This window comes from Corvus cornix, chromosome 8, assembly GCF_000738735.6.
Source record: "Corvus cornix cornix isolate S_Up_H32 chromosome 8, ASM73873v5, whole genome shotgun sequence".
NCBI classification, from domain to species: Eukaryota; Metazoa; Chordata; class Aves; order Passeriformes; family Corvidae; genus Corvus; species Corvus cornix.
Genome location: NC_046338.1, coordinates 8,933,136 through 9,000,732, shown reverse-complemented (window position 1 = coordinate 9,000,732; position 67,597 = coordinate 8,933,136). Strand labels below are relative to the sequence as shown.

Here is a 67,597-nt window from a genome sequence, read left to right as displayed (position 1 = left end):
AGGTTTTGCTGAGTCTCTAAAGCCCTGCCTGGTCTCCCCAGCATGTCCCAAGAGGCTGTGAATTCAACCAGGCTGAGCACAGTGTCAGTGCTCTGGGGCCTGCCTGGAGAAAGGCAAGGAGGTGTTTCCCTCCTGGGACAGGATCAGAGCTGGGGAGGCTGGTGGGTTCATCACCACCCATCCTGTCCTAGGGTCAATCCGATATACAGGCTGGGAATCAACACAGTCCTGTGGCTGGATGAGGCTGAGCATCATCCCAGCTCTCCCTGGCTGGCTCCTCTCCTCAGAACCCTCAGAGCACCCCTGACACCCCATTCCAGCTGCACTGCACCAGGATCATTCCCAAAACTCTGCGCCCTGGGCTGCCCCTCACCCTGTGTCACCCCTACCTGGCTAATTTAAACCCCCACAGCACTCCAGCCCAGAGTTTGGCACATCCCCCAAGGCGGGCAGAGGGCTCTCAGAGAGCACCCTGTGAAGACACAAGAGGTGCTTCAGGCCTTCACTGCTACTGATTGAGCCAGAGGAGCTGCCTGTCAGGCCCTGACTAATCCATCCTCGCTGGATTAATGAGCAGCACTCATGGCAATGAGAGCTTCGCCTTGGCTTACCTGGCCTTGACTGTTCTGTGGAGAGAGCAGGAGGAGCCGTCCTTGCTCCCTGTACCCCACAGTCCCCTCCAGGCTGCCCTTCGCTCCCTGTCTGGGCAGCCCAGGATGGGTCTGTGGGGAGGAGAGTGACATCTCCTCACTGGGGTCCCCATGCCCTTCTGCAGCTTCTCTCCTCTCCTGGCTGGAGGGACAACCCTTGGTGGGAGCATCTCCAGCAGATGCTCAGCATCCACCTTGGCTGCCTGTCCTGGCCTTTCCAAAGTGACAGGGGTCCCACTGCTCTCATCTTTGCTTTTGGGGACTGTCACACTCATGTCCAGGGAAGTTGGCCACATGGCTGTGAATAAATAGAGCATAAATAGAGCTGTTAACATGCCCGGCTGGAGAAAGTGAGGCTGCAGCACTGGGCTGAGCCCTGCCCAGCCAGAAAAAATGGAGAGAAAAGGTTTTTGATTTCCTTTGACTTTTCAGAGTTGGCTTTTTTGGTATCACCTCTGTTTCACCAATTCGGAAAGGGCCATGCTTTGCTTTCTCTTTAGACGCAGGAAAACTCCCTGTCTCTTGGTTTTCTTCCAGGGTGCCCAGGATTGAGCTCAGGCTTCTGTGGCTTTTGGTTTAGGGAGAGCCAAGTGCTTCTTCAAACAACCTCCCAGGGTGGCATCCGCGGACTTCCTCTCACTGCCGGCTCCCACAGCTGCGCTCTGCCACCACCACCAACCTGCCTGCTGGGCTGGGCTACCCCGGGCCTGGGGAGGGATAGGCTGGAGAAAACCCGAGGGACGTGAGGGAAGACTGGAGGTGCTGCTGGGGCCCTTTCCTGTGCCTCTCTGCAGGGCTAGAGCTGGGGACCCAGGGCCCCTCAATGCCCCCTCCCTGGGCAGCGGGCACAGCACACCCCAGGAGCAGAGCCCGACCCGGGGAGGAAGCTCCAGCACCCACCCAGCCCTGGCCAGCCTCGCTGGCGAGACGGCGGCGGAGGCTCCCCAGGCTGGCTCTGCCTGCAGCAGCCCCCGGAGCGCCGGCACGCAGGCATGGAGCTGTCCTGATGTGACCCTGCAGCGCAGCCCTTTGCATCCCCGAACCTGCCCGGCTTGGCTTTACGGCAGCTGCCGCCTCGGCGTGGCCCTTGGTAATTAATTCAGGAGGGATTTGCCGGCCTGGACACGCGTGAGAAGCAAGGAGATGTGATCTGGAGGGGTGGGCAGGCAGTCAGCGGCAGGGCAGGCTCGGGGGACTCGCTGTGGGGGGAACATGCACGGGGAGAAGCTCAGCCCGCTACAAAGGAGGGGCGTTGTCATCGAGCCCCTCGTTAGTGTCCTTATTAACACCGCGATTAACATCGGCTACGTGAGGCACAGGGACAGGTCCTCCCCCTGAGGGACACGCACCAGGGCCATGCACTGCTGGGACACAGTATCACCCCTGGATTTACACCCCGGGCCCCACATGGCAGAGATCGTAGCACCAGATGGGGCAGCTCCTGCTTTTGGGATTCATGCTGTGGTTTTGCACACAGCCACAGAAATGGGGAGGATTCCCCCGGAAGCTGGAGCTGCAGCCCCAGGGAAATCGGTGTGGTCCCACTGCCTGCTCCCTCCCAAAGTGGGGGAATTGGGATTTCCCCGGCTCTCCAACCAAAATGCTTTGAGTCCTTTCGAAGCTGAGAACTGGAATATTTCAAGACATCAAAAACTTTTGGCTGATGTAGATATTTATTTCTCTGCATCAGGAGGTGGGAAGTGATGAATTCAGCACAAATTTGCAACATTCAGTAACTTCCATCTGCAAATCCGAAGTCGGATTCATCGCTGGCACATTGCAGTGTGTCCATCCATCCCGACTCCCCAGGTGTCCGGATGCTGGAGAGACAGCTGGGTACATGCTGCCAGCCTCAAACAGACATGTGAAAGCCCTTTGCAAGGGAGTCACCTGGCTGGGGATATCCCAAAATCCTGTCAATCACAGACCTGGCTGGTCTCCATGGCTGGTGGTGCCTGGGGCTTCTTACCCTGTGCTTTACCAGGAGGGAAACTGAGGCCACTTCCCTGCTCCCAGTCTCCCAGGGCCAGGTTGCTTGAAGGAGTCTTGCTGCCCATGCCCTGTGAGAGGCATCCCCATGCTCCAGGAAAGGGGATGCTCAGGATCCAGCTGGCCTGTGTGAGAGGATGGGGACAGCTGGGAGATGGTGTGGCCTTGCTGGGCAGGAGGGACATGGGAATGCCACTGGACTCGTCCTTCTGTGGTCAGGTCAGGCCTTCCCGGAGAACCAGAAAATCCAGCCCTGGCTTCCTAATGGGGCTCGGGTGGGTGATACTGGGGAGTGATTGAACCCCAGGCTGCAGCACCAGGTGCTGGAGGAGGTGAGGGCACCAGTCCATAGCTTGTCCTCTGTTTTTCCCTGTGGCTGGCAATGACTGGGGAGGAGAGCAAGTATTTACTTATTTGCCAAAATTGTCATTGGGGTGGAGGGATTGTGTGCAGCAAACAGGGTCAGGCTGGGATGGGGCAACTTTTGGGAGAGGGGCAATATGAGAGAGGGTTTAGGAGCAGCTGTCCCCCTTTGGGAGAGGAATGAAGGCTTGGCCCTAACTCTGAGCAGCTTCCTAGCAGCTGCTGCAGAAAAGGACTGAGGCTACAGGCAGTGAGGGGGCGAGGGCTACAGCCCCCAGCTGCAGCACGGGTTGTGTTCATACCCAGGGTGCCTGGGAGGGTTAGAGGCTTCCCCCAAATACCACTGCGATTTGGCTGGAGCCCAGTGGGGCTGACTTCATCCTGCTGAAATGTATCATTACAGCCAGGCAGGGAATGGGCTGTGGGGTTTCGGGGGAGCCACGGGTGGGGTGGAGCGTGCTGAGCACACAGAGCCTGGTTTCCTGCAGGATGGGGTCTCCTGTGCCTCCTGCATTGCTCTGTGGTTTGATCACAAGCTGGAGGGACACACTGTGGGCACTGGGGAGGGGACCAGCACAAGCTCCTGCCCCAAAGCTGCACTGGATGGGCAAGGACCACTGCCAGGGTCAGGCCTGGGGAGGCAGCATCCTCTGTGAGGTGTGGCTCTCTTGCTGTCCTGCTCTTTGGGAAACCAGCCCTGTTTCAAAGTGTCTTTCCAAAGAAAATCACTTTTGGCAGCCCTTAGGCAATGGCAAGTCCTCACTGACTGCTCCAGCGCTGGCATCTGTCATGGCTGTCACTGTCCTCTCCCGCCGCCGTCACCCTGTTGTGTCCCCGCCAGCAAAAATCCACCTCCCTGTGCAGCAGCTGGGGACGGCCCGGACAGCTTTGGCTTTTCCTTTGCGAACCGGCTCGTGTGGCCGTTCCCCAGCGCCCTCCTTTGCCTGCTTCTCTTTTGGCCCAGGATGTTGGAGGTTCGGGTTTTGGGGAGATCCCTGACTGAGTGGTACCGAGAAGGGGGCCAGCAGCTCACCCACAGAACCAGCCTGCGAAGACGGGATGCCTCAGCCTTGGCTGGCAGAGGGAGGCCGTGACCCGGGGGGCCGTGAGTGCCCACAGCTGGAAAATCCCGAGCCCATTGCCCAGCTCGCGGAGAGGGGCGGCGGGGTGGCACCCCACAGCTGCAGCATCCGGCACAGGCTGGAACAGCCCCGGGCTGATATCGCTGCCCCGCAGTGCCCCCACGGCAGGAGGGACCCCGCGGGACACGGGCAGGGACCCTGGCGTGCGTCCCACGGAGGCTGCCAGCAGCAGAGGGCAGCAGGGCTCCGGGCTCCCCGCGACACCGAGGGGTGGCCCCGGCGGGGCCGGACGGGGCGGGGGGCTCCGGCGGCGGGGGCGGCCCCGGGGCCGCGCCCCGTTAAAGGGCGGCACCGGCGGGGCGGTGGAGGCAGAGCGGGCTGGGTCCGGACGGGACGGAGTGTTGGGATCTGCTCTGCGTTCAGGTAAGTTGGGTTCCGTCCTTCCCCGCCCGTGGGGACCCCGGGCTCCCCTAGAGGGACGCTGGGCTCTCGGGACGGCAGCGGCTGTGCCGGGTGGGGGTTCTCCCGGTAACCTCTCTACTCTCCCCAGGTGCAAAGATGGGGTGCTTCACCTTTATCAAGGTCATGATGATCCTCTTCAACCTGGCCATCTTCGTAAGTGCGCCCCGGGAGCTGAGGTCTGCGGGAGGGGGTCTCGGGGAGCTCCCGGAGCCGGGTGTGGCGTGGGTCTGGCTGGGCTCTCCTGCCCCTCCGTGTTCCTTTCTGTGGGCTATGGGGTGGAGAGTGTGGGCAGGTGGGTGTAGGTGGGACTTGCAAAGCCCAGAGGGCTGCGCCGTGCTCTGGGGACAGTGGCTGTTGCATCAGCTGCCCCTGTCCCTCGCTGTGCTGAAGCTTGGGAAGGGGTGCTGAGTGCCCCAGAAAAGGGGGTTTGCTGGGTCCCTGCCTGGGGGCCCTACCTCTGTAGGGGAGCAGCCGACGTGTGACTGTGGTGTTGGGGTTCCTGGATGTCGGGAATTCAGAGCACATGCGGGCTCTACTCCCACCCAGGGAGAAGGGTAGTGGAGCTCCCAAGAGCTGCCCTGGCTCTGCAGGAGCCACCTGGAAGAGGGTGTGATAGGATACAGCCTTGGGAAGGAGGGGATGCAGAGCCTTCAGGCTCGCTCTGGTGAAACAACCCCCCTGTAAAGCTCCTGCCAGGATCTGAATGTGGTGGGGAAGGTTGAGTGGGCAGAGGGGAGGACTGGCACAGACTGCAGGCAGCCCAGAGTTCACCTTGCCCAGGAGTGCATGAGTGTCTGTGGCCAGGGGCTGCTCAGCTTCTCCTCTGGGTGGACGGGCAGCTGCCCTGTATGGAGGAACTTGTGGTGGTGTGACGGTGGCCAGGGTCCGAACTGGCGGTGTGGGGTCGTGGGGAGGCTAGTGGCACTGCTGGCACTGAAACCCCTGGGGCTGGGGAGGGGGGCAGCTGTGACACAGCCCAGGGGATGTGCCCAGGGTGGTGGGGTGTGTTTCAGGGTACTGACCCGTCTGCCAATGCCCTGAGCTGCCTGCAGTGCCACAAAGTCTTGCTTTGGTGTGGTGAAAAACTGCTGAGGGGAGAAACACCTGTGCCAGGGCCTTCCCCAAATAGCAAATCTCATGCCTATCTGGAAGCTGATATTGCCTTTCTCCTCCCAGCTCGGTGGCGGGACCCTCCTGGGAGTTGGCATCTGGGTCAAAGTGGATGGAGAGTCATTCCTGAAAATATTTGGGGCGCTCTCCTCTAGCGTCCTGCAGGTTGTGAATGTGAGCTATCTTCTCATCGTCATTGGTGCCATCCTGCTGGTGATCGGCTTCCTCGGGTGCTATGGTGCCCAGAAGGAGAGCAAATGTCTCCTGATGATGGTATGGACCTGACTGACCTCCTTACCAAGCTTCGTTTGAGCTGGGGCTGTGGTGGGGGAGACCTGATGGGCAGATTTCTCTGCAAAGATGTTCTCTGTGGATGTTTCCATGTAGTGGCAGTCTGGGTGGCCCTTGGAAGGGCAATGCTGGACTCAAAGTCTGCCCCTGAGCTGAGGTCTCTCTTGGAGCGTGTCCAGAGAGCTCAGCCCCATGCAGGTGGAGGGCTGGAGGACAAGGCTGTGCTGCTCCTGCCCAGGAGCAGAGCTGAAGGCAATGAGGCAGGAGGGCTTGAGCCCTGGGGAAGCTGATGAGTTCCAGGGGCCCCTGAGGGTTCTGGCTGTCTGTTTGACCTCCTGCCCCTTGCTGTGTCCTAGTTCTTCTCAGTGGTGCTGATCATCTTCATTGCTGAAGTTGCTGCTGCCGTGGTGGCTCTGGTCTTCACAGGTCTTGTGAGTGCAATGCCTGAGTCTTGGGTTGGGCTGATCTGGGACCCGTCCTACCCCTTGGGAAAAGAGGAGACACGGGCTGGCAGTGCTGCCCATGGGTGTGGAAGCTGTGCAGTGGTCAGTGCTGCAGGAGGAAGGGATGTTGGCTGCTGCTGGTGGCAGCTACGTGGGTAGGCTGGAGTAGCCTGAGGGTGGTGGGAATGGGGGTTTCTGTTTTATCATAACCCTCATTTTTTAGGCCAGGTTTTGCCCACTTCTTTCTGTTGAGCCCCTCAGTCCCTAACCAGCTTAGGCTTGACACCTCCCCACCTCTGAGGGTGGAAGCCACTGGGGGAGGAAGTCCCTATTGCCTCATGCCGAGCAAACTCACCCCCTTATTAGGCACCTGAGAAACCACCTGGGGAGAAAGGGGACTGCCTCATTAGGCACTGGAGAAGTCAGCCACAGGGCCAACATCATTCCTGGCTCCCTCACTTATCATCGCTTATCAGATGACTCACTGGGCATAAGTGACCTTGGTGCCATAAAACACTGGTTAGTGGGGAAGGCGACAAACTCTCTGTGGGTCAAATGGACATGGTGTGACTTCGGGCTGTGCTGGGTCTGTTTGGTCTCCTCTCCATAGGCTGAGACCAGTATGGGGGTGCTCAGCTCTGTGGTGCTCCCCAGAACCTTCTCTGATGGTGTTTTTCTGCCCTTTCTTCCAGGCAGAGACATTGCTGACAGGTCTGGTGACCCCTCTCCTGAAGGAGAGGTATGGGGTGAACGACACATTCACGCACATCTGGAATGCCACCATGGAAGAGGTGTGCTGAGCCCTGGGGCCCTCACCTGTGGGTCGGGATCCTCCCAACACAGGCTAGGTGGTGCACATCTGGGTGGGACAGTGAGATGGGAGTGGGGACACACCACAATCCTGGATGTGCTGAGCTGTCACCACCTCCTCGGCTCCCCAGGTGCCTGGGAATTACCTGCTTGGGACCTAGTGGTGTGAGAGCTGTATGTGATGATGCATGGGGCAAAATCCTGGACCCAAGGTGCCTACTGAGCACCCCACAGAAGCAGGGTTGAGCTGGGTGATACCCTCCATGAGCCAGTGGGGTCCAGGTGGTGTCGGAGCCTGGAGGGAGACCTGAAGGATGCTCTTCCCATGCCTTCCTCTCTCTCCCTCTTAGGTTCACTGCTGTGGCCTGAATAACTACACGGACTTCAACAACTCCTACTTCTATAAGACGTACAACAGCTACCCCAGGCAGTGCTGTGACATGCTGGAGCCCTGCAACGACACGCTGGCTGCAGAAAAGGACATCGAGGTAGGGACGTGCCCATGGCTCTTGCCCTCTGGCAGAGCCTGGCTTGGGGTGTGCCTGGGCACAGAGGGGGAGACCTCTCCTGTAGCTCCAGCTCTGCACGTGGTGGTCCCATGGGCTTTAAGTTCTGGGGGGATGCTATGGTGGCCTCGGCTCGTCCCTGGCAGAGACAAGCAAAGCTGTTATGTTGCTCTGGTCACAAGGGGAATGGAGTGGTGTGCCTAATGCTGGGCATGAACCCAGGTACTGCTCTGCCTTTTTAGGTGATTTCCCTGCTTCTTCCCTTCCTTTCCTTGCTCCCCACCCAGTATTTGATCTGAGAAGTGGCTGAGTTGTCCCCTGAAGCCCCCAGACCTTCTCCATGGCTGTGTGCTCTGGGTTGGAGAAGCTGTACCTCCCTTTCTGGGGGATGCTGTGCCCTGGCAATTGGGGTATCACCACCTCTTGCTCATCCTCACCTGCATGGTTGCCTCCTGCAGGGCTGTTTCAAACAGATCTTGGAAGAAATCAAGACAAACGCAGGAGTGGCAGGCGGCGTGGCAGCCGGCATCGCTGCCTTGGAGGTGAGTGCCTGAGCACTGCTGGGCTGCCTCCTCCTTGTGCCTGCAGGTGGGGCTGGGACCAGCCCTGGGGGGTGTTCAGGGGACTGGTGCAGCTCCATGGACCACCTGCAGCTCCAGGCTACTGAGCCTTGTTCCCTGGGCACATCCAGCCCTCCTGCCTTGGCGCACTGGGGATGGTGGGCTGTGACCCAAACCTGTGTTGGGGAGGGGAGGCGCACATTTAAGGGGGCTGATTTGCACCTTGCTGCCCCCAGATCGCGGCCATGGCAGTTTCCATGTACCTGTACTGTCGGCTGGATGAGAAGTGACCCCCCCGAGGCAGGAGGATGACCTGCCAACCCCCATGCCGGGGTGCACCCGTGGCGTGCCATGCTCTCGGGGGGACCCCGTCCCTCTCTGGGTCTGATGCTCTCCTGTGCACTGTGATTTATAGCTGTATTTTGATCTACTGAGCTGGGATCTGTAGAGTTTGTGTATATTTTTGTACTGATATGGTATATGGAGTCTGTACATAGAGATTTGGGGTGGTTTTTGATTGGGGGAGTTGTTGGGAGAAGCTGCTTGGTCCGTTTGGCTGATACCAGCACGTGATAAAGCAGCACAGGGCTGATACCAGCCGGTGATAAAGGCAGTTCAGGGCTGCTGATCTGGCAATGGCACAGCAATGCCTTGATAAACTCCTGGAGGCGGGTGCTGTACCTCTCCCACGCTGTCCCCACCGTGTCCCCCTGCATCAGTTTTAGGTGGTAACTACACCCTCATAGGGCATGTATCTACTCTTGCACCCATTTTCTGCCACCCCTGGCCTTGTTGCCATGTTGTCCCCTAAAAGAAGGGCTGGCTGGGTGCTGGCTGGTCTCTGCCCCTTCCCTGGCATGAAGACAGCCCTGGTGGTCCCTGGCTCTGCCGGGGCTGGGGCTGCCCCTTATACCCCCTGACATTTTGTGCCTAAGCCCCTCTCCACGCTGTAAAGAAATGCAAATAAATTTTTCATCTTGGATACAAATTATTTTCTGGAGTTGATCTCGGTGTTGCCTTTAATAAATACCCTCTGCCGGGGGGATGCAGGGGTGGGGGCTGCCTTGCCTCCCTCCCACCTTCCCTTCCATGTCCTTGAAGGCAGCACAGCTGTGCCCACAGCCTACCTGCCCTCCTTGCATGTGGCTCCTCACCTGTTCAGGTGCTTGGAAACAGAACAGCCCCATGTTTGCATAACAGACAGGGTGCAGGGGGACCACCAGCCTTGCACCCCCCACCCTCTGCAACAGCACTGCTTGCTCACAGCGTCTGTCAGGGACTGAGCAACAGCTTGGCTTAAAAGGCAGGGCTGGCTGAGGGGTTCCTGCATCCCCATCAGCTGCAGGAACCTGGACTGGGGTGGTGAGGAGGGATGGATCCTGCCAGCCCCACCTCTGAACATCTCCACTCCAGCATTGTCCTGCACTGCCTGTGTGTGATGCATCTGCTCTCCCTCTATGGGTGGGGATGGGGGAGGTCATGGGTGGGCTTGGGGGGTTTCCAGACCCCCTCTTTCCCCAGCACTGCTCCCTCTGTTCCCTTGAGGATATACTTGCTCTGCCTCAGTTTCTCCACTTGGAAAGCACAGCCAGCATGGGTGCTCCCAAGGGGCTCCTTCACCCTGTTTTTGCCACAAGGCTTCCTGCCTCTCTGGCTGTGGGGCAGGGGGGTGGAGGGCAGGGCGAGTGGCAGGAGGCCAGTGTGCAAACAGCCTCTCCATGCACTGCCTTGCTCCCTGTCTGCTGTGCCACCCCCTTATCAGCTCCTGCCCTGGGTACGGGGCTGCCCCGAGGCACTGCCATGGTCTGGCATCTCCCTGGTGCCATCCAGTACCTGTCACAGTGGCAGGAGTGGGCAGGGGACAGTGAGACAGGCATAGGCACCCACTCCCCACCTTGGGTTCCTCAGCCCTGGGGCCATGGGATTGGGCCCTGCCTCCTGGCAAGGTGTGGGGGGAAGCTGCCAGAAAATAGCCTTGTCTTTCCTGGACAGGTGAATAGGTTCCAGTTCTACCATAAACTGGCGCCACCTCATGGGTGACGTCAGGGCTTTTATGACTCTTTTTTCCCTCTCCAAGGCTGTAGGAGCTGCCAGGCACCCCTTCCTAGAGGTGTTGTGGTGCCCAGGAACCAGCTGGCACAGTGCTGGGCACACCCAGCCATGTCCTCCTCTGCCCCTTGTTTCTGGGATGCCTTGCAGAGCTGAATCCCGGCACACACCCTCTCACCATCACCCCTGCAGGGTTGAGCAGGCTCAGGGGTGATGCCTGGCCAGCTGCTGCCTTCCACCTTCACAACTCCTCCCAGCCATGGGGCAGGACAGGCTCTTTCTGTGGCAGTGAGCTTTGTAAATAGCCCTGCAAACACTGGCTTGGTTCCTGCCCTCCACCTGCCGGGAAAACTTGAAGGACCAGTTTCTCCTTGCAGATGCGACTCCTCCCAGTTGCCCTTTGCGGCTCTTGGCTGCCCTGGCAGCCAAAAGCAGAGCAGTGGGGGGTAAACTGGACTGGCACAGCCCCCCTGTGCTCCCTCTGTGCCCCTGCCCTCCACTGCCACAGCCTTTGGGCTCTCCAAGGAGATCCCATTCCAGCTGGTTCCCCACGAGCCCCGCGGCACATCCCAGCCCAACCATCCCCACCAGCCCATGTGGGTGCCACCAGGCACCTCTGCACCTTGTACCCCTTAGACTTGCCCAGTTCTCCCAGACTGGCATGCTGGGGCCATCAGAAACCGACAGCACAAGGCCGAAATGTCCCCGAGGGCTTGTGGTGGCAAACAGAAACTTCCTTATTGCTCCCGGGAAGATGGCAGGAGATGGCTCGAGCACTTGACGCATCTGGGTGTGTGCCAAAGTGGGGATTCTTCTTTTCCGCCTGGGACACAGGGTGAGGGAAGGCAGGAGGGGAAAGTCTCCCTGCAGGGACGTTGGGAAAGCAGCCAGTGCCATGATGGGAGCTGCGCACAGACCAAAATTCCTGGGGATTTGTAGGGTGCGCTCTCCACCGGCATCGCTTGCCCCGGGGCACAGCAGGCAAACCCTGTGTGGTGCAGGCGCCTGTGCTGGCAGGGAGTGGGCAGTGATCAGCAATTCAGGAAAGGAGCCGCCCCCTCCTTCCTGGGAATTAGCGTTGATAGGAACAGGCACATGAAAAGAAGGAGGAACTGCAACTCTTTGGGTTTGTGCTGATAAAGGGGGTAAAACTAAGAAGCAAAAGCAAACTCATCCAGCACTAACTGCCCAAGGAGTGCCCGCTGTGGGGAATTTCCCCTGCCTGCCGTAGCAGCCTGGCCAGGATGTTCCAAGAGTGGGGGGAAGAGGATATCCTTGAAGGGCGCAGGCTGGTCCAGGGGAAAAAGCGAGCCAATGCACACTTTCCCTGGCACAGACTTCCTGCTTGACTCCCCTTCTCCTCTTCCTCAGAGATAAACCATCCCGAGTGCCAGCCTAAGGCCAACGGTGCTTTTTAGGCAGCTCCCTGCCCTAATTGTTTGCCGAGATATCAGAGGAGGCGATGCAAGGGCTATTCAAACGGCAGCAGGCAGGAGCTGACATTGAGCCTGGCGTGTTAATCATTAATGCTGCACTGGGCAGGAATGGCACAATAACTCACAGCAATCCTGGATAGCCAGTTGAAGATTAATTTGCCACCTACCTTAGATGTGGGCACAGGAGGTGGCAGCCCTGTGTCCACAGGCACAGCAGGGAACAGGGACAGGAATGGGCTGGGTGCAGGGAAAGAACCCCCCCACAGCTGAGAAAAAGGGGAGAAGCCAAGCAGAGCCCCTTCCTGGGAGCAGTTTGGGCACCTTGGCATTTATGACTTTTCATTCATAAATGCATCTGGCATTTATGACTTTTTATGAAGCGGAGGGTGCTGAAAATTTCGGATCAGTTCCCTGGGCTGGGATGCAAGTGGCTGGACACAGCACCATTGACTCCCTCCCACACAGGGAAGGAGATGGGGCCAGCACACACAGCATCCCTCTAGTGCTGAGATCTCTCCGTTCAAGAGAACCGGGTGTGTTATCCCAGAGGACTCTGGCTGGAAGGCACTTTCCTCCATCTGTGGGGCACAGAAGAACCGATGTGCCATGGGAAGGGTCAGTGTGGACCTTGTCTGCCACATAGCAGCCCGTCATCAGAGCACAGGGACTTCCTGCTTCCCCGGCCCAGAGATCTCCAACAAAAAACCATAATGCATAGAAATAAACACCACCAGAAATCATGCAAAATTCCCCACCCCCCACAAGCTCTGGAAAGGTCAAGTTTCATGCCAATGCTATTTTGCTTTTGTTTAATTATCAGCCAGCTCCTGGGAGGTGGAGCAGCCCGGACAGGTTCTCCTTTGTGCAGCTGCACAAAGCCAGGGAGGCCGGGCTGGGGGGGCTGCAGGGGCTGGTGAGAACTGCAGCTCGGGCAGCACGTGCTGCAGCTGCTGCCTCATGGGGCTGAGCTGTGGCAGCCACTGCATCGGACTTCCAGGGCAGGCAGGCGAGGGGCCAGTGGCCCAGCCAGCTCTTGGGCCAGCCGGGAATGCTCCAGCACCAGCAGGATACACCAGGAAGTGAGAGAGATCCCCCAAGATGAGAGCCCCTCACCAAGCACCCGGGGCTATGCAAGAAACTTCTGCTAAGGGGTTGCCCAGCCAGAGAGCTGTGCTTGGTCCTGGGGAGGGGCTGGCAGCCCTGCCTGGCTGCAGGGGTCAGGCAGGGGAGCCGGAGGCAGCAGGAGGCAGCTGGTGCATGCTGGTGGCTGACACTCTCCCAGTGCCTCTTTATTTCAGTCCTGTGGTCTCTGCCCCTGAAATGAGTGCATCCCCAGCCCTCCCAGGGCTCCCTGCCCCATGGGGGCAGGTATTTGGAATGGTCAAGAGGGTGACAAGGCTGTAGTTCTCAGGATACAGCAGCTGGCGTTGCCAGGAAGAAGATGGGGGCGAGTCACCAGGCAGCTCGTCAAAGTTTCCATCAGTTGCTGAACTGAAGATAAAAGTGATAAAGCTCAAGGAGGAAACAGCTCACAAACAGCTCGCACCACACAGAGGACCTCTGCTGGCACAGGCCTGGGGCCACTGTTAGCCCATGGCCAGGCCTGCACAACCCTAGGCAGAGCAAGACACCAGAGAACAGGGGTCTGTCCTTTCCAGGGACCCCGGCCCTGGACCCTGCTCAAGGCCAGCTAAGAAACACACGAGGCTCAACAGCTTTGCAATGTTTACTCTTGAAAAAATAATTCAATTCAGAAAGCGTCAAACCCTGGTGATGCCACACACCCAGCCCTGCCACGGCTGCCACCCCAGAGCCTTGCTGGGGGAACGGGGAGGGACGGAGAACAGCACCCCATAGGCCTGGTGTGGTGTGTGGAGAAGGGGGAGCCTAAAGCCCACCAGTCAAGTCCTGCTGTCACTGAGAGCAGGGAGCCACAGACCCCTGGCTGGCAGGGGAGTAGAGGAGAACTCATGTTTAGCCATCCCCTATCCCTAGGACCACCTTCCCCAGCCCCAAGAGGAGCTGGGAGGAAGCCAAGCCTGAGCCCTACCCGAGAAGGGAAAGAGGGTGCATTTAGTTTCAAGGGGAAGAGAAACTGAGCCTTGGGAACAGAGGTGCCAAGGAAAGGGCAATGGAGAGCCATGGAAGTTTTTCCAAAGCAGGGCATGGGGAGCAAGCTACTTGTTCTCAGAAGAAGACAAGTCCCTTTTCCATCCTCTTAAAAGACCTGCTTTACCCTGAGGGCCAGCACAGGGCCACAAGGGGCCAGGGGCCACCTGCCCACTGGCTGCCAGAGGAGAGTCCCACAGAAGGGCAGCACTGGGGGCGGGGGGGGGGCAGGGCTGAGCCCCAGACCAGTAGTGCAGCCTCAAGGGTGCCACCCTGCACGCTCTTGTTCCCTTCCTGCATCCATCCCATCCCACCTGCTGGGGCAGGCATGCAAGGGCCTGTGAAGGTCAGAGTCCCTGCAGTCATGCTAGAGCTGTGCTGCATCCACCCTGGGATCATCTTGGCCAAGAGGAGTTTCCTGGTTCACAAGTTTTCATTCCTATTCTGGGCAAGGGAGGAAAGCAGGGAACAGAGGGTGGAGCCAGGGGGACAAGAGACAAACCTCCCATGACTGCCCCTGCACAGGTGGGGGGCTGCCAGCTCTCCATGATGCTTCCTGTGATCTGCCCCTTCCCAGAAGCAATAAATAAATAAGTTAGTGTAGTGTAGACCCCAATGCTCAGTTCACAGTGAGAAAATGAAGGAGAAGAGCCCCTGTGACCTCAGGGAAAGGACTGAGCAGCAACTCCTTCTCCCAAAGGCAAGCCAGAGCACTGCATCCCTGCCCAAGGCCAGGGGATGGGCAGAGAATGGATCTCTTGCTGCACGGGTGAGAGCAGCTGTACTGAGCAAGGGGACCAGGACTGCCCCCTCGGGGTGCAGAGACATTAGTACCGAATGGTTGGGGATGGGAGGGGGCCCTGGGATCCTTCCTAAGGCACGGAACCCCCTCCCTCTCCCTCTGCACAAGGGGTCTACCACAGCGGGAGGCACAGGCTGCCCATCCCAGACCAGCTCACAGCTTGCCTGCCAGCAACTTACTGCAGTAAGGGTGGGGATTCAGGAGAAGAAACTCCCTCTGCCTTCAGCAAAAGCAGGGGATACCTAGGCAGGGAGAATGGAGAGACAGGGTACAGCACCACAGGCAAGGACCATAGCGCAGCATCTCTCGTTCCAGAGGACCCCGGCCCCCCCTGCCCCTGCAGCCAGGGGATGCCTGCTGGCTGCTCCCATCTCGCTCTGCAAGGCACTTTCACCCCCTCTCCCACGACCCAGGGGCAGGGCTGCTCCCCACAGAGAAGGTGGGTGAGAGCAGTCTGAACCAGAGCACACAGCCTGGTCCACTTCTATCTACATCACCTCCAGCTCCCAGAACTGACTGCCCTCGTGCTGGGTGTGGGGTGTCCCCTCCGTGTCCGCAGCAAGTCCAGCTCCTCTTCAGCATTCCCTTTTCTGTGAGCTGGGCTGCACCACTGCCTGCAGCCCACGGAGCAAAGCCAGTGTGCAGGAAGATGTCCAGCCCAGCACAGAGTCTTCAAGGTGCATCCATCGTGCAGGTGACAGGAGAGATGCTGGAATATCCCCTCTTCAGCACTGTGTTCACCATGGGGCACAAAGCCAGCAGGCAAGAGTTAATAAATAACACCCAGCTGGCAGGCTGCAGCACTTGCACCATGCTGCCTTCTCAGGACTTTGGGGCCAAAAAGGAGAGCAGAGGTGTTTCTTGAGGCCCCCTCTAGGCTCCAGTTGAGCATCTCCTTCCTCCAACCTTGCCCAGCCAGGGGGCAAAAGGAGCAGCGTTAGTAGAGTGTCTGTGTTAAAAAAACCCAAGTTCCTGGGATGGGGGTGGCCTATCTACAGGGAAGGACCCTGTCCTGTGCATGGGCAAGGGAAACCACAACAGGGAGCTGGAGGGAGCCCAACATCTGCTTTTGCAGCCCAAAGCAGGAGTCTGTATCCAGTCACCAGCCTCCGAGAGCTGCTGCCAACTCTGTCTCTGCACTGTGGGGGCCTCTGTGCTCCCCAGGTCCCCTCTGCTTCCAGCTGCCAGCCTCACGTCTGCTCTGCTGCTGGAACCGCTGGCACTGCCACCGCCCCCTCCTCCTTGGCAGGGGGCTCCATGTAGATTGGTGTCACTGACGAGGGCTTCTTGGACCTGCAGGTGAGGGGGCTGGATGGGAGCAGGCAGGGCTGGTGGTCCCCCTCAGGACCCCAATTTCCAACAGCACTGCCTGGCATGATCTCCTTCCCACTGTGAATCTCCAGCCCTGGGAACGTATCCCGTCCCCCCTCCCACCACACTGATTAAGAAGTGGCGATGGTGTCCCCCCAGGATTGGGCTGGGACTGAAGTGGATGATGGTGTGTGCCAGGCAGGGGACAGTGCTGTAAGGATGGGGCATTACTCAGACCCTTGTGTCCCTGATACTCACGAGTAGGGGGAGGCAGGGACCCCCACCACAAGGAAGTGGTTCTTCTTGCGGAAGAGCCGCCACAGCCCCTTGTGGTTCCCGCGGACATCCAGGTCCCAGATGTGGAGGCACTAGGATAGTGGGGAGGGAGGAAAAGGCATCAGATCCTGGGGATGGACAGCAGGGCCAGGCATCCCCTGGCATGGGAAGAGGCACAACCCCTGCTCTCAACGAGACACAGCAGAGAGGACTGCACCCCAAGACTGGAGTGGCACAGGGCTGCATCCCTCCAGCCACACCAAGAGCTTCAACAGCACCCAGGGACAGTGAGAACCCATTTGGTGACCTGTGTCAATGCCATGGGCAAACCCAAGAACAACAGCCAGGCATTTCCCACCGATGCAGAGACCAGTGCAGGGCTGAGGACAGGCCATGTCAGGGGCCTCACCTTGGCAAGTTGAGTCCAGGTGGTGAAATCCGCTTCCTGCTCCATCCTGATAAACATGACATAGACCCTGCCCTCGGTGTCGGGCACGAAGGAGTCCTCACAGGGGTTCTTGCTGTGGTCCAAGACCTCAGCCTCACTGTGGAAATGGAACAGGGAGTGAGAGGGGACACCCTCTCCCCTTCTCCCCACTCCCATGCAGACTACTTCAGACATGCAAAACGTGGCTGGGGTCACCAGGGCCACCTCCACCTTTCCTTCTGTTATGGTTCACCCAGTGTGCCCCGTGGTCTCCCCACCTTCCCGCAGGCACTCACCCCAGGAGCCGATGAATTTCGGTCTCATAGTTATCCTTCCTCAAGCTGTTGGAGAGGAGAGAACACAGAGATCAGGGCAGAGTCAGACAGTTTGATCCAAACTTAAGACTGCCCCAGTGTAACACTAAAGGCAGCTGAAAACAATAAATGGAGGGTGGGGACTGCCACACATTCTTGAGATGTGGCACCCTTCAACAGGTGCCCCTGGAGCACAGGGTAGCCAAACCCAAACTTGCAAAAACCACTGCCAGCACTCCCCAGCAGAGGCCAGTGTGCTGATACGGGAGGTTATGGCTGCTCCAGATGGGAAATGACTCCAGCACAAGGAGACAAGAGTCAGGCCAAGCAACTGTTTCATCAAGATCTCATTGTGACCAACACTCACCTCTCCACATTTTTAAGCTGGACATTTGGAACTGTGTTGAACTTGTGCTTCTTGAAATAGGCTTCCTGGGAGGAAGAGAGACAGGAGGGAAGGAAAACCAAGTTTGATCACGGGTCAGCAATATCTGGAGATCACCTCAGGCATCCCCACTACTTGGGGAGGTGTCCGAGTCAGAGCTCAGCAGCAGGACAGGGCGTGGGGGCTGCGCGAGGTCACTCACATGGAAGTAGCCATTCATGTTGAGCCCCACAATGCCGAAGTGGTAGGAGCGCGAGATGTCCGGGATGATGCACTCCCGGCCCTTCCGCTGCTCAGGCATCCGCATCCACATGTCCCAGTCCCAGAGCTGGGGAGGGAAAACTGCTACTCACACTCAAGTCTGGGGACAGAGTTTGGTAGTGTGGCCATCCAGGGACCTTTATGGGTGCCCACACCAGGTCCAGTCCCCCTCTTTGGCCCCAGCTCTATGGATGGTTATGCTCCTCGTCAAGTCACTGCCTGTCCCAAATCCATTCTGCTTGGGCATCCTTCCCAGTATAAGCACAGGGATAGCTCCTCCAGGAGCTGTACACCCAGGGACTGGGTGAAGATCAGGGCAGAGATGGGGGTGCAGAAGACAGGGTCTCCAAGGTACTCACCTTCTCAGGGGTTGGCCACTTTGGCTCCAGCTCATCCTTGTACAGGCTCTTCCGGAGGACCCATCCCAGGCCTGGCATGGTTTCCACACGGTACAGGAGTGAGGGGTCCTCAGCTGTGTGCTCATAGCCCTGCAATGTTATGGGGAGTGCTCAGCACCCTGAATGCACCCCTCCCCCACCAAAAAAAGGGAGGCATCGTGCTCCATTGACTTTCTCATCACGGGAAGAAGGGAACAACCACTGGGAAGCACATGGCAGGGACAGGATGGTGATTTGCACCTGAAGAGTTCAGGGCTGGGGAGACAGACCCGCTTAGGATGAAAGTAGGGGGACACACTCTGCTTTAAAGATGGAACCTGAACTCCAGTCTGACATGGGAACAACACAGCAGAGCAGAGGTGGCCCTGCTTCACCATCCTTCCCTGACCCACCTGGTCGTTCCAAGCAGAGATGCAGTACAGGCTCTCATCCTCCTCCAGAAGGTGAATTGACTGGCTCAGAAAGCTAAGGAAAGAGTTGACTCTGGTCAAACATCCTTCTACCATGCAAACCAAGGCAAACGGTCCACCAGGAGATGAGCACCCAAACAAGCTAAGCTGCATCTCCTCCTCATTGTCTCCTGCCCATCAGTTTCTTCTCCTTAAGAACAAACAAGCAGCATTAGATGCTGCCCCTGTCATCTGGCTATGGGGCAGCCCCAACCATGTGTGCACAGAATGGATCAGTATCCCCAAAAAGCAAACCAGGAAGAGATCCCCAACCCTGAAGTCAGCCTGCACTGATTGCCAGGACTGAAAGCAGAGCTCAGTTCTGGCTGTTGCCTGGGGTCTGCTCAGACTCAGATAAGTGAGGTACAGCATGGCAAGGATCTGGTCTCTCCTGAGCATATAGAGAGCTTCCAGGAAATGGTCCACCTACAGAGGAACCCACAACTTTACCTGAAGAAGTCAACGGAAATGTCAAGATCTTCCTCCAGAACCACAGCAAATTTAGCATCCTGTAGGGCAAGGAGAACATCAGAAGCGTGGAGATGAACAGGACAGAGCAGAGCCACAAGCAGTGTTCCCTGCCTGTGTGGTTCCTTGCCCCACAGGACTGATCCCAGCTCCTGTGGGATAGGGATCACAAATGCCAGGGAAAGCCTGCGCTGTAGCAGTCCCACTCACCGGGAACAGGTTGAAGGTTGCAGTCAGACTGGCTTTGTAGTGCTACAAGAAAAGACAATCATTGCCCATGTTAGCATCAACCTGGCACAGATGTGGGGCTAAGCCTGCCTCCCTCAAATGCTATTGGAGGTCCCTGGAAATAACTGTCCCAGGATTTGGAAAGCTCTCTCACCTGGGAAACTCTGGCATTTTTAATGCTGATGGGAGTGTGCTGTATTCCTGAGAGGCCAAACAGCTCCACGACATCCATCGGCTCCTGCAATGGAAAAAGTACAAAGCTCCTCAAATGTGTGGGTCATACTCCCCTCCCCTGCCTGTGTCAGCTCCCCAGGACAACAGGAACATCCCCTGCAGGTGCCTGTCTTCTTGGGGACTAGTGAGGCTCAGTATACACCCTGCAGCACAGAGCTTGCCAAACCTTTGTGGCCCTTCAGCCCTTCAGTATCACCATGACTTCGTTAGCATTTTTTGCAGACCCAAAGTTGTATCCAAGAATGTCTGAGAGGTCCCAGATTCCCAGTCCCCCATAGACAGTGCAGAGAGAAAACAGGTACAGCCAGGACCATCTAGTAGCTGCTTAATGGCAAGACCACAATCAACTCAATGTTCTCTCACAGGTGCCAAGAAAAGGACCTTTCTGACCAAGCACAGGGGTCAGAAGCAATCCAAATTTGGGCTGACATATCTCTGCCCCAAGAAGGAGCCACCAAGGCCTTCTCCATCCCCTTACTGTGCATCCCACCTCCTACCCACAGGAGAGAGAAGGAACTCCCATTGTACCAACCCTTCCCTCTTTCCCTGGTATCCACCATGGCAGCTCGAGCATCCAGGCTGCCCCCTCGTAGCTAAGGGATGCTGCTCCAGTTGCCATGGCAATGGATGCTGCTATCTTTAACTGCTCTGATGTGGTGCAGCAAGAGTCTGCATAAACAAGTCAGCTCCCCCAGCTCCACAATGTGGCAGTGGTAGGAGAGGCCTGCAAGGAACAACTGTCTCCATCCCAGGACAACCAGGCAGTACCTCACTGGATGCTGCAGAGATGAGGCCTAGCAAGCTCCTGAGATCTACTAAGATCCCATGTGCCTGTCCCAGAGTACATTCCACTGCCAGAGAGACAGGGCTTTCAGGACTATTCAGTGTTGAGTAAGAGGAAGGTCTTTGCCTCTAAAGGGCCAGTTCTCCTTCACCTGGCCCCAGCTTTCATGAACCCCAAGCTTTGAGCCTTGGGAAAACACAGTTTTGGGTCTCTTTACCCCCTAGTGAGAATGGAGCTGGACAGGCATGGCCGGACTGGTTTGTTCCTCTCCACGTGAAGCAGCTGGACAGGTGGTATTACATGCAGAGCCTGCTCAAGGGGCTGGCAGTGCTCATCAAGTGAGAAAAGGGTATGGGGAGAGCCCAGCATGACCACCAGGTGTCATTCCTGCACACCAAGCCTCTTCTGACATGGGGATGGTCAGCCCTGGGCTTTGGGAAAGGCCAAGGCAGCTTTATCCACACCCATGGCTTGGCTAAGCTGACTTTGTGTAGGAGCAGGTGAGGAGCAGTGTGACACACAGCAGGAGGAAGGTGACAAGGCTCCAAGGACTGGGCCAGCACTGGGCTGGAGGAGCATGGAGCTGGCCACAGGGATCTCTGGCAATGCTCTCACCTCATAGTACCCATCGATGAAGACTGTGATCATCTGTGGATTGACGCCCTGAGCCGATAGCAAGGAACGCAGCATCCTGAGGAGAGACGGAGGGGCCTGAGTGCAGCACAGCCCCAGCGGGCACAGGCCCTTCAGCACAGGGGTATGGATCCCTTGGGATGGGGGAAAGTGTGCATGATTAGGGAACAGGACCTACCTAGGCCTCCCCTTCCCTTGGTACTCATGCAACCCCAGGAGGAGGCTGGATCCTGCCAGCAGGAGAAAGGGAAGGGCCTGGGCCATGCCTGGTCTTGTGGCACAGAGCAGAGCAGCTGTGCCCTCTGGGAGTGCTTACCTGTACAGGTAGTTGGGGCGGTTCCCTGCAATGACAGCTACTGGCACATCAAAGACTTTATTGTCTTTGAGCTGGAAGAGAACAACGTGTGTGAGTGGGGGTGGGAGAGGCCATGCAAACCAAAATGATGCTATCGTTCTATGCCACTGAGAGCAGGATCCAAGGGGTACAGACCACAGCAGAGCTGCATAGTCCTACCTCTTGGCTCAGGGCCATACCAACCAACCAGGATGCCCTCAGCACTCCTGGAGACCCTGCCAGCTTCCCTCCATCACCCCACCTCTGACACAGCTCCAAAATCCCAGTTTGCATCCACTCAGAGACCTGTGTCTGAACCCTTCAGCACTGTCCCAAGGACAGCCCAAAAGTCACAATAGCTGCTCTGTCTGTAGAAGTCCAGGCTCTGCTGCTTACACTGATATCCCTGGAACAGGGTAACTATTCCTGGCAACTCAGAGCAAAGGAATTCCCCTTCCCCAGCATGACCTGTCCCCAGGTATTCACATCACCTTTGCTAGGGCTCAGGGCTTGCCCAGGGGCAGTTTGCATCACTCAGCTGGCACTTAAGGACAGTGCTCTGCATCTGAGCTGCAAAACACACCTGGTGCAGCCCAGCCCTCCCTGAACACCGTGCCCTTGCACTTACAGGATCAGGGTTGAACTCGATGGGTGTGGGGTCTTTGCAGCTGCAGACGCTGCCATAACCTTCCACTTTGCTGCAGAACCTCTTGCGGCGCCGGTTCAGCTCCGTGTCGGGCCAATGGCACTCAGCATCTGGAAGCACCGAGGAGAGAGAACAGACCTGTCAACCCCACAGACTCGCCTCGTGTGCTCCAGGCTGGGATACCACACACGTGGACCAAGCCAGTCCTTGGCAGTGAACAAGCAACACTTCGGATGCCAGATACAACCCCAGGAGCCATTCAGAGCCCAGCCCCACTTCTGGCCTCTCTGAGCAGCAATGGGTTGTTCAAGGCCAACAGTCAGAAAAGACCAGACCAGGTCTGCTTTGGAGAGGTGACAATTGGCCAGGCCATGTTCCCTCTTCTCCATCCTCACCCTTCTCAACAACCATGCCTGGAATTGCCATGGAAGTAGGAAGAAAGGGAGCTAAGCCCATTTTAAAAGTTACCATCATCATCTCAAGCCTTAAATCCATCCTGGGATTTTCTAACAGACCCATGGCTTTGACTTAAAACCAGGCAGCAGGCAAACATCTCCCACAGACACCACAGAGCAGACTGTACTTCCTACCTTCCACAGATGTCAGGTGAACTTCTGTCTTCAGCAGAACAGGGTCACCCCACGTTGAGAGGGCAGGTGACTTGGCGTGCTTCTCCCCATATACTTCCCCTGGAGCAGGAACATAGGGTCAGGACTGCCTGGAAGGGCCCAGCCCTGCTGTGTAAAGGCATGACCTGGGGCTGTCAGCCTGGGGGACAGCCTGGCACCTTTTCCCACTGGCCTCTAGCAAACTGCTGAAGGAACATGCTCTGCCTCCATACCCTCCTTGACCCCCAGGAATGGAGCTGCCGCTCTCTGTGACTTGTTCCCTGCTCACAGAGCCTGTTCGGGATGGGCTAGGTTTGTCTTCACCTGGCTTCTCTCAAAGAAAGGAGCCACAAACCCTCTCCCAGCCTGTGCAAGACTCACCCCCCTTCTTCCCCACAAATGTCCACATGTCTCTCCAGCTCAGGAATGGTGCAACTTGGCTCCCCAGGCTTTTCAGGACATTCTTGGCTGTCTCCTTGAGGTGAAAGGAGCCTTCGTCCTGGAACAAAGCACAACCCTGCAGCTGAGCTCTGGCTCCTGACAGGGAAAGTCTCCCATCAGTACCAAAGGGGTACAGGGCCCACTCCTACCCTTGAACCAGCTGAGCCAGAAACCTTCAAGGTCTCTGTGCCACTAAAGCTGCCAGTGGCTTCACCATGACCCACAGGGAGGTCAGAGGAATCATGAACTCTGTTTCCTTGAGACCAAATTGTTCTCAAGCAGGGCCATGTGTTAGGCAACACTTCACACAGCTAAGCCAGAAACCTTGAGGCAGCACAGTGCTGCTTGCACAGCAGCCCAGACCCAGCACAGTCCACAGGGCCCCTGTAAAGCCCTGGAACTGGGAGCCAGAAAGATCCCACCACATCCTTGTATTTCCTCATGCCCATTCTCCATCTAACCCCTTGTCTATTGCTGTGTGCTCTGACACATCTGCTTTTTGCTCTCCTGCTTTGCTGGGCACAGCAGTATCTGCAACAAGAAGGGAGAGCAAGAGGACAAGGGAGGTGATCCAGACAGGGAGTAACAGCCCCGTGGGGATGTGACATTTAGTCCTAAGAATGCCTGATGACATTCATGAGGCTACTGCCTAGACGAGCTTCAGGACATCCTGACTCAAGATGACTTTTTTTTTTATATTAGGGTCACATACCTTAATGGTGAAGATCAGGATCCGGCCCCGGGCAACCATATTCAGGAAAAGCACCATGGCTTCATCTTCATGGGGGGAATAGGTGTCAAAGACCCTCTTGGCCATGACGTGACCCTGTTGGTATTCACACGTCAGATAGATCTTAAATACTACATGGTATGGACACACAGAATTATGGAAATCTGCCCTGGAAGCCTCATTCCCTGAGCAACACAGGGAGTGGCTTTTCTGGTATGCCAGGGAGTTAGTCCCCAGGCAAGCTCGCCCCTCAGGCCTTCCTGCATGGGGAGGTCCATGGGAAGCATCACCCAACCTCACAACTCCTCCCCTGCCCACTCCCCAAGGACAGCAGGCAGCACAAGGAAACCCTGCAGGGACTCTCTGGGTGACTATGTCATGCTCTACAAATTGCACACAAAAAGCATTCAGGGACTTCCCTCCTGGCTGCCCCTGGCCTCACACACCCAACAGCTCAAGAGCAAGGACAAACTGCCTAGTAAGAAAGACATGGGGATATTTTACCGTGGCCTGATTTAAGACGATGACATGGATCCCTCTTCCCTGCTCCCGAGCTTCATCTTCCAGGACCTGAAAGTGGACAAATGATGAGAATCATATGCCAAGACCTCTTTTTATTCCCTGCCCCTTCTGCACAACACAGCATCCAAACAAGAGGCAAATCTCTTTGGCTTTGCTCACAGCAGTGATGGGCGCCAGAGCAGAAGTCCTGGAAGCAGAACTTCTTGCCAGCCTCTGAAGTGCTCTCATCACTGCTGTTTGTGGCTTCACCCATTCAGCTCTGTCCATCCTCTGCTCACAGGGACAGCCAGCACCTGCCACTCACCGTCGTCCCATCCACGGCCACGTAGACCTTCGACCGGCTGGAGTACACCTCAACATCCAGGACCTTCTTGTTGTTGACAGGGTGCCTGGGGACCTCCACATTCAGCATCTCATCATCTAAAGCAGAGAAATTCCCAGTTTCAACTGGCACACCTAGCTTGTCCCTGCTCTGTGCTAGCCCAGCCAAACCTCCAGAAGGGCATCCCACCAGGCACCCCAGCCCAAGGAGACATGGGTCAGAATTTACAGGGATGGTAGGTAAGGGGAAATACCAAATGGCAACAGCTCTGGCCTCAGCTGACCCCACATAGATCTCTTCAGCCAAATGTGCCGAAGCCTTCGGTAGACAGGCCAGGAAGGGAGCAGCATTTTCTATTAATTTTTGTTAAAGCCACATGCACAGACGTGTCTGTCATGATGTAGCTGGTCACAAGTTAGCTCTGACTTAAAGGGACCCTCTGGTTTCCTTGCTTTCAAAGCACAACAGGATGCTGCCCCTCACCATAGTCCTGTGCAGACTCCTCTTCCTCCTCATAAGCCGCTCTCCTGGTGTCCAAGATCAGCTTGATGTTCACAATTACAGTCACAAGCAGGAAAAGGACAGCACCTGTCTGCAATGCAGGATGTTTTGTGTTAGAAATTTGCAAGTACCAACCCCAAAACAAGCCCACCTTGGCACGGGCTGCAGGGCACTCCAAGGAGATCTTGCATGGGATCACAAGCATCTGTCATTTCCCCTGTTTTTTTCCTGAAGAAAGCAAAGAGAAAGAAATACAGGTGACCGAGTTTCATGGTGAAATACACTTGTCAGCTGGAGAGCACCGACTCCTTGATATGTGAGAATTAACCCACTTCCAACGTATCCCTGCTTCCAGATCTGTGAGCAGATTCCTGCTAAATTATTGCATCAAGGTTGAGGGTCCCCACAGGCAAAGAGTTTGGTAATTCAGAGTTACAGCTCCCAGGGTAACATTAACTTCTGCCTCTGCTGCAGCATCACTACTCTCATCTGTCCCTCTGGAACCAGAGGATGCACTCAGGGTATTCAGAGGAGAGGAGATCCTGTGCAGCTGAGTCAAACAAAGGGAAGAAGCTGATGTCTGATTTCAGGAAACTGCACTGTACCACAGGCTGCAGAGACCAGCCTGCAGCCTTACTGTCTGCAGCAAACTTCAGTGCAACCCTTGTGGATGCTGACACAGAAGGCTTGGGAAGGTCCAGGGGCTGTGGAACAAACCCTTGATTCTCTTACACACTGTCCTGCCCTTGGTGAGAGGCACTAAAAGGATTCCTGTCCTATCTGTCCAGCTACTGCCTCGAACGAAGCTCTGTGCTGCTGCTATCGCTGCCAAGCAGGTTCAAGGAGTAACTAAGGAAAATGGAAAACCAGCAATAAGACAACACGATGGTATAAATGTCACTGTGGCATTTTGGCTTGTTAATTTGCTGTTGACTCAAGACTATGAGCACCTTTTGGGATCTGTGCACAGAAAGCTTTTAATTAGGCACGAACAGAGCTGTGGGCTCACGGAGAGGCACCAAGGCCACCTCACTAACCTGCCCAGACCTTCCACCCTGGTCAGCACTGGGGACATGAGGGAACAGCCCTAGCGACCAGAGCGAATAAGCAAGAAGGAATAAGAATTAAGCAAGACCAGCAGCCAAGTCTAGCAAAGCTGGCTCCGTCAAAGCTAACTGATGGATGCTTGGCTGCTGTAGACCTGGCAATTCCATATCTGCAACTCTGGTCTACCTATTTTAAGGCAAATTTTCATCTGTGTTCTAAGTGGTGCCACAAAGTACAGAGATGACTGTACTATAGAGCGTGCAGGCTCTAGCATGGTGAGCAATGCCTGCCATGACCAGACCCATTCCCAAGCCTTGAACACCCCATCAGACACAGAACTGAGCAGTCTCCTTGCCCAGGGAGCCCTCATGAGCCTTTGTCCTCCCAGGCACATGCAAAACCCTCCCCTGCTCCCTCCCACAGAAACCAACTGCCAGATCTCATGAACTCCTCTCAGGAAAGGTCCCTTTTCTGTGTTTTGCTGCCATGGGGCCAAACCTTCCTGTCCTTACAGCCCCAGACACCCACCAGGACACCGTCTCCACCAAGGATTAGCTGTTTTACAGCACCAGCAACCAAGGCCGAGGCTTTCCCAGACACCAGCTGCCTCTGGGGCATGAGATCCTGTTACTAAGCCCTATTTTCTCTGTCCACCTGTTGTGCCTTATACCAGGCTTGGTTTGCAAATCAAACAGCTCAAAGCTGAGCCCTGCAGCACTCAGCATGGGTTCAGAGCCAGGATGGGAGGAATCAAGTTGGTTTCTAGCTGAAAGCTTCCCAAGGCCACTTGGATAATTGTATCTCCTCCTATAGCCACTCAACAAGTCTGCTGGTAGCTGAAAGGAGCTGCTACACAAGGCAGAGCCTTCCACACACAGGCACTTGGAGGCAGCTTCTTGGAAAACAAGTTATGCTTCCTCAGCATGTCAGGTCAGCCAGACTGCCAGCAGATGCACTTCCACCTATGCAGCTGCTCTGTGAACTTGCAAATCCTGTAGATTATCCTTCCTAATCTACCGCAGGGCCGCGGGTGACTCACCTGACACAGCTTCCGCAGTGCGCGCTGGTTCATCAGCTTGTACTTCCAGGCAAGGTACCAGCTCCGCTTCTTGTGGGGCTTCACAGCGGGGTTTGGCTTCCACTCGTCCATAGTCCTGGGGGCTGGCACGGGGGCAGCCGTGTGGGGCAGGGGTCAGGATGTGTGCTGCTCCGTTCTCATGTCCATCAGGGCTCCCTGCCGGGATGGGATGGGCGCAGGGTGAGGGAGGTGCCTTCAAATTCTCTCCCCAGCAAAGACAGAGCCTGGCACAAGAGGTGGCCATGGACAGCACTGATGTGCCATGAGCAAAAGCCCTTTGGAGCCTCTTTGCCTGCCAGAACTCCTGCTGGGAGCAATGCAGGAGGTCTGGCTTTGCTGCAGGGTGAGTGAGGGGAAGCCCCTAAACTCATTGGCCAGTGACAGCCTCCGCTCCAGCCCAACCCCTGAGCGAGGCTGCTGCAGTGCCATGGGCCCACTCCCACGCTCTGGGAAAGAACAGCAGCCCAAAGCCACAAGCAGACAACAGATCCTGGACCAGCAGGTGTTATGGAACGGGCCATCACTGGCCATATGTGCCAGCGGGCTTCCTGGTGGGGAGACACCCTCCCCACTAACAGCCCCATCCCCGCTATCGGAGTGCAGCACCGGGCCACCGTCCTGCTGGAGCTCCCAGCACCCCTGGGCAGAGGAGCTGTGCCAACAGGAGGCCGGGCTCCCTGCGGGGAGCAAACCGCTGGGCTTGGGCGGGATGTGGAGCCCCGGCAGAGTCAGGGATCTGGCTGGAGCACAGCGTGCCCCAGCAAGGCCAGGCTGGGCGGGGAGAGGAGCGCTGAGGGGCCCAGAGGCACTCGGGGGGCGGAGAGGGCGAAGGGCACCCAGGCGCTCCGGGCGGGGCGGGAGAGCCGGGTGTCTGAGGGCGGCAGTGAGCGGCGGCGGGGAAAGGGGGACCCAGGCGATTCGGGACCGCGGCGAGTCCGGGGGGCGCCGGAAGGCGTGTGCCGGCCGCGCTACTCACGGGGAGGTTGAGGCGGGGCCGGGAAGGGCCGGGCTGGGAAGGGCCGAGCTGGGCTGGGCTGGGCTGGGCCGGGCCGGGCTGGGCTCTGCTGGGCTGGGCCGGGCAGGGCCGGTCCCGGCTCGGCGGTGCCGCCGCCGCCCGCGCACCCTCCGCGCCGCTTCCGGCGCCGCAGCGACACCGCGGGGGCGTGGCCAACGCTGGCCCCGCCCCGGGCCCGCCCCCGCGCCGCTCTGCGCGCCCCGGCGGACCTCGCTGGTGCGCGGGCAGGTGGCGGCGGGGGCGTGGCCGGGGGCGTGCCCGCGGCGGGGGGCGCGGCCGAGCGCGGGCCGCGGTGACAGCGCGGCCGCCGCCGCCCCACCCGCATGGAGGGCGGCGGGGAGGCGCTGCCCGCGGACCTGCGGGACCTGGCGGGCAAGGTGGGACGGCGCCCGCCCGCCGTGCTGCTCCGGGGGCTGCGGGCCGACACCGCCCCCGCGCCGTCCGCGCCGCCCGCGCCGCCCGCGACACCCGCACCGGCCCGCGGTGCCCACCCGCCGCTCGCCGAACGCCTCCGGACGCTCCGCCTCGAGCTGGTGAGTGCCGCGGTGCCGGGAGCGCTGCCGGCCGCCCGCCGGTAACTGACCGTCCCATCCCGCCGTCACCGCATCCACTCCGGGCAGCTGCTTGCCACCGCCGGTGACAGCCCCGAATAGTGCCCGCGCTCTGCCTGCATTTTGGGGAACCTTGCTCCGCCGTGTACGGGTTAAACCCCCAGCTCAGACCCCTTCCCCGGCCTCTCTCTGCCCTCCACCCCCGGGATCCTCTTCTGCCACCTCCGTCCTGCCCCCGTCGCCCCGCGCGCCCCCAGACGCCGGCTCCGTCGGGGATCGCGGTGTCCGAGATTAGAATTTAGGGCAGGGACCTTCGCCAAGGGCATGGTGGTGGATCTTCTCTCCCCCGGGTGTGACCCCCAGGGTGACAAGGCACAAGCATCGCCGGGAGCTTTCCCTGCGTTCGGTTCCTGCTGGGGCTTCTCAGGTGGCTCGTACAGGGTTGGGCTGCGGTGGCAGCCTTTCCCGGGAACCGTGGGAGTGCCGATGGCAGCTTTCTCGCCTCCCTCTTTGGTGGAGGGAGCAAATACCGGCGGTGCTTGCGCCTTCGGGAAACGTGGCGAGATTGGGCAATGGGTTCAAGTGCAGCTGGGGGAAGGGACTCTCCCACGCATGAACATGCCGAGCGGGTGGGAATGAGCATTGTTTCCGTAGGGAAACAGGTTCAATACGCCCGCATCCCTGCGTGCCCCCGGGGGGCTGGAGCGCCACCCCGCCTGAGCCCTCCGCTTTGGCTGATTCAATATTCCCATCGGTGCGAGAGCTTTCATCCTCCCTCTGCTTTCATCCTCCCTCCGCACCGGCTTCCAGGCTGCACCCTGACCGGAGGAGAAAGGTCTCTGGGGCAGTGTGGTGTTTGCCCTGCCCAGGTGCAAGCAGGCTCAGCCTATGGCCAGCAAGGCCTGGCTTGGGCCGGGCGTTGTTCACCTTGGCTCAGAAGGGCATTTCCTTGCCCTGTCCTGGCTGTTCTTGCTGGCTAGGGAAGAAGTGGGGGCACCTCACACCCGGATCAGCAGCTTGGGATTGGGACCCAGATGCCAAAACCCAGCACAGGGCTCCCCTCATCTCACCATCCCCATGAACAGGGACGAGAATCCCCCCCTCCCCCCCCCGAGCAGCAGGAAACCAGCAAACCCAGTGCTCAGAGGATAAGCTGGCCTGGGAGTGGGCGGTGGGAGGAGAATTTAGCAAATTCCCACTCTCGCCTCCTGATCTGAGGAGGAAGATTTATCCTTAGGGCTAGATATCTTGAAAGGAGAAGGCGCCTGAGGTTTCTTGCATGCTGGGGAGGGGAGCAGGGCTGTATCTGCCCCTGGAGAGTGTGAGGAGGAGTGTGACAGTCCCCTGTATGGCCGTCCTTGATGCGAGGTTGTGCAGTGAACTTCAGTGCATCTGGAGGAGTACAGAGAGCAGCCTGTGCTGGTTCTCCTCCCACAGTAACCTTGACTTGCTGGAGAGGGGGGTTCTTGGAGTGCAGTGGGGAGGTCAGGCTGGCCTGAACTAGCAGCAAATTGATGGCCAACTCCTTCCAGCAAGCAGCATGGAAAGTGGGGAGTGTTATCCCACCCTCTGCTTTTGGGGTGGCTCCCCTGGCATCTCTGACAGCTGCAGTTCTGAACGAGGCAGAGAAAAATGGGGAACCCCCCACCAGGGGTTTCCAGCCCTCCTCCTTCGTGGTCTCTCTGCCAAGGCCAGATGCTTTAGCAGTGTGTGCAGAAAAGTCCATTGTAGGCAGTTTTTTAAATAACTTGCCTAGAAAGGAAATTTCTGCACTTGGAAGCTGGCTCCTGCCCCAATCCAGGCACATCGCTGCTATTTTTTATTTAAATCCAGCTTGAGGAGCTTGAGGAGGGAGTGGGAGGGCTGGCGTTGGGTCTTTACAAATCTTTGACCCTTTTTTTGGTGTTGTCTGGAGGAAGAGGTGTCACGTGCTGAAATCCTGGCTGGAGTTTTCCCAGGCTCCTTCCTCAGATGCTTCTGTTGCTGCGCTGGCTGTGGGACCGGAGACAGGGGTCTCGGGAGACTCTGGGGTCACCCGTGGGCGGGCGAGTGACTCCCAGGGTACCACATGCTGAGGATTGGGCGCTGTGCTTAAAAATGATCCCCAGGGATCGCATGGATTTCTGTCACAGCTTGCTGATGCTGGGCACAGGATGTGTTTGTGAAGGAGTCCATGGGCATCTGCAGCCCTCAAGATGCCTGTACCTGGCCTGCAGTGGGTTTTCTCCCTTTCCCCCCCATCGTGGCCTTATTTCTTTTCCTGGCAAAATATTTGTGTCCTGTGCAGGGGAAATCCAGTGGCTTTTGGCGGCCAGTATCATGCAGACAGGAATGTCTTGGCACACGGGGCTTTCCATTAGGAAAACAGATGTTTCTGCAGCAACTGAGGTTTGCAAAGAGCTTCCCCAGGCTTGGAGGGACAGGAATCGGTGAGGCGAGTGGTGTGATCAGCGATGCCTGTCCTCCTTGTCCTCCCATTTTGGGAGTGATTTGGGTCTCCAAATCTTGCCATGTGACATTGTCAGCAGGCTTGGTTCAGCCCCTAGAAGGAGAGAAGTAAAGGCATGAAGGGTCCAGCCAGACACTTGCACTGAGCAATGCCTGATCCTCTTGCACTGCCAGCTGCCTCCCAGGTCTTGGAGGATGCTCCGGGATTAGATCTGCATCCAGTACCTCCAGTTCCTCGCTTACTCCTTGTTCCCATAGAAGATAGCAACATAAATGCTCTGGATTTATTTCCCCGAGGGGGTTGGTGGCTGGTGGGAACCACAAGTCGTTGGTCACTGATGGCCGTGTCCCCAGGTCCTGGACAGGGCCCCCTGGGATGATTCCCTGCAGGGCGTTCTCCCACACCATGCTTTTCATCAAGCAGCTTAGGAGACCTGTGGCCACCATGGTGACACCTCTGCCAGGCTGGGCTGGGACATGGGGCCCTTGGGTCACCTCAACCCCCCTGTGCTCTCTGTGTCCCCCCCAGGCGTACCTGCGAGCGGTCGACGTGAAGATCCTGCAGCAGCTGGTGGTGGTGAACGAGGGCATCGAGGCGGTGAAGTGGCTGCTGGAGGAGCGGGGCACGCCGCCCCGCCGCTGCAGCAGCCTGGCCAGCAGCCAGTACAGCCTGGTGGAGAGCCAGGAGGCCTCGCGGCGGGGCAGCTGGGACAGCCTGCAGGACCCCAACGACAGGCTGGACAGCATCTCTGTCGGCAGCTACCTGGACACCTTGGCTGATGACATGGATGAGTACTCCCAGAACGCTGCTGAAACTGCTGCTGCATCCACATCGGGCAGAGCCCTGGCCAGGGCAGAGCAGGATTGGGTCAGGATCGACCCTGAGAGAGGTCTTGCAAAGCAAGTGAAGGACAAAGAGGAGCACGAGTGGCCCCATGTGGACCTCTCCCCACCAGGGTTGCCCCAGGATCACCGGTTTGCTAAGGAGCCCCAGGTGGCCAATGGGTATTTGGGCCAGCAGTCCCCCTCTCTGGAACCAGACAGAGACACCAAATCACCACCGGGGGCCGGGGAATGGCTGGGGAAGGGAAATCCAGATGGGAAGGCTTGGAAAGCTGAGGCTGACCTTGAGAACTGCAAACTCAACAGCAAACTGCACTTGGAGTACGATGCCCACTGGCGCTGGCTCCAGTCACAGGATGATGTGACATTCCTATAGCCCGTGGCTTCGCCTTCCCAGCCCACCTCTCCCAGCTGCCCACTCTGCTTCACCTGTCTGTGCTTGGGAGAGTTGGGGTGGCTGGAGGCGGGGGGCCAGGCTGGCTTGGTGGTGTTGCACTGTTCCTCTGATGCCCCCAACAGCCTTTGGTGATGCAGCCATGAGGGACTGGCTGCCTGCCCTGCAGCACATTTCTGGGAGAGGAGGGATGAGGTGGGTCCTGGGAGATTTAATCCTTTGCTCTAGGGTGATGCTTACAGGTGGCTGGATGTCCCTCTGTTGTCCTTGGTGGTGGTTATGGGGAAACCTGGGACAGTGGGGCTCCTGAGATCTCTCCCTCTAATCCTCACCTTCCTGTGTGCAAAAACTGGGGACCCTTCTCCCAAAATGACTACCCAGAGAGGACAGGAGACACTGCCATGCATCCACAGCTCAGTGGCACCAGCATGCTCAGTGTGGGGCAGGACCATCAGCAGGGCATCCCTGTTGCATCTGCTCACTTCCATCATTGTCTTCAAGGCCAGTGTCCACTCAGGGCACAGCTGACCTGGGGTTTGGCCCCAGCACATGGTGGATGCGAGAAACCCCTTCCCTGCGGGTGAAGCCCTGCCTGGTTTCAATGCCTCTGTGAAGCCAATCTGAGGTGGGGCTGGGGAGCCTCTGTCCGTGCCCTGTGGAGGAAGGATGATGGTGCAGACTTCCCGGTGGGATGACACGAGAACAACAAAGCACTGGGTGGGAAATGGAAATCCAGTTCTCCCTGTTTGTTCCTGGACTGTCTTCCACCTTGGGAGCAGTGCTGCAGAATCCCCAGGACATGGCAGCGCACGGGCAGCCTGGCAGAGCCTGCAGGGCTCAGACTTGGTGAGGCTCCTGCTCTCCCCTGACACGGTGTGATGGTGGTGAAGGCTGGGTTTCTCTGTCTGTGTGGTGAGTGGTGCCAGGTCTCTGCCTCCTACCAGCAACCAGAAACATGAGGCTGTTCTGTCTGGGGTGGATTTGCAGTGACTCTGCCCTGGAGACATCTCTTTTTAGCCTTGGCTTCTGCCCGTGCCTTTTGCTGTCCCCACCACGCCTCTCAGCACGCCCCTTGCTGGCTTGTAGAGCATGGCTTGCAGCTGGAGCCGTGTGAGAGCTTGGGCAGGACCTGCTGCCTTCACCAGATGATGCAGGGAAGGACCTGAGCATGCTGCTTCAAGGAGCCAAGCTCTTCCACATTTGTGGATAAGCCTGGAGTGTCCTGACTTCAGAACCCATAGGTACATCTGTCCCCAGCCGAGTGCTGTGACAGCTTTGCTCTCACCATCGTGCCATTGTTCTGTTGCCTGCATGGGTCACAGCTTGGATCTGTCCTTGCTGGGATGGTCGGAGTGAGGACATCATCTCGTGATGTCAGTGGGAAGCTAAGAGAGAGGGAAGTGACAGGCTGTGCCTTTCCAGATGTGAGATGTGAGCTGGCTGTGGTTAGGAAGGTGGTTGGGTGCACAACAGGTTCAGCTTGGTGTCTCTGAAGCAGCACCTTCAGTGGAAATCACCCTCTGTTCTGAGAGCCCCAAGCACCCTCCCTTCCCCTGCAGATTCTCAGGACTTCCCTGGATGGATTCGGAGAGCAGGACAACGCCCAAATTTCTCAGAGACAGCACCTGCTGAGGATTTGGGGAAATCCCAGCAAACTGGGACTGGGTTGCCGTATGCAAGCATCCCTCTGCCTGCCCTGGAGCAGCTGTGCTTGGCTTGCCTTTGCCTGCGAGTAGCTTGTGGCTCCCTGTGTAGCTGTGCCGCTGACACTGAGCCACCATGTCCCCAAGGCTGGCTGTCCGCTGCTTTCCTGCTAACCCTGCATGCATTGAATCAGCTGAGGGGCCCTGGGGGAGACAGGGTGAGTCCTTCGGCACTGTTAAAATCATTCTCAACAAAACTAGCTGGCTTAATAAATGTTCGTGTTTCTCCCAGACCACGCTGTCGGTGCTTTGCTGAGCTCACCGGTGTTTCTAAGGGAAGGGGAGAGGAGCCTCTGGCAGCCCTGCAGAAGGGCAGGTTTAGCCCCAGCCCTGAAACAGGCACAGACCAAGTGTCAGGGGATCTGTCCCTTCTCACATCAGTGTGGTGGCACATAAAAGTCTCTTTTCCTGAAGCAGCTGGGTAGCAGCGCACATTTGCCAGGAGCAAGGGTGACTCTATTGATCTCGGCTGAACTATGTGTCAAACAGCAGCCTCACCCTTCCTCCTCCAGATTTCCAAGGAAGAACATTTTAGGTGTTTGCCAGCCCTGTTAGCGGTGCTGGAGTCTTTGTTTGCTTCCTGTGTTCTGCAGTGGCAGCTTTGGCTCCCATGGCTTCCTCCACCCAGGAGGCACATCGTGGATCTGGGTGTAGAGTAGAGACTTCCCCAGCCCAGCTGGAGTGGGAGCAGCCGAGCTCTGATATCAGGCTGTTGGGATTTGCTCCTGGGTGGATCCCTTTAAAACCACTAGAGCCGGTGCTCATGCAAACATCAGCTTTTCCAAAGCAAATGCAATCGGCTTATCCAGCCCTGCCATCCCAGCCTCAGCATCCCTTCCGGCTCACGGCTCTGACACTGTGAGCTTTTGCAAATGGGAAATTGGATGCCAGAGCCAGCAGGACTCAGCAGGATTTCCCCACTTTCTGCTGGGCTGAGGTAAAAAATAGAATCATGAAAAAGACCTTAGAAATAAAATGCCCAGCCTATTCCTCTTCCAAATCTAGACCTCAGCAGTCAGATAACCCTGTATTGCTGCAGAAGAACTTTTGCTGTTGCTCCCTGGGGTATGGACTCTTCAGCCTGGCTTACATCAGCCCGAGGTGCCCATAGCCCCAAAATCTGTGTATCCCCCAAATCCCAGCCCTTGGAGCTGGAGGGAGGGATGGGACCTCATGGTTTTCTCCCTGATCTGTCTCTGGCCTGCCTGGATGAAGGATCACCCACCTTTGGGTTTTGCCCAGGCACGTGCAGAGCCAAATGTCCCAAACCTCCTCTGGGGAAACACCCTGGGCACCTGCGTCTTGCTGAAAGGTGGGTGCAGCAATGGGGTGCAGAGCACCCATGGGTGGGGAACAGCCCACAGCACAGATCCACAGCCGACCTGGTCTGCCTGGCCCTGACCCTGCCTGCTCCTGCCCTTGAGCTGCTCTTGGGCTGTTCAGTGCCAGTATCAGGTAAGAAAACAAGCAGATAAAGCAGGCGGGATCCCAGCCGTGCCAGAAAACACCCACCTCTGTTACAATGAAAACACCAGCAAGCCAATTTTTTTCCCCAGATATACACAGAGATTAGACTGCCTTAACGAGGCAGTAAAACACTTCAATAGCTCTCCTTGCTTGTTATTAAAATGTCCCCTGGGCTTTCCCTTCCCTGCATGTGGCTCAGCTCCGAAAGGGCCTGTCCCCAGAGCAATGCAGCCATTTAAGCAATTTCTGTTAGTTCCTGCAGGGAGGAAGCATGAAAATATCCTTTTCCCAGGGGAAAAAAAGCATGGTCCCCATGGTCGGAAGGGAGGTGGCCAAACTCCGTGGCCTTTGGTCTGGCAGCCCTGTGGCCCCACACCACCCTGTGGGCTCGCTGGCGTGGGGAGCATCACTGTGGGGTGACCCTGGGAGCGGGTGCAGGGGGTGTGTGGGTGCAAGCACAGCCTGTGGGGTTGGATCACAGCACCCCCACCCTCCTCTTATCTGGAGGTCGATGCTCCCTGTTGACCTTTGTGCTGTTCCCTGCGCAGCTCCCACGCACCCCGGTTATCTGTAACCCTTTCCGGGGCGCAGCGCTGTGAGCAGAGCTCTGGTTTTGTGCTGCCTGACCCACTGCAGACAGCGTGGGGCAGGAGAAGTCAACAAATTGGACAGGAAAGGCTAAATGTAGCCCCCAACTTTCCACCAGCCCACCCTGTTTTGGCAGTGGGGATGTTCTGATGGTCTCCTGGGCAACGCTGAAGTGTTGGTGCTGGTTACAGCAAAGTGGCGATCCCCAGATCCCCAGGAAGAGCCCCATGATGCCAAAGCTGCCTCCAATTTAGGACAATTGAATTCGGTCCACTCCTTTGGGACATGGTACCCAGGCTGGCCTCATTGCCCAGCCTGCCCCCCACACTGTGTCCATGACCCCCCAGTACTGGGTTAAATCAGCCCAGTGTAGGATTCTTGTGCCCTGAGTTTCCAGACGGCTTCCAGCTTTTCCTTCCCACTGCCCCAGGGTCATAGGTCTCCAAAGGTGGGGACCTCCTACAGGTTTTGTGCAAAGAGGAGAGGGGAGAGACATCCCCCCTCCCTGTGCCCGTCTTCTGCGGAACCTCTGGAGAAGCCACTCTGGACAGGGGATGCTCTGCCCAGGGAAGCTCAGACACCAAGTGGGGTCTCTTGATAACCTCCTGCCTCCTCCCCAGCTTTGGGAACCCCCTCCTGAGATCTTGGTGTCTGCAGCTGAGTGACTCTGAGGCTTCTGAACAGGGGCACAAAGTCAGAGCGTGAACCAGGAACGAGCTGAGCCTTTGGGAAGTGTCTCCCCAGCCTGTTTGTTCCCTGCCAGGGGCTGGCAGCAGGCCAGGTCTTTGCTTTGGAGAATAATCTGCTGGCTTTAGAGCTTCCCAGCACTCCTTGGGAGTGAAAAACAAGTGTGGCTGCTCAGGCCCTCGAGAGTGTGTGGGCATGGGTGGGTGACAAGGACAGGCTCAGGGCTTCATTCCCTGCCTGTGCCCTGTTCCTGCCCAGCCAGGGGGCCAGGGACGAGTGGTGGCACAGCTCCCTGGGTGCTGGGCACACACCCTGGCCCATCAGCATCCCTGATATGCCACCTTCTTCCCACTTACATCACTCATTGCTTGGGAGGAATCCCCCGACGCCTCCCATGCAGGACTTGGATCTGGGGACGTCCCGCTCAGTGCCACCCCAGGGGTGACAACCAAAACCCGTGTGTGCCCAGGCGTGTGGTCCTGCCACCAGCTCTGTCTCAGTCCTCAGAGAGGAGCAGAAGAAAAATCTGAATTGCTCCTCTGAGAAATTAATCTTCTTTCCCTGTCTTAGCTCAGCCCGACCTAGAAGAACCACCCCCCTCTGGGTTGTTTTTTTTCCCCTTGGGGGTGTTTAGAGGGAAAATTACAGCAAATGTCTTGCAAAGAAGCTGTGGGAGACAAGGGCCAGACCTACAGCAGGGCAAAGTCGGCAGGCAGGGCTGGAATGGTTTTAGGCAGGATTTGCCAGGCTGCCCTCTCCTCCCTCTGGTCTGGGGTGCGCGAGCAGAGAAAATTTCATCTGCCCAACCATGGGCAGTAAAACAGAAACAGTAAAAGGCTGGGAGCTGTGCTGGTTCCTCCTGGCAGAGGCAGGGGGACTTTTGGCTGGAGAGAAGTAACAGCTGAGCTGCTGGAGAGAGAAATGGCAATGGGAACAAAGCAGCTGCAGTGCTCGTCCCCTCCCTTGGTGGCTGTGGTCCTGGGGTGGTGACATGGACTGGGGCTGGGTGGAAGGACAGCACTGACCACCAGGACAGGGACAGGAGGTGAAATATGCCTCTCCCAGGACCTGCTCCTGCCCCACACCAAACGTCCCACTGCCCCATTTCACATCCCTTTTCCTCAGTCCCCTTCATCCCCAGGGATGAAACCTGGATGGCCCAAATGCCATCCGTGGCTTTGCAGGCACAGGCTGGGTGAGGGAAACCAGCCACCCCAGCAGCAAAATGATCCTGGTGAAATGCTGAAGCTCATGTCCTGGGGTTACATCCAAATAAAGGCTTCCTCAGCCTTTAAAGTTCATCAGCTGCCCTGCAAAGGACTCAGCTCCTGGGCTGAAGGGCCAGGAGCCCCTTCCCTGCTCCCTCCCTGCCTCAGTTTTCCTTTTGTAAAGCTGGGGGAGATAGAAAGGAAAGAAACCCCCAGTCTCCTCTTGTCCATGAGGACTTTCTTGTGGCTGTGCTGTGGGGTTGGTTCCAGTTCCACAAGTCTTGGAGGAGAGGGAGACCTGGCAGTTGTTCTGATGCTCATCCATGTGTCTCTGTACTTCTCTCTGCCCTTCCCTCCTTGTCAGAGCGCAGCACCTGTGGCTGTCCAACGCCTTCTACAAAGGGGTCTTGAGTCCAGAACCAGCCCCAGCTGGGATCTGTGCGCTGGGAGAGAGGCAATGCTGGGAGCCCAAGGGGTTCGAGGCAGTTTTTGGGCAGCAGCCCCCATTTTGGAGGCTCAGCCCTCTGTCTCAGGGCAGGAGGTGCAGGCAGTGTGAGCAGCAGGGATTATGGCTGCTATAAAAAGCACCAGCATCTCTCATCTCTGCTCCCTAAGGCGCTTAGGAGAGGAAAGAGGGAATTAAAGAGCAACCTCCTGCACTGAAGAGGTGCAGGGATGGGAGCAGTTGGAATAGCCTGGCACACTCATCAGACCCCTTCCCCCTCAGCATCCCCAAAAATCCCCAAAGAAGCCTCCTCTCCCCGCCCCCCCCCCCGCTTCCTGGTTGCTGCTGTGGTATGACCAGACACTTGTCCCCTGCTCAGAGGTTGTGGGGGGCAAGGAGAGGGCTGAGGGGGACAGCTGAGCCTGGAGAGAGGGTCCTGGTGGAAGGGCACACGAGGGTGCTGTACCATTTGCACACCCCTAACAAAAACATAGAGTTTTCTCTTCCCCATCCTCACAGCCTCACTCATCTGCCTGGTCCTGTCCTGCCACGCCACTTCAAAGGTCCTCTGAGGGTACTGGAGATGTCCTCCAAAATGCAGCCAGCTGCATGGGTGCATGGCTGGGCAGGAAAGCACTGAATTCTTGGAGGGACAGGGGTTGTGGCAGCCAAAAGCCACACTCTGCCTCCGGTGTCTGGAGGCAGAATGGCTCCGCGGTCTTGGGGCTCTCTGATAGGCTCACAATCATCCTCAGAGCTCAGCACTAGTGTCTGGTGATATGTCTGGGGACAAATTAGGGGGAAGGCAGGTGCCAGATTATGGCAATGATGCAGGGATGGGGGGATGTGGAGGAAGGGGATGTGGGAAACTGCTGTCCTCCGTGGTGTTCCCCCGTCCGTGGCAGGTTCCAGGGGGGTCAGTTCCAAAAGCAGCCACAGCCACGGGGTCCTGCAGAGCTCTGGTGCCAGCCCTGGCTCCTGGCATTGACCAGGTGTGACCCCGCGGCTCAGGGAGGGGTTTGGTGTTTCACCTCACCATGGACACTGCCGTAACATCACCCAGTGCTTGGTCAGTCCTGGAGATGGACACAGCACCAGGGTCCCTCCTGGCACCCCTGCAAATGAGGGGCTTCAAAGAGGCTGAGGGGAGGGGGCTGAGGGCACTTCCTCGCCAGCCCCTTGCCAGAATTGCGCAGTCTGGCGGACCCCGGTGCAGGTGGCCACAGGAGGGAGCTGGGCTCCTTCCTTCTGCTCCTGCTCAGAGGACAGTGGCCTCTGGGTGGGTGACAGCCACGCCGGCCCTGCGTGCGAGTTGCTGCTTGGTGCAGGAGCATCTCCTGGGGTTCAAACCACGCCATGTGGGACCCCAGATGTCTCAGGAAGGGAAAAAGAGCCCAGCTGGAGTGGAGGTGGCCGCCTCCATGCTCAGGGAAGCCTCCACCTTATTTCCAGCAGTTGATGGGTGATGGGTCTGCAGTGCAGGTGAGTCCCTGGGCTGTTGCTGCAGCCGTGGGGGGACCAGTTGTGCCCAGTGAGTGGCATGTCCCCATGGCAGGAACCAGTCCCTCTGTGAGCAGTGCCAGTGTGAGACACAGTGTGCCACTGTCCCTCCTGAACGGTGGTCAGAGGCACCTGGGTGACCCCGATGTCCAGCCTGCTGATGTTGAAAGAGCAGGGGAGCAAGGAAACCAGCCCCTCACTATGCACCCTCCTGTCCCCCAGGAATCTGGACCTTCCCAGTTTCCAGCTCTGGTGCTGCAACCCTATTCCCAATAGCTGAGAGTTACTGGTGGGATCATGCCCCAACATCCCCCTCGTGCTGCCAGGGCATCGCTGTCCAGCTCCCCTCCACAGCCCCAGCAGCACAGGAGAAGCCTGGCAGCTGCCAGAGCAGCCACGCTACAAAGCCAGGGCCAAAAAAACAGAGAAAGATGATGGTGGCAGGACACTGAGTCTGATGGGAAATGGTTAGTTACGGGGGGGAGGTCCGAGATACTGTCCTCTGCCTTTGCTCACTGAAAAGCCGACAAAGCCCCAGCATGGGACTGCTGGTAATGGCTCTCATTAAAGCCCTTGGAGCAGACACAGGACTTGGAGACAAACAGAAGTTTGGAGCCACATCCAGTTTCCTTAACCACTTTCAGGAGGGGAAAATGCTGTTCTGGCCCCTGCTATTCGTGGTGTGCTGGGTACTGCAGGCTGGGAAAAGGCAGGGCTTGTCTCCCTGAATGCAGAGGAAGGAATCTGGGCCATGGCCTTTTCTCAGGACTGGGTCTGTGGCACATCCATATAACCATTTTTTCTAAGTTCAGGAAAGATGTGGAGAGAAAAGCGATCTTCATCAGGGAGAGGCACAAGGAATATGCTTGGTCCCAGTGCCTCCACTCTGCTATACAGAGAAATTATGGATCCTAGTTTAAAATCCTGAGTGGGATAAGACCTGACCTTAAAATAGCAATGAAGCCATCAGCATGCTCCTTTCCCCACATGGTTTGGGAGCTTGCCCCCACATTTTCCCCTGAGCCCCTTAAAAAGTGAGGAGCAGGGATCTGCCTGGAGTTAGAAATGGGAAAGAATGTCTTTGGGCAGAGAGAAGGGCAATTTTGGTTGGTGGTGCTCTGGCAGGGAAGAGGAAGGCATCCAGGGAGAAGAGGGAGGTCTCCCTGCTCCATCAGTGCACATGGGGCTGACCCCAGTACAGAGCCAGCACCCCTTGGGGCGGCAGAAAGTTTGGGGTTGGTGTAGGAGGTGGTAACGCTGGGATGAGTCTGAAGGATGCAGACATATAAGGGCTATTTTCCCCCTTGAAGAGTTGGGATTTCATGCAGGTGGGTCCCTGTCCTCTCTAGCAACATTCCTCAGAGAAAGGGGTTGTGCCTGGTCCCAACAGAGCTGCTCCCATCAGGGGGTGCTGGGCTCAAGCAGAGCTGTGGTGGAGGGAATGTGATGGCCCTGGCCTGGCCACAGGTGTGGAGGAATAAGGCTCCCTGAGGAGTTTGGGCGGTCACCCTGCTGTCCCAGAGGCACAGGACACACCTGCTGAAATGGGCTGTGAGCTGGAGCTGCAAAACTAAAGGCAGGAGTGGTGGCCCAGGCAGGTCACCAATGTACCGGGGGATTTGGGCCCTACTGACCCTTCTGTGCCTTTCTGCAGCTCCCAGCTCTCTGCTGTGTCCTGGGCCGGTCCCCAGAAATGCAGACATCCCCATTTCTCTGCAGCCTCCTTGTCTCCTTTGCCCTTTTCACCACCCCATTCCCACACCACTGAACAGCTGCATGCCAAAGGACCGCCCGGCCTCTCTCCGGCTCATTTCTCTTGCAAGCTTTGTTTGGTGGGTGTATTTTGCATTTGCTTTTTCTTTTTTGCTATTCACAGGGAACAAAGAGGGGGTCACAAACCCAAGGGCAGATGTCAGGACAGGGCTGACAAGCCTGGGAGAAGGGGTGATGCCACCCACCCCGGAAAGGTCTTTAAAGGCTGGTAAAACCAGGGGGAGAAGGGCTTTGCTCCACGGTGCCGGCTCTGCCCATCCCTTCCTCTCCCTGCCCGGTCCTGCAAGGTGGCTGCTGTACTTTCACTGCTCCATCCTTCCGCTCCATCCCTCTACTCCATCCCTCCTCTCCATCCTGCTGCTCCATCCCACTGCTCCATCCCGCCTGGCCCAGATGTGGCGCCGGTCACGTCTGCTGTGGCAAGTGGCAAGTCTCGCCGATGGCAATGACCACGTCCTGGGGCTGGCGGTCCCGGTGCCGCGGCACCTCGGGCATCTCACTCATCTCGTTGACGCTGTTGCTGATGCAGTTGATGTCGCTCTTGTTGCTGTTGTCATCCGGGTTGGGGCCAAAGATCCATTCTGGAGGAGGGAAAAGCACAAAACAGGCACCTGGTTACCGCCAGCTGTTCCCAGAGTTCAAGGTGGCTCCAAACTTGCTGCCTCCTGCTACAACCTACCTCCAGCTTTGGGTGCTTACCCCTCCAGGAGTGTTCCTTGCCCACACCTGCCCCTTCAGCTCCCTCCACTCCCCTGGTGCTGGGATCTCTGCTCTTCCCAGCTCTGGGCTGGTTTTCAGGCTGCTGGTTTCTGGAAGCCCTCCCGGCTTAGGCAGGTGAAATCACCCTGTTAATCCCACAAATGAGAGTGAAGTGCCTCCAAAGTGAAGTGTGCATCTGGGGTCTCTAGCCATCTATTTCCTGCAGTGGGTTTTTGCTGTCAGACAGAGTGAATGATTAAATAACTATGTGACATCCAAATGGGGCTGGAGACATGGTTGGGGACATGGATTTTCTGCCTTGAGAGTATATTACAGCCGTACCAGGGCCTCAAACCCTCCATGGCAACTTTGGGGCTGTGCTTCTTGCTGGTCACCAGAGCACCAGGACCTGGCTCTGAGCTGATCCAGCCACTGCCACAACGCTGGGGGTGAGTGATCCCCCTTTAAAATACATGCTGGATGACAGCATGACTGAAACATCCCCTGCAGCACAAGGGGCTGCAGCTCAGTGAAAGCAGGTGGTGCTGCTTCCCAAACAGCTATCTTTAAAAAAATTCGGCTGTTTGGGCAGTGAGGGGCCATTCCCAGCCAAGATGGGAATGCACCAGCAATGAGGGTACCAAAGCTGGGGAAACCCAGGTGAGGGGAGAGTAGCCCCAGGACCTGGTGGTGGTGGGCAGTGGAGCACCAGCATCCCTCTGCTTTAGCTCTGCTACCAAAATAAAGCAGAGGTGGCTGTCAGGAGGCAGACAAAAGGAGCAGCCTGGTTTTGCTGTTCCTGAGGAACTCTGCTTATTTGCCACTGGATCTCAAGGAATACTATTTCTCTCCTTTGCAGCATGGGGTATTTTCTGTCCCCACAGGGCATTCCAGTTACAGCTCTTCAGTGGAAGACACAGGCTTCCTGATGGAGCAGGGACACTGAAATGCAATCCCAGTGAGATGATGCCTTTCTCATGGGCTGCAGAAAAAGGTTTTGCGGCAAAACTGGGGCTGAATGACAGCAAATGCCAGGGTGGGATGCCAGGTGTGAAGGGAATGGAAGTTCTCATTTCTCAGCTCACCAGTGGTGTCCAGACATTTCTTCAGGTGTGAGCAGAGAGACAGAAATGACCTGTGGGCCTCCCTGTGCTCAGTGTGTGCACTGTAGGTCAAATTTTGGGCTTTTTTGATAGCCCCAGAGCTTCTCCTTCTTTTTTTTTCTTTTAAAAAAAAGCCAGAAGTTTTGTTGTTTTTGCAATGCAATATTTGAATTTTCTCTGCAGCCTGAAGCCATTTGGCCACACCACCCCCAAGAGAGCAGAACATGACTTTCAGGATGATGCTCATGCTGTGGAGCCAGGGTAGGTGTCCATCCTGCCAAGGGAACTGGACAGGGAGTGGAGAGGTTTGTGCCCCACTGCCAGCATCGGCTGGCTGGAGGAGAATAGAGCTCCCCCCACTCTGGGCACAGGCAACATGTCTGGAGAGTTCTTCCTTGATTTTCCTCTTTTCTTCCCCTTCATCACTGCGCTAGCAGGGTTTCCTGGTTGTCCAACAGGAAAGGCAGGAGAAGAACGACCACAGTTCCCTCAGCCACCACAGTGCTGGCAAGAGTGGTTGGGAAACTCAGCAAAGAAGTAGTCAAAAGGTTTTGGGGAGCCCTGTGTCTGCCCTGAGTCCCAACCAGGACATTTAGCTTTCACTTGCATAACCCACAGCCCCCACCAGAGACTGGGCTCCGCATCACAACCCTTCCCCAAGGAAATCAGCCAAGCCCAGAAGGCTCATTTAGGTCTTTTTTTCCTTTTTAGCTTTGATTTTGCTTGGCTTTACTGGCTTTAGACTAAAGGCCAAACACTCCACTACCTTCTTTCTGGTCTGGCCCTGTCTGGTCCATCCCAGACAGAGCCTCTTGCCCTCAAGACCTTGCAGGCATCTCCAGCCCCCGCGCAGCTGCTTGCTGTGAGGAGAATCCGAAGACAGTAACAAGATTGCCTCCTACAAATACTATTAAAGTTCTCAGCTTGCTTTCCTTGACGTCAGCCATAAAACTCCAGTGGGAGCAGCAGCGAAGAAGGGGAATAACCTGTGAAAAAGGGGTGATGGGTCCTCAAATATCCCAGGAGCCAGTGGATGAGGATTGCTGCATGCAACAGGAAGCACAGAGTGCTGCATGCCCGTGAGTGGCATTTGGTGGCCTGATGATGAACCCCTGGTGACATTTGTGGGCAGAAGAAGAAGCAAGAGCTGGATGAGGCACTGTGGTAAAGGCAGAAATGCAGGGGATGGGTGTTTTGGGAGAGCGCCAAGGGCACCAGCAAAAGCCATTTGCATGGGAAAAGTGTCACAGTGCATTGTCACCAAAGGGGATGTGGCTGGCTGGGGTGCCTGGGGAAGGTGGCTCGTGTGAGGCTGCTGCAGTCTAATTCCTGGGTAAGAGCAGGCTGGATTGTACACGCTAATCCCAACCACTGCTTCCCTGGGAATTATTTCTGGAGCCTACTGGATCTAATTACCCAGTAATCTGCAGGAAGATGTAATTAGGCTGTCATTAGTGGGTATTTACTGCGATGCCTTTATGATTTGACTGTGTAAGTAAGGAGTGAAGTAATTACACAATTACATGTTATTTGTGGCCATTTATGGCCTGTAACTTCAGCGTGTTGCCATGTGTGGAAGAGGGGAGCAAGGCCCCGTGGAGCTGGCAGAGGATCTCCTGCCAGCAGGACCCTGGAGAAACAACCATAAAAATGTCAGCACCCTCAGGTCCCCTGCCAGCCACCACCAGCTCTGTCACAGCCATGCATGATCCTCCCCAGTTTCTCCCTCTGGCTCCTCTCAGTTTGTGGGGGAGAAACCAAGGTCTCCCAGGGTCACCCATGGCATGTCTGGGGAGAGATAAGGGAGAAGAGAGAGGAGACCTGCACATCTTTGGCGTCAATGGGATTAAACCTCGCTCTGATGCGGAAGGAACTTTGCAGGGGATGGGAGGCACAACCTCACGTCATGCGCAAGCACAGGCTGCAGACCTCGGATAATGAACCCTGCAGGGGGGTGTAATTCAGTAATGGGGGTGGCCAAGGGCTGGGAGCCAAGGAGTGGCGGTGACCGGCCCAAGGGAGCTGCAACCCTCAGCACCTTGTCAGGTATTTCTCTCTCCATCCCTTACAGCTGGCAGGGGGGATGCATGAGCCGCAAAAATTAGACACAATTCCCACTGAGAGGAAAACAAAATCCTCTTTTGCATCAAAGTCCCCATATGGGTTCACACAATCTCCAGCCAGAAGGTGAGCGAACTCAGGCTGAACCAGGACACCCAATGCACCTGGGAGAGCCGAGGGCAGAGCTGGGGTGAGCAGGGATCACACAATGTGCTCCTGGGGCAGTGGCATGTCCACACTCAGGACAGTCACACTTTGGAGATAAGAAAAAGCATTGCCTGCCCGTACCCAGCCACTGGAAGGAGCTCATAACACATGCTGCAAAATCCAGGGCATGCACGTGGGCGTGTGTGTGAATGTCTTGGATAAAAGAGAGGGACAAAGTGCCTTTCTCAGCCAGGCTGGGGGAGCAGCATCTAACCCAGAGACACCTCTTCCTGCTCATCAGGTGCTGCCGAGGCTCAGTGTGCCTGCTGGGGTCTGCAGGGCCAGTGGAGAGGTGGGAAGTGCTGAGGTGGGGTGAGATCGATATGGAGCAATTGATCCAAAGCAGCTGGAGAGAGGAGATAGAGCAGACTGGCAAAATCAGGAGCTGTGGAATAGCAATTCTGTTGTTATTATTATTATTATTATCCCCAAGTAGCAGAGCGATGTGGCTCAAAATGCCCCTGCACATCCCTGGCTCTGTCCGAGTCCTTGACAGCACCCCTGGAAGCAGGACCCTTGGGATATGCTGTATTTTTGGGGACAGAAAAGCACCAGGGTTGCCCAGATGTCACAGCGTGCCCTTCTCGTACCAGCAGCATGAGGGCTGGTCCTTGCTCAGAAATCCCTGACGGTGCAGGCAGCAGGGAGCAGCCTCCTGTTTTCTCTGTGCAGAGGGGCACGGGGTTGCCCTATGCTCAGGGTCATCCCAGTGGGGTGGCCAGGTCCCCCGCATTCACTGGTGGCAGGGTGGGATGTCCACGGGGCACTTCAGCCACTGGAAAAGAGATATCCCAAGCAGAAGAGCAGAAGGAAGTGGAAGAAAGGGCTGGAATTTAAATGCAGCCTGGTGAGTGAGACATTCACAGTCACTGTAGAGATGGAAACAAGCAAAGGAAGGGGCAACATGTTCGATGAACAATCAAACTCGTGCTCTAGTTTTGCTTTAAATGGAGCTGGGTGTGAAAGCAGCTGCTAAAAAAGCTCCTTTCCCATCAGCAGGAGCAGAAGCACCTCTTTCTTTGAAACAAGTACTGACCCAGCAGTCACATGGTGCTCTGCAGCAAGGCAGGGCCAGCTCTGGCTGGAGCATTCCCGATGGACATGAGTTCAAGGGTATCCCTCATATCTTTGACATGATGCAGCAGTCGCAGCTGGACATTGTGTCTGTCTCATTTGCAGGACAGACTCTACTTATTCATTAGCAAAATCAGCAGGTAACTCCCAGGTTTGTTCTGATGGAAAATCTATGTCTATCCCTGGCAACAGTAATTTGTTAGAAATCCCCCTTTCCACCTCAGATTCACTTCTTTCTAAATGAATTTGATCTTGAGGTTTGTTCTTCCTTCCCTGTTTTGCAAAAAATTGTCAGATCTGCTGTGCTGGCTGAGTCAAAATTGTCCTGCACCCCAAACAGCATGAGCACTCTGCTTTGCTGATGGACAGGTAAGGACACTGTTCCCCTGCAGAGCTGCCACCAGTATGAAGCATCTGGTGGGGAAAGGGGTGACACAGAAAAGGCATTCAATTAATTACGATATTCTCTTAGAAACGGCTTCTGTGCACCAGAGCAACCCCGGACCAAGCCTGCATTTGATCCCAGTCCCATCCATCAGGCAGCATTGCTGCTCCAGAGACTGGGTCTCTGAGAGGTGGTGGCTCAGGTGTGGTAGGTGGGAGGCAGGCATGCTCCTGGGGGTGGATGTTTGCTATCCATATCTTCCAGAGGCAGAGTGGAGGTGACCAGAGAGTGAGGAGCCGTGCTTGGTCTCAGCTCAAGGAAGACCACCAGCACTTGTAGAGCAGTAGAGAAACACAGCCATTGCCCCAAGGACCTGACACATCCCTTGACCACACGACGGCAGGAATGGGAAGGCTGCTGTGGGATGTTGTATCCCTGACGCCTCGGCCGATGCCCAGCAGTGTGTGCTGGAAACTGTCCCTCTCCTCCAGCTCTGAGCTCCAAAGGTTTGGCTGCAAATGCAGCTGTCCTGGAGTGGCCCCTTTTTGCAGGGCCAGACCACTGTGGCTGATTGTCCGGGCAACAGCTCCAGCCTGTGAGTGGGAGTGGGAATTATCCTGGTGAAAGTCATCCTACAGCAGCCACTGCTTCCCTACACCGCAGCTAAGGAGCTCCTGATGCATCTCCATGCACCAGAAGGGAAACAGGCAGGGGATTAGTGTCAGAGGTGGGTTAGCACCGAGATGGGAAAGCAGAAGGGAACCTGACGTGGTTTCTTCCCACAGCTTTTGGGAGGCAAACGAATCATCGTCAAAACAGAGCTTAAAAAGAAGATATATGAGTCCTCTCTGACGGGCCTAAGATGCTGTCTTCAATCCCTGCCGTGGGCTGAATTATCCTCAGAGCCCTGCGATTCTGGGGGAGCAATTACAAGTGGATCCCGTGTCTCTGCAGGATCACCCAGCAACTATTTTCAGCAATGCTACATTCATGCACAGTTTCTTTGTTCAAGGACACCGTTTCCTAAAGAAGCCTGAAATGTGGCGGTTGGAGATAAGGCTGAAAAATAAAAATATGGCTGGTGGGTCAAAAGGGCAAAGAAAAGAAAGACCTCACTCCAAGGATGGCGTAGGGTTTTGAGCAGTCCCAAAGCCATCAACCAGCACAGTCCCGCCAGTGTCAGTGAACCTGCCCTGCCTTGGCCCAGCTGGGCATCTGCCTTGGGCCCATTCCCGAGGGAGAAGTTTCCTCCAAGGTCTCCTCTGGAGATGAGCAGCTCAGAAGAGACCTTGGCTGAAGCAGGTGATACCAGCCAAGGTCTCCCTGCAAGGCATTGCTCCCATGCAGACCATCAGACCCTTCCTGTGTGGTTCCCGTGCAGGAGCGAGATGCTTTCCCCTTTCCCAGCGACCACACGCGTGCAGTCTCTATGGCAACAGCTTTGTTTCCAGTCAAACTTTTCATTTTTTCCCCTTTTTCCTACTTTTTTTTTTTTTAAATGTTTAAATAAGAGCGATATTCAGCGAGCTGCTGGGGTCGGAGGAGGGAGGGCGGGCTGATTCCCAAGGATTGCAGTAATTAGGCGCCTCGTACGTTGGTGACAGGCTTGTCATTTGCCGAGCCAGCTCCTCGCCGCAGCGCCGGCTCTGGCAGCTCTCCAGCGCTTCCGAGTTAAGCAGCTTTCCAAATGCTTCGACCCAATTTGCCTTAACTGGTGGTGGGGTCTGAGCTGTGCTCACGCAGCAGCCTCCTTCCCACCCTCCTCGTGGGGCTCGCGTCCGACCCCAAGCAGAGACATCTGATGAATTTTGGGAAAGCCAAATGTGAGACTTGGTCAGCTCAGAGCAAGCGGGTGGGACTGGAGAGAAATTAAGCTGTTTGGGGCTCTCCTTGGCCAGGTGTCTCCAGGAAGAGCTGAAGAGGGGCTCTTTCAGAGGCCTCTTTTCCATATCCAGGTGCTCTGCGTTCCCTCTCTCCGACAGTGCATCTTTCCTCCTTCTCCAGTGCAGCCTCCCATTTTCCACTGCTCCCCAGCCCGCTGGGCATCGCAGCGATGTTCATCTCCCCCTGGGAATGCCTGGGCAAGCTCTAATTGATTTTTTAAGAAGCATCTGCAAGATAGGTGTCAGTGTCTCAAATACCCGTTTAGATTTCGCAGGGAAAAAACCTTGGCAGCATCCTGAGGACCCCTTCACCATCCGAAACTGAGCCCGGCACCTGCTTCTCATTGTTCCTGTGAGTGCAGGGGGCTGGGTGATGCTTTGACTCCCCAAGCCGTGTCCGACAAGCTGTTATTGAGGGGTCATAATCATCCCTGATGCCTCCAAGTGACTGTTTAAGGCAGCGATTAACTATTCACACTTTAATCTCTCTGAAACAGGCTCCAGCCCTTCGGCATCTTATTTCCATCTTTCCCTGTATATTTCTGAGCATGATTAGTGCAGAAACGCTGATAGCAGAGGTTGGAGCTGCTGCCGAGTATATAAATCCAGGCATTGTGTTAAGGCAGTTAATAGAGCAGCTTCTTATTTACTGTCCCTTGGTCTCTCTGTCCTGTCCCTAAAGTGATTTTATGCAAACTCATTCAAATGAAACCTTCTCTTTAAAGGCTGTTCCTTGGCAGTGTTAACAAACACGGTCTCATCCGCTCTCCTTCGAGGACTGGCTCATTTTAAGTGTGTAAATTGTGGGAAGATGGGCCTGGAGTGCTAACTAGGGTGAGCTGGAGGCAGCCTTCGGCACTAAGGGGTGCTGCTGGAGTCTGGAAAATGCCTTTTCCTCTCTGCCTGGAGGGGGAAGAAGCTCAAATCTGGATTTCTGCCCCTAACTCGGAGAGATATTACCTCCACCCAGGGCAGGGAGGGTGCTGTGCCCTCATCAAGGGCTGTTGAACTGGGAAAAAGCTTCTTCCAAAGTGGCAGGAAGTGGGCAGACCCTTGTCCCTGAGCTTGTCCAGCCCCTGGGATGGCCGTGGTGCTGTGAAAGGCCATGGAAGTCCCTTTGCAAAGGGCTTTGCAAGAGAAGGGACACCTGGCTGAGTTTGCCCCACACAAAGGCTAAAGTTAAAGGTCACCAGGGAGCATTCGTGCTGAGTTGGAAGCAGCACATCAGGGGCACAGGTGCCCCCTGACCGTGGCTGCAGCCTCCATCCCTGCCTGGAGGGGCATGGCATTTCTCTGTATTTTGGCCCTGCTTTGCAGTACCCATGCAAGCGGTGGTTTTTGAGCACCCACATCTGTGCTCTCCTGCATTAGGGACCCCAGCAATGGGGGCAGGGGTGTCTACTCTGTGGGGGCACTGGGACTGGACCGGCCCCTGCCTCGGAGGAGTTTCTAACCTGGCCTGACCTGGTCCTTTGAGCATCTTGGGGCAGCAGCATGTATATTTTTAGGTGCTATCCCCACTGCCTACCTTTGTGGGGAAGGCAACACTTAATCAGATGAGCAGCAGAGCCAGGTGATGTTACAACCCCAGCGAGCTGCTGATTAAGTGTTAAATTTATCACTTTAAGACAATATATCCATTCCCTTCCATCTGGGGCAAAGAAAGACTGCTCAGCAGCAGCTCCCTGCTGTTTTCCTGGCTCGGCCTCATGTGAGACCCCAAGTACTGCTCCCTGCCAGGAGGTTTGACCTTTCTTGTCCCAGGTAACTTCTCTCTAAATCCCTGTGTCCCTGCATCTGTCAGCCCTTGCCCAGTCATGACCCTCTGCCCACAGGACTTGTCTTGCCCTCCCCTCAGCAAGGCAGGGGTGCTGCCCACCCGCAGGCACTGGTCAGAGTTTTGGTGGGTGTGTGTCTCCTGTGTCCCAGGAGCAGGGAGATAAAGCAGAATCATGAATGAACACGTGGATTTTGTTCCAGATGAGTGTGATCTCCCTCCCCCTGCAGAGATGGAGCCTGCAGGGCTTCAACCCTGACTGGGGGCCAGGCTCAGAGCAAGGGCGTGCAAAGGGATTTCAGCCCCGCTCCCCTGTGCAGGGCATTGCTCCCCACAGCTTTTGGGGGATATGCACAACTGCAGGAGCCAGGAGCTTAAATCCCTCTGGGGATCCCTTCTGGCTCCCTATCCAAGCTGGAAAACTGTCGCCAGCACCCTGAAGCAAGGCCCTAACCCCCAAAAGGACACAGTGAACTGGCTGTCAGGGTGTGGGGGCCAAAAGTACCAGGGATTCAGATGGGAACTGGGCACATTCGCACTCCCCAGCACGACCAGCCTTACAAATTATGGGGCAAAGAGCAAGACTGCCACTGAGGGCTTGCCATAAGCAGCCAAGCACCTCTGCCTGCCCCGCTGCCTGACTACAGCAGCCAGCCAAGCGTCTGTGCTCTTGGCCCCAATGGTGAGGGACAGCACTCATCAGCAACAGGATGAAACCAAAGAGCCAGGAAGCCAAACCTCAAAAAAATGCACCCTCTTTGGGCTGTGATGGCTTTTCTAAGGCAACAAGGGAACCAGACTGCTGAGCAGTGTTTCCTAGGAGTTTGTGGATTCACTGGTGCCTAATAAGTGGTTAAGCTCATATGGCAGCTTTTCTTTTGCAGTGCGCTGGTGGGTTGTTATCCTGTGCTCAGGTATCTGTTGCCATGAAACTTTTAATGTTGGAGACCTCTAATCCAAGCTCAGTTGAAACTGGCCAAGGGATTTTACAGTCATTTGGCAACACAGACTCATGCACACACATTTATACACACGCACACAGGCACAAGATCTGCTCCTTTAGGAAGGCGGCTAAACCCAAGGATTTTCTCTGGGAAGGTGGTCAACACAGAACTCAGTTTGGAGAACCCAGCACATTAAATAATCTAACACTCTTGCAAATGTGAAAGGGTCAAGGCTTGGTCTAAACCCCACACAAATCAGAGACACAAGCCAGCACGTCCAGGCTTGGCACCAGGCTCTTTTTGGCCACAAGCACACAACGCGTGAAGCCCACACTCACCTACAAAGTCGTAAATGAGGTCCTTGATGAGATGCCCGACGATGGCGTACGCCACTGCCACCACCACCAGGGCTGCCATGAGAAGGTAGAGGACAGCCTTGGGCAAAGGAATGGCGTCTCGAGGAGGGGGTTTGTACTCCTTGTAGAGCTGGTCATTGTCTGAGTATGAGTACTGGAACAAGTGGTCCAGGCCAGCTGTGAAGTTGCTGGAGTTCATGGACTGGCTATTGGACAGGTAGTTGTCCTGTTCGGGGTCCTGGAGGACACTTACCACGGAGCTGGTGGTGGCTTCCACTTGCTGCACCAAGTTCAGAGTCTTGTTGACGCTGGGGAGGATTTGGGAAAGGAAAGTGCTCCAATCTTTGATGGCACTGATGTTGCAAATAATCATAATTGCAATGAGGAAAGAGGTCTCCAAGCTCAAGAGACTTAAAAAGGACAGAAAGAGGTGAGAATTGCTGTGCTTACACCAAACCATGTACTGCAAAGCAGGCAGAGAAGGTCTGGATGGGGTAGGTTTCTCATTTGCAAATTCTTACATGATCTGGTAGGGATGCATCTGTGGTACCTCGGTCTCACTCCTGGAAATGCCTGCAGAAAACCCCTATGGGCATGAAGTTCCTTAGGAAAAAGTAGGTGCTGGAATGATTTTGACCGATATCATTTTTGTTCCTCAGCCGCCTCTCCCTTATGCTACTCACTGATGAAAACTGGAGAGACAGGATCCTGTAGATATTTTCAGTCATCTGGAAAAGAAAGATAAATTGCCCTTCTCCAGCTTTTTTTTTTTTCAGAGGCGATGGTCCTTGGGGAGAGAGAAATCCCCCCGTGGCTCTGCCCCAGGCTCGGTCAGGCACAAGGTGTGCGGTGCCGTCCTGACTCTCCTGTCAGCGCTGCCCAGAGCGTTCGCGGAGGAGAAAAATGTTCAGACCCCACAAAGTTCAGCTGCTCCCGGTGTGTGACGGGGCCGGCGGCGCGCAGCTCCTGGCGATTCCTGCTTGGCTTTCAGCAACTTCTTTTACCGGCATCTCCCGATCGATTCCTTTAAAAACAGAACCAAGTCAGAGACACCGAGCACGCCGGCAGAGAGCCCAGCACCCGGCCCCCAGCCCAGCCCCAAAGCGGCCGGTCTCGGGTTTTACCTTAAAGACTTCTCCAAGCGAACAGATCCTCTCGCCTGATGCTCCAGCTTGTTTTATTCAGGGCTGGGCTCCCTGCGGAGCTCCCCGCAAGCAGCCGCCGATCCGGTGCCGCTGCCCGATGCCGTGTGCGGGGTGCCGGTGGTGCACGCGTGTGTGTGTGTGCGGACACTCCTTCCCGTCCTCTTCCCTCCCGTCCCTTCACCCTGCAGCTCTGCTGGCTCTTCCCAGCCTCCCCGGCTCCAGCAGCGAGGGGGATTAGCTGCCGGGAGGTTGGCTCCACAACTCCTGAGCGTGCTGCGAAGCAGGCGATGCGTGGCGGGAGCGTCGGCTCAGCCTCCGCCGCTGCTCCCCGCGGAGTTAATCCTCTCGATGACAAAAGATGAGCTTTGATCCGTCTGCTGGATGTTCCCGGGGAAGGTGGGGAGCAGCCGGAGCGCTCGCGTGGGTGCGCGTGGGTACCCCAGGTCCAGCCGCCCGCGGGTGCTGAGCTCAGCCTTTGTCTGGGAGCGCTGCCGCCGGCAGGGAGGAATCACATCGCGGGCGCTGCCGGGAGCGGGGAGGACATCATCCATCCCACCGCCAGCATCCCGGAAGAGTGATGCTCCCCACAGCCCCGCTGCCTCCCCGGCAGCCTCCACCCAGCAAAGTTTTGGCATCGGAGGGGTGCCTGGTTTGCAGAAAGCACGGAGGGTTTGAGGCTGAGCTCCCTCAGCATCTCCCCTCCCTCGTAAGGTGTCTGTGCCAGCTGGTAAGAACCAGCCTGTCCTTGGTCACCTTGATAATGGTCTTAAACTGGTTCATGTTCCCTACAAATACATCTCATCTGCCTTGGTGATGGGATCTCTGGCATCACTGGGGTGTTGGCTTGGCTCGAAGGCAGTGGGACATATTTAAAGAGGAGGAAGAGGAAATCTCAGAGAGGAATTGTCTTTCTATATTTGGAGGTGAAAATAGTGAAAATAAGTCACAGCTCCATTTTTCACCTTCTTGTTTTTTTGGGTTTTTTTTTGGTGCTGCTCCCCCATGTAAGAAACAGCTGCCACGAGGGCAAGGAAATCACCACATTACGCCTGAAAGCAGCCAAATGGAGCTTCTGAGAAATAATAGCAAAAGATTAACTTTGTGTATGTGTGTGTGTGTGTGTGTGTGTGTATGTGTGTTGTTACCAGCCAGCAGCAATCCTGCCAGCTGCCTGGGGGTTGGAAGAGTATAGAATAAAATGGTAACATCTCTCCCATACAATAATATCAACAGGGTTTGGGTTGGTGATGGACAGATTGTGCAGCCCAGAAGCAAAGAAAATGTGGAGGAAAAAGCTTTTCTGTCCTCCCTAGAATGTGCATGGACCATGTCACAGCCAATTCTGGTGCCCAGGACCATTTAACAGCATCTTAAAATTTCTTCTCACCAGTGACGGAGCTGTGAGTGGTTACAGAAGGATATCTGGGCAACTGCATGGATACATATCCTGCAGTGGGATAGGTCCTGATGTCCCCCTGCCCCCAGCATCTTGATGCCCAGAGATGGAGCTGCTGCTCTGCCTCCAGAGCATGAAGCTGCAGATTACTTGGAGGGCCAGAGCAGGAGTTAGGAGCTAAGGGCAAATGGCTCTTCTGTCACATTCTCCCACACCAGATTTCATCCTTCCAAGATGGAAAATATGGCAAGATTATTTTTTTATAAGAACTTTTCAATGTGAAGTGAGTTTTGGGCTCTGTGCAGGGGTGGCACAGTCCAGTCTGGCTTTGCCCTGCTCAGAGGCACATCTTTTTGCTGGGGTTCTTAGGAGGAAAGGACAACCCCAGGAGATGCCCACTGGTCATTGGGGACTGAAGCTACTCTGAAGCTGTACTTTCACCACAGCTGTTTGGTGTTAGCAGTTGCCATGGCACCAGTGCATCAACCAGAGGGAACAGGAGAGAATCTGGTCCAGGCTGACCCATCCCTGTGCCTGGCTCCAGCTGCGAGTGTCCCAGGCAGGCTCCCACCATGCTGTGCCCCTTCATTCACAGGAGGGGATGGAGCTGAGTGATTTGGGGCAAATGGTTTGCAAAGGTGTACCTGGGAGGATTAATCAGAGCTGAGGGCAACAGGGGCAGCTCTCTGTGTGCCTGGGGACAGCTGGTGACAACAGCCCAGACCTTGCTCTAGTGGGACATAGGGCAAACCCCCTCAGTTTCCTAGGCCTCCATTGAGTACATCTGGGAAGAGGCTGGAAAAGCACTTGGGGAAGCTCTGAGCTCTGCTGCAGACATTAACTCCAGTAAAGGGGCTTAGGGCAATACCAAAAAAATACCCCCCCACCATTTGTATTTCCCTGCAGCGGAAATAACGTTGGCTCCTTTCAGTTTCATTAACACCCTTATCAATTCAAAGTGACTAAATAGATGCTTAACTGTTCATTATACAGTCTCTGCATCTCCGGTCTGAAAGGGAGCCTTTATTTCCACAATTATGGTTTCCAACCCATTACAGAGGGAGAGAGCATGGAGAAATATACAAGTGTGGATTTTAATAACCTTATATTTCAAACTCTCTGTTATTAAAAAAAATGTTTGCATTTACTGTGATGGGGGGAAGATTAAAAGGATTGCCATGGATTCCACTTAGGGAACATTGCTAATGATTTCAATAAATCACTTTAAATAAAAATCACAATCTCCACAATTCCACCCAAATGCCATTTGGCAGAGGGGTTGATTATGGGAACAAAATGAATTTCGGAATTAGCTGCTTGTCCTAGTGCAATTGGACAAATTAAATTTAGGGATACACACATATCCAATGACACACATATCTCATGCAGAAGAGCAGTGTTTTGGCCCCTGGGAAAAAGAACAAATAATGTTTTAGTGGGTCAAGACAGATCTTGTCCCTCATGATGGATGTCAAGTGTTTGTTTCAGCTATTTCCTCAGTATTTTTATTTGATGGCTTACCCTCTGTGAAGCTACAGTCAAAGCAGTGGTGTTTTATTTCCAGCAAGGCAGGATCCAACTGACTACTGGGACACGACTCTGATAATGGCTGTGTCCATGCAGAGCTGAAAAACCCCTCTGACACATCACTAGCACTGCCCAGAGCAGACAGTCTGGATTCCTGTCTGTGACTGGGACCAGATCCCAGGGTCTCTACAGAAGGTGAAGCCCAGGTTCTACACCATATCTGGAGATCTGATGCTGCTCCCAGCTCCTCTGCTGGCTGTGTGTCCTCCTTTGTGACATGTGAGGGACGAGGAGGCCACAGGCTGTGGATGTGGCAGCATCTGTCAGGTGCAAACAGAACTGTGGAGAGGGGTGGAGAGCAGCGTTGGAGTTTATTGCTGTGCACTGTGCCATGGCTTGGGAAGGCTTCGTGTCTCTCCCTGGCTCAGAGCGATGCGATACCTCCATCTGTACTTTTGAGTGAGATATTTGTCTGCCCAAGAGTCATTTTTACAGCCTGAAGGGTTTTTTTGTGTCTCTTTTCTGAGCTGGCTGCCGACTCCAAACCCTGATCCCCACCAGAGAAACCAGTGCACCTGGTCAGAAGAACAGGCACAATTTACACCCTCATATGGCACAAGGTAAAACAGTCATCACAGGAGTTCTTCAGAGCACTCAAATTATAGCTGTGCAGGGTGACATCCACATTCCTATCCAGGTGCTGGCTCATGGGGGCTGCACAGCTCCTGTTCCAGTCCCTGTAGCCTTCCCCTGGATGAGGCATGCTGACCTTCATTCACTCCTGCATGGGCCAGATGCTCTTCCCTGCCTCCCTGCCTGGCTGTGCTCAGCTGCTGCACTACACCCAGGAGCAGCGACTTCATCTCTAAGCAAATTCCAGACCTGTACCAAAGTTTTGACAGCAACCTTCCTGCATGACAAGAAGTTGTGAAATATAGGCTTATACTGTATTCCCATTCCTGGCATTCATCTTGCCCAGTGATTTCTGCTTGAACAAAACAAACAAACAAGGAGCAGCAGCAATTTTTAGCAGATGAATCAGAGTGAGCTATCTTTATCTATCTATATATAAAAACACCTTTTTAAAAACTTTTTTTTTTTGATGCTGTATTATTCATGTTCCCAAAGCTGAAGAAGTCCAGATTATAATAATAATAGGCATAATAAACATGCCATATTAAGTGCAGTGCTTAGGAAGACTGTTCCCAGTCTGCTGTCTCTGGTAAGCAAAGTAGGGTTTTAACTCTGCATGTGGCACCATCTCATGGACAGCCTGGCTTATATAAAGGACTTGAGAGGCTGAAGGCAAGCACAAAATTATCCAGCATGAAAAGCTGGCTTCATGAAAGAAAGGGGAACATTTTCCAAATAAACAAAGCCAGGGCAACAGGAGTAGTTACAGTGGAGGTGAGGTGGGAAGAATGAATTACATGTTTTGTTTGCATCTCAGGAAAGTGCTGCTTGGCCAGGAAATAGGTAAAAATAGCTGAAAAGCATTTGTAGGGGTTATCTGGGCTAAGTGTGACACAAAGCAGAACAGGAAGGCCTCATCCCAACAGGTGGGAAAGTAGTTTTTCCACGTCTCTTTTGACTCACTTTGCTATCCTGAAATCCGGTGAGAAGGTGAGCCAGGCTGTGTGCATCCAACACCTCCCAAAGCCTCTCAAAGGGTTCTGGAGGGACAAGCTGGAAGTCTCTACATTTTCTATCTTCTCTGCCATCTAAGCTGGATATGTAGATCTAAAAAAAAAAAAAAACCAACCCAAACCCTCACCTGCTGTTTCTTTCAAGCAAAATGGAGAAAAAACTGTGTGGATGCAAACCTGTTGGGTTTTCAGAGAGCTTGAAAGGGCAGGACTGAGGTGCCTGTCCACCTGCTGATATCTGGGCTTCAGAAGGAAACTTTTAAGTGTCAACAGTGGTAGAGAAATGGAAGAAATGAAGGAATTGAGCAAGGCAAACAGGAAAACTTACCTTCTTCCCTGAAATATCCCTCTCATTGCAGGCAGAGGTAGAGGAGCAGAGACCTCCCCAGATGCCAGTCCTCATTCCCTACAGACACACACCCAGGAGGGGCTCTGCTGCCTGTCCCTCACAAAGTCCTTGCTCCAGTGTTTTCTCCTCCCAGAGCAGGACCCATTTCTAACAAGGAACCTGTAAAGTTAAGCTGGTGTTTCAGGTGTGGAGGGAGAGCTGGGTAGGGTTGAGAAGTGCTGCTGGGTTGCCAGGCAGGTTACAAATGCACTCTGTGCCTCCTGATTAATCTGCCACCTCACACGAGAGGTGATGCAGTGCTCTCTTCTGCATTGCAGATTGTGCTCCCGCCGTGCCCTTTCCCCACCACCTTTCAGAACCCTCACCTGCTATTTCCCAGGCACTCATTCAATGTCTCACAGTGCATTCATTGCGTGCCTGAGCCGTGTGTTGTTGCCTGCCCAGGCTGTAACTGTGTCTGCAGACTGAATCCAACCTCACAGGCAGGAAAGCAGCCCCTGGGGCCACATCCTGGCCATCCCTGCCATACAAGGCACGATCACATTAAAGGAACTGATGGCAGAGGGGCACAGTAACATTTGCCTGTGTCCTGAATGGGAGTGAGTAACACTCCCTTTCCTGTGTTCCAAAGCAAAGCAATGTGTGCAGATGGTGGATCCTGGATGGGAACATCCAGCTGCTGTGGGTGCTGGAAAGAGGAAAGGAGTGGGCACAGCCCTCCTGGATTGAAGGCTGACAATGAGTGAGAGCATCCCTTTTCCCCGTTCAGGTCTGGCAAGGTCAGCCAGCTCCTGGTGAACTGTAGGAGCCCTGCACTGAGTGACAGGAGCATGAAACAGCTCCAGCCTGGCCTGAGCTCTGCTGCATCCCAGCAGGGGCATTGCCTCGAGCATCCCGTGGTGCTCCAGCTCTAGCAGCAATGCTTCTCTTGTCAGCAGCAGGCAGCTGTGATTGGCAATGGCAGCAAAATGCTTGATTACTTTGGGATAGGATAAACTCAGGAGAGGAACCAGGGAAAGAAAAAAGTATTTTCAACAAGTATGGAAACCACTTTTAACCCATGTGCAGCCAGAGGTGGGATTGCATCCCTTCCATCTTTTTATTTTGTGATGGAAGTGCTGCATGTTTTTTTTTTTACCAATCTGCCTCCCTACTGCTACCAAGGAGTAATTTAGCCAGGGAAATGTTCACTTGAAGTTTGAGTTGAAGCCCCAGGAGAAGTCTGAAATTAAGAGTGAAGGTGACCTTCCTAATGAGCAGGGCAGGATTTTTTTGGCATAAGCTGTTTACCATACGGAGACAGAATCCTTTGACTCCTGCACTTTACTGCTATAGTAGATATTAAATATCTACTAATGCTACATCAAATTGTCCACAGCTCACCAAAGCCCTTGGTTTTTAAAATGTCGGTTGCATTGTGTGTCCTTCTGGCTGAACCTGCTGTTCCCCAGATGAAGGAGGTCTCCCATCAGTGAGGAGCTCTGCAGTCAGTTCCTGTCCTTTTGAGTTATGGCTTTTCCTGGTAACTCCAGCTTGAGTCTTCCTCACTGCAGCTGCAATCCACATCTTCTCTGTGCCATCAAGCACAGGGAGCTTCATATTTCCTTTTTTCCTGGAGCACTCTTTGATGCTTTTGATGGACATAGTCATCTATAGGTAAGTCTAAAAATTACTTTACTTGCATTATTTCTTTCATCAGAGAGAAGAGCAAGAAACTAAGCCACATGCATTAAGTCCATGCACATTCAGACAATTGAGGAAGAGCAGGTGAGTGATGGAACAGCAGCCTTTCTGTTCAGGGTGATGCTGAGCTTCAATGACATTGCACACAGACCTTTCCTCCAGAACTGAACTCTGCTGAAGGTGACCTTGGGATCTGAGCAGAGAGAGCCCAAATGCTGAGATTTCTGTCTCAAAACCAGGTCTGTCTGTGCAGTTGTGCCCCAAGGAAAGGAAGCCTGACCTCAGCAGCCAGACATCCTATAGTTCCCATCCTAGGCTATGCCTGCTTTCAGTTACCCTGTGCAACTACTGCTTGCTCATGCCAACGAAGCAGAAGCCTCCCCTTTCCGCAGCTGAATGCACTCTGCTCCTCTGCACATCTCCTTCTATTCCCTGACCTGCCTTGTCTGCCCCAAGGCATCCTGCACACCGACTTTCTGTCCTCAGATTTGTTTTGCTGTCGTGTTTTGTCTGTGGCAGCCTCTCAGCAGAGAGCAAACAAGCGGCCCTTCATCCACCACTTGCATGATTTATAACCCTGCCAGCACCTCCAGGGCTTCCAGTCACCACATGGGTTAATGGCTGCTACCAGAAGACTTTGCAGTTTTAGGCTTCCTTTAACAAGTGTCCAACATGCACCTGAAATGTAAGTGCTTTGTTTGATTATTCTTTGGTTCAGCTCAGTCCAAGGTCAAAGCCAAGAACAATACAGAGAAGCAATAGTAAAACACACAAAAGCCCTCTGCAAACTTCTCTGCAGGGCTCCAAAGCATGAGTGTATTTTTATTCTCCCTGTGGCTTTCAGAGGGAAGCTGGGAACAGCGTCCCTCTGTCACAGATGGGGAAGCTGAGGCGCACGGCCGCTGAGCACCAGATCCCAAACTCGTTCAAAGCAGGGATCAGATTCTCCTTGGTTTCAGTTGACTTCAGTTCCCAGAAATTTAGGTGAGATGCCCGGTTTGTTCATGATAAACAAGCTTTCCTAACCAAAGCGAAGGCTGTTTCTTTAATGCAGGAAAGTGGCAGTACTGGGAGGGAAGGAAGTATGGCAGTGGAACTGAGCTGCTGAGCCCGTGCGAGGAGGGAGGGGAAAATAGAGAGATCTCATATCTGAGACCCCAGCATTAATTCATATGTTGATGAATGCCATAAATTAGATTGCAATCAGTCTGCATTCTCCAGGGACCTATTCCATGTAATGAGGCAGAGCCAAGTCTGTTCCAAATCCAGAGAACTTCTGGAGACTCCGAGCACGGTTCCTTCCTTCCCCACCCTCAATAAATAAATGACGTTGGAAAAGAGGAAGGTATTAACTGTGAATGGATTTTAATTGACGCAATGGTAAATTCATTTCATAATCTTTAATTAGCAGAGATGCTTGCTGGAAATGTAATTTACAGGAAACTTGCTCCTTTGCTTGGAAATCACTGGAATGTCCTGGTGATGGTACTGAAAATGGGCTGTGGTCTCTGTAAATAATGCAGGAAGGCCCAGGACGAAGGATTTTGTCTCTGAAGCAGGCAGAGCAGGCAGATTCTGATCCTGGCTCCAGTCAAACCTCAGTCCAGCTTCCAGCTGCAGCTGAGAATCAAGCAGGAAAAAATGATTAATGTCAGATGATGGCTGGGTTTGATGGTCCGAGTCTGTGGTTATCCAACCTTCACACACACAGCCCCTCTTCAGCTCCTGACCTTATCCTGAACCTCACTGCTTCCTGCAAGCTGTGTCCCCTGTCCTATGTTTTTCTCAGTCTCCTGAGATCCTATGGATCCCCTCCTCCTGCTGTCTTCCATGAACCCTGACCCACACAGGCCCCAGAGTCCATCTCCTGGCACAGCTGACTTGGTGACTGGGGCTGGGGAGTTTTCCAGAGCAGCCAAGAGAGCAGGCAACTGTTGAAACTACTCTTCTTCCTCCCACATGTTCTCTGCTGCAGGAAGCTTTCTCACCTCAGGACACATTCAAGGCTCATCACTTTGGGAACGGGACAGGTCATGAGGGAACCCAAGCAAATTCTGAGAGCAAATTCTGAGTGGTTGAATGGGAGACATCCAGAGGTTCCTTGCAGCCAATGTGGCTCTGAGCCTCTGAAACCAAATTACCCTGTCTGGAGCTCCCAGTGAAAGAAATGGCTGTGAGTCATGAGTGGTGATTAAGGACAGCTTTAGGTGCAGAGACTCAGAATAAAATCACAGTGCTTGCTTCTCTGCTTGTCTTCTCTCTGTTCATGCTCCACTTCTTGCCTGCTTATGCTGGGATGAAAGCAAGCTTCCTTTTATCTCAATTCCTAGCAGAGCTAGAGTTGTCCCAGCAAAGGGAATGTGAGCCAGTTCTACTCCTGAAGTCTGTTGACATGTTGCTATAAAAAACCCCAATTATTAGGAGAGGAGGAAGAGAAAGAAAAGATATTCTGCTTTTCCATGCTGAAAACTTGGTGGGGTGTAATTGAGAGATCAAAACTACCTTGGCAAATAATTGGTGCCAGCTGGGAAGAATTAGCTTGACGTGTAAATCCCATGTTGGGTTTGTTAAGCCAGTCATGAGAAACCAAGTCCTTCCCTGTTAATCTGAAGGCACTTTGCAAGGAAGCCATGGGGAGAGCATTCCCTGTGCCTTTTAATCAAGCATGGTCTTCACAGGTGTGTGTAACACATCCACTGTGCCTCAGCTTCTCCTTGATGGCACTGAATTTCTGGTGTAGAGCTCCTGGGGGGTGTGGGTGTGATTGGAGGGGGGGTAGATCTTTGTATCCCATATCCGCACCCACAGCCAGCAGCCTCTGCCCACCCGGAGTTATCCCAAAGCTGGGGAGTCCAGCAGGGACTGTGCTTGTGGGTCTGTGCAGGTAGATCTTCATTTGGGGTGGCCTCGGAGCATTCCTCATGAGACTCAGGGATGGGCTGCTACGTGGATGAATAGGTCCAGCCTCCCTCATTCCCGTAAATAAAGGGAAAGAAGCAAAGCTGAAAAGAGACGGCTTTCTGGATGCAGCAGGGAGCTCCTGTTTTCTTTCCCCTTCATTAAATACTGTGTTTTCCTCTAATGAAGGGGCCATCCAGAGCAATAATGAAACTCTTCTCATATCTCAGTGCTTCAAATGCCACTTCCTCTTCCCGCACTGAGAAGAACCCAGGCTTCAGCAGCTCTGAGGGTGGGCTCCTTGCTGCTGCCTTGCTGTTTCTCTAGCAAAATAAAAGCAAAATTAGTTCCCCTCCAAGAACTGCAAAGCACCCGTGCAGGGGGTTGTTTCATTCATCCCTTCTCCTCCTGCATCAATAATGCCTTAATCTCCTTCCCGCTGGGCTCTGCCGTGTGCTGCGTCGACGGAGAAGGGCAGCATGGTGCTCCTTCAGGGCTTTAGGGCTGCCTTTTCCACACACAGGCTGCTCTGCCACTATCCATGTTACCCAGCAGGGAGTCACCACTGGGACACACATAAATCTGACTGGTCTGCACTTCACCTAAGGTCTTGGTTTGGGGTGTGTTTCTATAGGGCATATCATCACTGGCGTGTACCATCCCCAGGTACAGGGAAATCTTACATTTCCCAGGTTACCTGGAACCCCCGGGGACATCTGAGCAGCCCAGCTCTCCACAGCATTAACAAGTGTCCCCTCTTCATGTTAGGGGGAATTATGTCCCCTCAAAGCTATGAGCATCCTCACTTCTGTTAGAGCTTCAGCAGCTAGTGCCTGCCTCCTGAGAGCACCTGGAAGCTGCAGAAAATATGAACAAAAGCAATGTGATGAGCCAGAGGGTGCTTCAGGAGGAATACGTGCCAGGTATCTCATCAGCTTCAGGCATCCCATCAGCTCCAGGCGTTTGCCCCTCAGATAGTCTTGATTTTGCTCAGGATGGGGCAGCCCCTCTGCTGTGAGGATGGGTAGGGATGGCAGCAGATCCAGGAGTGACTGTGCAGACACAGCGGATGGCCTGTAAGTGTCTCCTCATCTATCATCAACACGAAGTTCAATTACAGCCTATTGGGGTTTTCTCGATTTGCCAGTTAATTAATAAAATCTGCATCGCAGATGAGTTCTATTTACATAAGAGCTGAAGGAGGCAAGTCTTCATCTTAATAGCAGTGAATATTCAGATGTCAGATTAACTCATTGCTCTCTGCTTCAAATTGCTATTTACTTGGTTGTGTTATAAAGATACTCTGTATTTCCACTTTCTTATTGTGAAAGAGGCAGTAATGGGATGTTTGTTTTCTTGAGCCCTGGTTGTTTCGTTGAAACAACTTCCAATAAACTGCAAAATTGGCTCTGTGTGAAGGGAGGACTCCCTGGCTAGAACAAGAGGTGCCTAAAGGGACAACGACAGAGACCTCTCATATCATGGACAGCACGGAGCTGTGAGGGAAGGATTGCTGCCCTTTCCTCATAACCAGGTGTTTCTGAAATTAGGCAAGCAGTAGATTTGACACAGACAGAAGCAAGTCCCTCTTGCATTCCCACGGAGTGCGATTGCATTGCCCATCCTGTTGCCACACAAGTCCACATGGGATTTAACAAAGCATTGGTGGAGGTTAAACCCCATAAGCTGAGTATGGCTTTGAACTGATGGAGACCCTTGAACCACAGACCACCAAAGATGGGAAGAGTGGGCCAAGACCACTTTGTATGTGCCCTGTTTCCCTTGATTTCTTTGCATCTGCTGCAGCCACTGAACAAGCTGGGTGGGCCTTTGGTCTAAACCATAAAGCCATTTCTACAGCAATTTAGCTGATAATTTGGAGAAAAGGCAATACGGGGCCCTTTGCTTCTACGGTTGCTGGGAATCAAGCAGATGTGTCTGAGAAGGCCAGTTTGTAGGAATATCCTGAGTGGTGATGGGTTTTTGTCTCCCTTCAGAGTTGTCATGAGCAACATTTTAAGGTGACAATGCCACTAGCCAGCCCACTACATAGAGTAACACAGTCCAGGAGAGAGCTTCCCTTTGGATATAATCCACACCTGACCTTTGCCTGCTACTGCCTCAGCATTGTCCTTGTCTGATGAGCTTCTTGAAGGACTGAAGAATTAAGAGGTTGTGGCAGTGCCAAAAGAAATTAGGGAATGTGATTGGGAAGGAAACCTGGGAAATGAACCTTGCTTTTTAATCAACGTACCAAGCAAAGCAGGGCTAATCAGCATTAATCAAGTAGAGCACTGTTGTTAGATGGAGGCCCTGCTTTAGAATAGGGGCTCTACTAATGACCCAGAAAAAGCAGTAGAGCCTTTCCAGCTAGAATTCCCTTGCCCAGTGATTGATCTGCTGATCATGTATTGATCTGCTTTCCCAAGCGCACAGCAGCTCGGGCTCTGCATCATTTCTTCTTTTTGCAACAGAAGTACCTTGTGGTCTCCCCTGGAAGAGACTCACATGGCAGCAACCACCAGTCAGGCAATAAAACAGCATCCAGTGGGAGCGAGGCATTTTTGTTTTCATTATTCAGACAGCATGTGGGTGTGTGGCTCTGCCCCAGCAGCAGCTGTCATCTCATAGGCAGTACCCGCACTCTGCTACAGCAGGAATTCCCTTGGAGAGCAGCCACCACCCCACAGAGATGCCCAGGTGGTGTGGGAGAGGCTGAACACAGCGATGCTGAAGCCATTTCCCTCAGAGATGCTTTCAACTCAGCTCTTCCTGAGCCCAAGTTGGACACCTGCAACCTGGGCTGCAGTTGAACAGCGGGGACAGAAAGGAATCTCCTTTTACCCCCAGGGTGTAGAGATTGCCCCAGAGGGGCCATGGTGGCCGTATCTACACTAGACCTGAGAGAGAGGGCCCTGTCCCAGAGTGGTCTGCCCTCTTTCACCATTAGCTAACATCCTCTGGCCAGTGACTCGGCCCAGCTACTGGGACAGGCAGGCCAGGACCCGTTCCCATGTGACAATATGGACGAAGTCACCTGGCTCTGAGGAGACCTTTTGGTTTGACTCTCAGATGGGGGCTGTACCATGGCCACTGGCCTGCGACCAGAACCGGGCCTGTTTTATTTGGCTAGCTACAGATCAAGGGGCTGTTGTGCTGGATACTCTCCTCCTGCACAGCGGGAGCCATTCCCAGGTGAAACAGTGGAGAAACTGAGGCACGAACCAGTTAAGGGACTTGCCTGGAGTCAGTGGCAGAGGTAGGAGCTCAGGCTTTCTAGGATGTGTCACATCCCTCTCCACACCTAACAGGAGCCTCCAAGAGTGGATTTCACGTTCTGAGGTCATATTCCATGTTGCCTTTCAGCGAGCGATATGAGTGCTATCTCTTCCACTTCCATAATTAATTGTTTACAAAGATTACTGTCAGTGCTGTTGAGCCTGGGCATGTGGGTGATAACCTGGAGGCTGAGTGCAGTGGGGAGGCTGAGACATGCTCTGCTTTCCAGATGAGGCAGCTACAATTTTTGGAGCCCTTGTTTCATTCCATTCGGAAAATTCTCCCCCTGCCTTGCTGTCCCCGATGTTTGAAGTGCCAGGCATGAAAGCAAAGGCAAGTCAATCAGATGTGCAGAGGCCTACTGGAGATAATTGCTAGGCTCTCTCCCAGACAGCTGAGTCAGCCGGGGAGAGGAACATCATAGAAGTGATGTCACCAGTTCCTCTGTGATCTCTTCTTCTTCCTGAGCAGAAATGGTCAGAAAAACAGCTTCTGAAGAAGCCATGGGAAAAAAAGAGAGTTGGTCTTAAGGGAGTTGGGCAGATGGACCCATCATCTGCCAGGGAGGAAGGGAGGGCAACCATGAATGTGCTCAGGAGACTTTAGAAAGGAATTTATGGGGAACTCAAAATCAGGCTCTTTACAGTGGAACACAGCAGGAGAATGAGCAGCAGTGGACATCCTGTGGAACAAGAGAGGTTATATATACATGCTTCTTAGGTTATATATACATCCTCCTTATACAACACAGATTGTTCGTGTGAGGGCCGTCCAGCAGTGGGACAGATGCCCAGAAGGGCTGTGCAGTCTCGGCCTTTGGAGGATTTTAAGCCCCAAGCAGACAAAGCCCTGAACAACCTGGTCTCAGCTCAAGAACTGACCTTGCTTTGGGCAGGAAGTCAGACATAAAGACCTCCTGAGCTCCCTTTCCACTTGAATTATCTTATGGCCCTAGGAACACATCCTTCTCAGTGCCCGAGGGGACAGGGAGAGAGAAGGTTCAGAGATTGAAGCTGCACACCAAAGAAAGCCCTTCCAGAAATATGGGGAGGTAAATACAGAGATGCCTTGACATGGAAAAGAGAGTTTATTCTTCACTGGAAATTTCTAGGAACAGACTAGATGCATATGGATCAGGACCATGTGGGCAGACTTAATGTGACTTTGTGTGCCTTCATGTGTGAGCCTTGGTCTCTGAGGTGACATTCCTGGTCTCCTGCCATTCCAGCACTGAGCTGGACCTTCCTGAGGTTGGGTGCTGCTCCTCTACCTTTCACCTTCAGCACTCTTGGCATCTTGGGGATATCATGCCTTTCACAACCTCACCTGACCTCCTGCTGCCACCCTCACTGTTCTTGCCCTTCAGACCCAGCATTGGCAGTGCTTTCTAGCAACATTCCCAGTGCTTGGTAGGAATCTCCATTTCCTTTCTTGACATTATCCCGAGTTCTTTTCTGGAATTTTCCTCATTTCTTTTCAGGAATTTCCACATTGCTTTCTAGGA

At 54.9% G+C, this 67,597-nt stretch overlaps 4 protein-coding genes across 5 annotated transcripts; 2 read left to right on the top strand and 2 right to left on the bottom strand.

Annotated features, from left to right (window-relative positions):
- Positions 1 to 4,438: 4,438 nt before the first annotated feature.
- Positions 4,439 to 9,257, top strand: TSPAN1 (tetraspanin 1). The gene is made up of 8 exons (XM_010408894.4): positions 4,439 to 4,507; positions 4,635 to 4,699; positions 5,723 to 5,929; positions 6,304 to 6,378; positions 7,083 to 7,181; positions 7,551 to 7,688; positions 8,165 to 8,248; positions 8,503 to 9,257. Exons 2-8 carry the CDS (start codon positions 4,643 to 4,645, stop codon positions 8,554 to 8,556), a joined length of 714 nt encoding a protein of 237 aa, XP_010407196.1. The 5' UTR covers positions 4,439 to 4,507; positions 4,635 to 4,642; the 3' UTR covers positions 8,557 to 9,257.
- A 4,202-nt stretch (positions 9,258 to 13,459) lies between these two features.
- Positions 13,460 to 29,069, bottom strand: POMGNT1 (protein O-linked mannose N-acetylglucosaminyltransferase 1 (beta 1,2-)). Of its 2 annotated transcripts, none has more exons than XM_010408893.4 (22): positions 28,937 to 29,069; positions 27,021 to 27,215; positions 24,917 to 25,025; positions 24,416 to 24,531; positions 24,094 to 24,159; positions 23,572 to 23,685; positions 22,800 to 22,917; positions 22,401 to 22,499; positions 21,793 to 21,920; positions 21,147 to 21,217; positions 20,813 to 20,888; positions 19,334 to 19,417; positions 19,162 to 19,203; positions 18,934 to 18,992; positions 18,427 to 18,499; positions 17,996 to 18,124; positions 17,578 to 17,703; positions 17,358 to 17,422; positions 16,973 to 17,017; positions 16,659 to 16,794; positions 16,232 to 16,341; positions 13,460 to 15,955 (listed from the first exon to the last, which is right to left on the bottom strand). In XM_010408893.4, the coding sequence occupies exons 2-22, from the start codon at positions 27,129 to 27,131 to the stop codon at positions 15,853 to 15,855; spliced, it is 1,980 nt and encodes a 659-aa protein (XP_010407195.1). In that variant the 5' UTR covers positions 27,132 to 27,215; positions 28,937 to 29,069; the 3' UTR covers positions 13,460 to 15,852. The 2 variants fall into 2 exon arrangements, with proteins under 2 accessions (XP_010407195.1, XP_039411773.1); XM_039555839.1 differs by lacking the exon at positions 28,937 to 29,069 and adding an exon at positions 28,036 to 28,104.
- Positions 28,377 to 34,246, top strand: LURAP1 (leucine rich adaptor protein 1). The gene is made up of 2 exons (XM_039555841.1): positions 28,377 to 28,607; positions 31,603 to 34,246. The coding sequence occupies exons 1-2, from the start codon at positions 28,398 to 28,400 to the stop codon at positions 32,290 to 32,292; spliced, it is 900 nt and encodes a 299-aa protein (XP_039411775.1). The 5' UTR covers positions 28,377 to 28,397; the 3' UTR covers positions 32,293 to 34,246.
- A 7,469-nt stretch (positions 34,247 to 41,715) lies between these two features.
- On the bottom strand, positions 41,716 to 54,065 carry LOC104695231. The gene is made up of 3 exons (XM_039555842.1): positions 53,295 to 54,065; positions 52,153 to 53,194; positions 41,716 to 42,262 (listed from the first exon to the last, which is right to left on the bottom strand). The coding sequence occupies exons 2-3, from the start codon at positions 52,628 to 52,630 to the stop codon at positions 42,087 to 42,089; spliced, it is 654 nt and encodes a 217-aa protein (XP_039411776.1). The 5' UTR covers positions 52,631 to 53,194; positions 53,295 to 54,065; the 3' UTR covers positions 41,716 to 42,086.
- Positions 54,066 to 67,597: the final 13,532 nt, after the last annotated feature.

What these genes read in the sequence shown, in the direction of transcription:
- TSPAN1 (XM_010408894.4), top strand. Translation starts at nt 4,643, where the DNA reads ATGGGGTGCTTCACCTTTATCAAGGTCATGATGATCCTCTTCAACCTG. An exon ending in TCTTCAACCTGGCCATCTTC is followed by an intron (nt 4,700 to 5,722) that starts GTAAGTGCGCCC and finishes TTCTCCTCCCAG; the next exon opens with CTCGGTGGCGGGACCCTCCT. An exon ending in CCGGCATCGCTGCCTTGGAG is followed by an intron (nt 8,249 to 8,502) that starts GTGAGTGCCTGA and finishes TGCTGCCCCCAG; the next exon opens with ATCGCGGCCATGGCAGTTTC.
- LOC104695231 (XM_039555842.1), bottom strand. Translation starts at nt 52,630, where the DNA reads ATGGTTTGGTGTAAGCACAGCAATTCTCACCTCTTTCTGTCCTTTTTA. An exon ending in CCTCATTTACGACTTTGTAG is followed by an intron (nt 42,263 to 52,152) that starts GTGAGTGTGGGC and finishes TCCCTCCTCCAG; the next exon opens with AATGGATCTTTGGCCCCAAC.
- LURAP1 (XM_039555841.1), top strand. Translation starts at nt 28,398, where the DNA reads ATGGAGGGCGGCGGGGAGGCGCTGCCCGCGGACCTGCGGGACCTGGCG. An exon ending in GGACGCTCCGCCTCGAGCTG is followed by an intron (nt 28,608 to 31,602) that starts GTGAGTGCCGCG and finishes TGTCCCCCCCAG; the next exon opens with GCGTACCTGCGAGCGGTCGA.
- POMGNT1 (XM_010408893.4), bottom strand. Translation starts at nt 27,131, where the DNA reads ATGGACGAGTGGAAGCCAAACCCCGCTGTGAAGCCCCACAAGAAGCGG. An exon ending in AGTGGCCAACCCCTGAGAAG is followed by an intron (nt 17,704 to 17,995) that starts GTGAGTACCTTG and finishes TTCCCTCCCCAG; the next exon opens with CTCTGGGACTGGGACATGTG. An exon ending in GTCCCTGCCTCCCCCTACTC is followed by an intron (nt 15,956 to 16,231) that starts GTGAGTATCAGG and finishes CCTCACCTGCAG; the next exon opens with GTCCAAGAAGCCCTCGTCAG.